This window comes from Temnothorax nylanderi, unplaced genomic scaffold, assembly GCF_030848795.1.
Source record: "Temnothorax nylanderi isolate EJ_2023f unplaced genomic scaffold, tnyl_v1.0 TNYL_tig0353_pilon, whole genome shotgun sequence".
NCBI classification, from domain to species: domain Eukaryota; kingdom Metazoa; phylum Arthropoda; class Insecta; order Hymenoptera; family Formicidae; genus Temnothorax; species Temnothorax nylanderi.
The window spans coordinates 884-72,972 of record NW_027249415.1 but is presented as its reverse complement, the minus strand read 5'-3'; the positions used below and the strand labels follow the sequence as shown (position 1 = coordinate 72,972).

The 72,089-nt window shown below is 36.5% G+C and overlaps 4 protein-coding genes, 1 long non-coding RNA gene and 1 pseudogene across 5 annotated transcripts; 4 read left to right on the top strand and 2 right to left on the bottom strand.

The window, feature by feature from the left end:
* Nucleotides 1–3,200: 3,200 nt before the first annotated feature.
* LOC139781664 (uncharacterized) lies at nucleotides 3,201–5,858 on the bottom strand. Its single transcript, XM_071720529.1, has 4 exons — nucleotides 5,820–5,858; nucleotides 5,493–5,729; nucleotides 4,541–4,696; nucleotides 3,201–3,580 (listed from the first exon to the last, which is right to left on the bottom strand). The coding sequence occupies exons 1-4, from the start codon at nucleotides 5,856–5,858 to the stop codon at nucleotides 3,299–3,301; spliced, it is 714 nt and encodes a 237-aa protein (XP_071576630.1). The 3' UTR covers nucleotides 3,201–3,298.
* LOC139781663 (uncharacterized) lies at nucleotides 5,859–7,902 on the top strand (annotated as a pseudogene).
* Nucleotides 7,903–41,352: 33,450 nt separating this feature from the next.
* Nucleotides 41,353–42,808, top strand: LOC139781671 (uncharacterized). Its single transcript, XM_071720535.1, has one exon. The coding sequence runs from the start codon at nucleotides 41,455–41,457 to the stop codon at nucleotides 42,784–42,786; it is 1,332 nt and encodes a 443-aa protein (XP_071576636.1). The 5' UTR covers nucleotides 41,353–41,454; the 3' UTR covers nucleotides 42,787–42,808.
* Nucleotides 42,809–42,813: 5 nt separating this feature from the next.
* Nucleotides 42,814–43,307, top strand: LOC139781672 (uncharacterized). Its single transcript, XR_011720618.1, has 2 exons — nucleotides 42,814–42,946; nucleotides 43,025–43,307. It is a non-coding gene; the product is annotated as an uncharacterized lncRNA (long non-coding RNA).
* Nucleotides 43,308–61,118: 17,811 nt separating this feature from the next.
* Nucleotides 61,119–63,160, top strand: LOC139781669 (uncharacterized). The gene is made up of 4 exons (XM_071720533.1): nucleotides 61,119–61,228; nucleotides 61,291–61,640; nucleotides 61,723–61,872; nucleotides 62,588–63,160. Exons 1-4 carry the CDS (start codon nucleotides 61,119–61,121, stop codon nucleotides 63,100–63,102), a joined length of 1,125 nt encoding a protein of 374 aa, XP_071576634.1. The 3' UTR covers nucleotides 63,103–63,160.
* A 406-nt stretch (nucleotides 63,161–63,566) lies between these two features.
* Nucleotides 63,567–64,843, bottom strand: LOC139781673 (uncharacterized). The gene is made up of 4 exons (XM_071720536.1): nucleotides 64,618–64,843; nucleotides 64,358–64,535; nucleotides 64,117–64,274; nucleotides 63,567–64,002 (listed from the first exon to the last, which is right to left on the bottom strand). Exons 1-4 carry the CDS (start codon nucleotides 64,841–64,843, stop codon nucleotides 63,698–63,700), a joined length of 867 nt encoding a protein of 288 aa, XP_071576637.1. The 3' UTR covers nucleotides 63,567–63,697.
* Nucleotides 64,844–72,089: the final 7,246 nt, after the last annotated feature.

The following is a 72,089-nucleotide window of genomic DNA, read 5'->3' as shown; positions in this document are numbered from 1 at the left end:
CTTTTATTATACTTCTGGTAATGTAAAATTTTGTGCATCGTGTACTGTGAGATTACGAGAATTATTCTCAATGTTGTACGCTGAGCGAAAACATGACACCCGTGCCTATATACTGATCGATCATTTATTCTGTGCGTCGTGTGGAGGTCCACTACATCAAATAATGCCGTGTAATCTCTGTTCAATTTGCACTGTTTGTGATTGATAGTGCTACGTGGCAAAGACATGGTGTTCGAAGGCTGTCTGTATTGCATATCAATAAAACTGCAGTTTATGCTTACAGCTTCTTTCATGTGTTGCTTTTTTCTAACTTATCTGTGTTCAAAACTCTAAATATTTTGTATAAAATCATTGTTGTGTTGCAAATTGCCGAAGGTGTCTGACTCAAGAGCCAGGGGTTTCAGGTTGAAATCAAGCGGTGGTAAGCAAATTTTCTATTTGTAGTTTTCGCATAATTTCTGAACGAGACCGCGAACGGGGGAGAGGGATCGCGCGCGACCGTGAAGACGCGCGCGAACGGGGGACTGGGGCGCGAGAGAACATCTACGAGGGGGAGATAACGCGAGCGGGAGCGTGCCGTGTGACGTCACGCGGACCGACGCGGCCGTTGCACGCGGACTCCGCGGCGCGGCGAAAACGCTGTCGCCCCTCCCCGCGGCGCGGCGAAAAGGCGAACGAGGGTCCCCTCACCCCGCGGACCCCTCTCCCGCGGCGCCCGAAAACGCGGTTCCCCTCTCCCCCGCCCGCGGCGCCCGAAAACGCGGTTCCCCCTCCCCCGCCCGCGGCGCCCGAAAACGCGGTTCCCCCCTCCCCCGCCCGCGGCGCGGCAAACAACGCGGTTCCCCCCCTCCCCCCCCCCGCGGCGCCCGAAAACGCGGTACCCCCCCCGCGGTATACCCCCCGCCCCTCACCCCCCCTCGCCCACATTTCATTTAGAACCCGCCTAGCTTACCTACTTGTATGGATTTAATCATTGACAAGTTGGAAAGGATGGAAGGCTTCCAAGTTAAGGAAGACAAGGCATATCGTGCTTGGCCTTTGCCGACGATATAATTTTAATTGCAAATAATCGAGTTGCAGCGAGTCGGCTTATGGATGAGCTCGTTGGCTTCCTCTCAAGTTGGGGAATGGCACTATCGATTGGGAAGTGCGTTGCATTTGGTATTGTCGCCACCAAAGATAGCTGGTATATGGTGGACCCTGAAATAGACAGTAATGGCGAGAGGATCGCCTACTGCGGCCCTGCGCAGTCATTGCAATACCTAGGCATACAGATTACTCCATGGGAAGGAGTAGTTATTAAGCGTGCAATCGCACGGCTAAGGGACACGCTCCCAAGAATTAAAAGGCTACCCCTGAAGCCTCACCAAAAAGTCGAACTCCTAGCGCGGTATGTATTGCCGCACTTTCTGTACGCCTTCACCGCGGGCACTATAAGTGCCACAGTGCTAAGAGATATGGACCAAGCACTGAGGACGGCGGTGAAAGACTATCTGCACCTCCCACAGTCTACGGCAGATGGTCTGCTATACGCATCCAAACGCGATGGCGGCATGGGCTTTCCGAAGCTCGAAATTGTTGTAACGTCCGCAACTCTAAAAGCTGGATTTCGCTTTCTAACTAATAGCGACCCGGCAATACAGGCCCTAGTAGTAGCGTCAGGGCTGGAGAACAGACTAAAGCGCCTTGCGCATGTAGCCAAACTTGGCTGGCCACTACAGTCGACCAAACAGATCGACGGCTACAAGCTCAAAGCCAAAGCAGACAAATGGAAGAGATGGGCGGATTTGCCCTCCCAAGGCAAAGGAGTGCAAGCCTATAGAAACGACAAAATAGGCAATGAGTGGCTATACCGTCCTAACCTGTTGAAATCGTCCAGGTACATTACGGCGCTCAAGCTGAGAGCCAATGTAGCGGCGAACAAGGTGTCGCTCAATAGAGTCGCTAAAACCGGCAACGTCATGTGCCGAAAATGCAAGGCGCAGCCTGAGACGCTAGGCCATAAACTGGGGCAGTGCACGTATACCAAGTCCGGTAGAATTAAACGGCACAACGATATTCGAGACTGCATTGAACGACACGTCTTGGGGCAGCGTGGCATGGCAGTAACGAAGGAGGCAAGGCTGCAGGACCCTCATCTGAGGAATCTCCAACCAGACCTGATCATACAGTATCGGGAAAGGGTCTTTGTGGTTGACATCACAGTCTGCCATGAGGATGGTGATCTCCTTGACAGAGGTAGAAGGGAAAAGCTCGCTAAATATGCGTCCCTCATAGCCCCGCTTAAAGCTCAATTAGGGGCGAAAGACTGTATGATCCTCCCGATAGTTGTCGGGACTAGAGGAGCAATGCCCAGAAACACTGTTACCTGTCTACATAAACTGCAAATTAGAGACAGAGGCTCGCTGAGAACGCTAACACTGCAAGCGCTCAGGAGCTCAGTGGAACTTTTCCATATGTTTATGGACTATAATGCGCCGTTGCGCCTTAACAACAGCGATGCTGCTGATTAAAAACTCTTGGCTAGCTCACTGATGTAATTTTTTATACACTAACGATGGTCTGGGATCTGATCCACCCACGCAGTATCTATTTATTTATTTATTTGGGAGCCTTCTACACTCCCAATTTTAAGCTATGCCGGCACTTTTGCCGTTGACATCAGTGATGCGAGTCGTTCGGATGGGCAACGCCCATGGGCACAGAACGGCGGCAGAGCCGTGCAACCGACCGCCACGGCGCACGGGCGGACGCCTCCACGTGGCTCCCCGCGGTAACGGCAACACTAAGCCGGCCAAGCTCCGCTTTCCCAAGTTGGGGACTCTGCTTCACAATTTTTCCAGCCCGTACGCAGGAATCCCGCGGCAGATCAGTCAGATGGGTTTCCCTCCTGCGGGAGGACTTGCCAAGAGTGCTAGATAGACCCAGTCAATATAGATAGGATGAAATTAGAACAAAAGTTACACTGGATCTCGTATCCTTACTGTTTGGGCAACCTGTTGCGAAGATGAGCGATCCAATCGTTAACCTGCAGGATCGCTCAGCCAGGTCCCGTTGTTAGCAGGAACCGCACTGTCCCGAAGCGGTAAGACGCGCCGATGGCGTGATATAAATAGCCAAATGCCTCGTCATCTAATTAGTGACGCGCATGAATGGATTAACGAGATTCCCACTGTCCCTATCTACTATCTAGCGAAACCACTGCCAAGGGAACGGGCTTGGAAAAATTAGCGGGGAAAGAAGACCCTGTTGAGCTTGACTCTAGTCTGGCGACATGCCAGAACACACGAATTTCTTTTTAAATTATCATCAAGGTTGTGACAAGTAAAATTCCCATAAAACTTCGATTTGTACAACTCCAAATGTCTGCAGTAGTGCAAACAAACTGAGTTTTGGAAACTCGAATCTTTATTTCAGCAATCGTCGATTCAAATTGTTCTTTGATTTTTTTCTTCAAAGTTTTCCGCGTTGGTAGCTCAACGTTTGATAAACCAGATATAAGATTTTTGAACGATGGTTTCTCAACGATTGCAAGTGGTCTCATTTCATTGATTATGTACGATAACACAAGTTTAATGACCTAGAAACAAAAACATAACACTTTTTATATACAGGGTGGGAGAAAAGTATGGAAACCCTGCAAAATCTCGAAAACTATAAGTTTTACAGAAAAATGTTTCACACAAAAGTTGTTTGGTTTCGAAGGGGCCATAAGATGGTACCATTGGTTTGACCTTGGATGGTCGTTTAAAGCTCACGTAAACGACACCTTTAATTTTTTAAATGGAAACCCCTATTTTTCAATGCATATTCTTGTAGCGAATCTCGAGAGCTTTTCAAAACACTATAATAAAGTATTTTTTCATTAAGAACTTTTGGAATTATGAGTCTTGAAAGTTCTAGTATTTTGACATAAAATACAAAATATCTTGTAAAACATTAAGTTTTCGGTAATGTTACCTTAATACTTTTATGCACAGAATAATGAGACGAATCAATTGGTATGAAAAAAAGACATAGTTGCTTTTAAGAAAAAGTATGCAGATGCGTGTTGCAAATTACATATTTTTTCTTAAAGGAACTGTGCCTTTTTTTCATACCAATTGATTCGTCTCATTATTCTGTGCATAAAAGTATTAAAGTAACATTACCGAAAACTTAATGTTTTACAAGATATTTTGTATTTTATGTCAAAATACTAGAACTTTTAAGCCTCATAATTCCAAAAGTTCTTAATGAAAAAATACTTTATTATAGTGTTTTGAAAAGCTCTCGAGATTAGCTACAAGAATATGCATTGAAAAATAGGGGTTTCCATTTAAGAAATTAAAGGTGTCGTTTACGTGAGCTTTAAACGACCATCCAAGGTCAAACCAATGATACCATCTTATGGCCCCCTCGAAACCAAACAACTTTTGTCTGAAACATTTTTCTGTAAAACTTATAGTTTTCGAGATTTTGCAGGGTTTCCATACTTTTCTCCCACCCCGTATATAATTGTAAAATTCTATGTTGAGTTGTTGAGTATAATTTTGCAAACCTGTTCTTTTGAGACAGTGTTTCTCACTAACATATTCGTATTCATCAGTTTTGGTTGCTTTGCTGGTATTGGATCGGATGTTTCACATGAAGATGCATTTTTGTATTTTGCTTCTTTCTTTTCTAATGCTTTTTTTAATAATGATGAATGTTTTCTCTGTATAAAAAATGTATATAGACAATAGAGACATTATACATTATCAAGTTATTAATAAAAAGAATGTCAGAGTAAAAAAAAATTGGTAACCCCTTTATTATTAACAATTTTTAATAATTCTATTATATTCTTCAGTCTTTTCTACCCCTATTTCATATATCTGGTTAAGATTTGGTTGATTAGTTCTGGAGTTATAGAAATTTCGGTAAATTTGGCACAGACATACACACACACATACATACATACCGACATTTTTTTTAGGCGATATTTTGACGTTTTACAACAATATGAACATATTGGCAGAAAAAACTAAAAAACCAATCTTTTCTTTGGTTTCTTCTACCCCTATTTCATATATAATTTTTTTAAATTTGGTTGACTAGATCCAACTTTATACGCAATCAAAGGTTCATATACGAATTTACGAAAACAAAGCTTCCTCCATGAGGAAGCAATATGTGATATATTATCTAGCTATCGTTCCAGCTTAAAATAAGATTTTAACTACATATTTTATTAGATCATTATTTCAACAATCATTTATTTTGTATATTAATTGTTATAAGAAAATCTTAATTAGCTAACAATATTGAGTTCCTTTTTTCATTCCTGATTTAAACTGAAAAAATCAAAACGTATATTGCGTAAAATCGTACTTTCAAATCTATTCACAGTTAGAGAAAACAATTATCAAAATGCATAGCTGGAGACTACTATATTAATTACAGTAATTATTAATTATTTAATTTAATACTTATTTTAATTTTCTATGCTACTATCTAAAAAAGATACTTGCCTTAATATGCGTATAAAAATTTCCGGTTGCATTTAGTGCACCACTGTATTTATTTCCACATGAAACACATTCAGCAATTACTTGCGTCGAGTTTTCCTTTCTATTCTGAGAATCGGGAATTATTCTAAATAATTCTCCATCTAAGATTCCAGGAGTTGACATTTTTTTAATTTCCAATATTTTTAACAATTTTGAGGTTATTATACTCAAATACTTTGCATTGTCCACGAAGGTTAACTACATATGGCTATGGCCTTGTTATTAGTGGCGCCAGGCGTAACTAAAACCCATATCAGACTACTGAGACTACCAATTGCATAAGCCGACCTGACTGTCGATCACGATTAGCGACATACCGACTCTCATATGGCCAATCACAACGGGGTCAGCGAGGCGCCGGTGCTGTGACAGGCTTTATGTATAAAACGATTATCTAGTCTATAAATGTAGTTAACCTTCGTGGACAATGCAAAGTATTTGAGTATAATAACCTCAAAATTGTTAAAAATATTGAAAATTAAAAAATGTCAACTCCTCGATTCTTAGATGGAGAATTATTTAGAATAATTCCCGATTCTCAGAATAGAAAGGAAAACTCGACGCAAGTAATTGCTGAATGTGTGTCCTGTGTCCTGTGGAAACAAATACAGTGGTGCACTAAATGCAACCGGAAATTTTTATACGCATACTAAGGCAAGTATCTTTTTTAGATAGTAGCATAGAAAATTAAAATAAGTATTAAATTAAATAATTAATAATTACTGTAATTAATATAGTAGTCTCCAGCTATGCATTTTGATAATTGTTTTCTCTAACTGAGGTTTGAAAGTACGATTTTATGCAATATACGTTTTGATTTTTTCAGTTTAAATCGGGAATGTAAAAAGGGACTCAATATTGTTAGCTAATTACAATTTTCTTATAACAATTAAATATACAAAGTAAATGATTGTTGAAATAATGATCTAATAAAATATGTAATTAAAATCTTATTTTAAGCTGGAACGATAGCTAGATAATATATCACATACTTTTTTTTACTCTGACATTCTTTTTATTAATAACTTGATAATGTCTATAAATATTTTTTATACAGAGAAAACATTCATCATTATTAAAAAAAGCATTAGAAAAGAAAGAAGCAAAATACAAAAATGCATCTTCATGTGAAACATCCGATCCAATACCAGCAAAGCAACCAAAACTGATGCATACGAATATGTTAGTGAGAAACACTGTCTCAAAAGAACAGGTTTGCAAAATTATACTCAACAACTCAACATAGAATTTTACAATTATATATATAAAAAGTGTTATGTTTTTGTTTCTAGGTCATTAAACTTGTGTTATCGTACATAATCAATGAAATGAGACCACTTGCAATCGTTGAGAAACCATCGTTCAAAAATCTTATATCTGGTTTATCAAACGTTGAGCTACCAACGCGGAAAACTTTGAAGAAAAAAATCAAAGAACAATTTGAATCGACGATTGCTGAAATAAAGATTCGAGTTTCCAAAACTCAGTTTGTTTGCACTACTGCAGACATTTGGAGTTGTACAAATCGAAGTTTTATGGGAATTTTACTTGTCACTACCTTGATGATAATTTAAAAAGAAATTCGTGTTCTGGCATGTCGCCGTATGAAATTTGCTCACACGTACATTGAAATAGCAAAAATGCTAAGTAATGTTCATCAACAATTTGGATTATCTGTCGATAAGATTGTAGGAACAGTCACGGATAATCGGGATAATGCTACAAATTTTAGAAAAGCATTTCGTATATTTTCACTTGATAAAAACAAAATTGAAGAGGAGCCAAAATATTTGCAAAACGAAGATAACTTTGTTATATCTGAATTTAAACTTCCAAATAATTTTGATGATGACTTCGAAGATTTTTCTTTGCCAATACAATACAAATGTATGTCACACACATTGAATTTAATTGCAAGTTGCAACAACAGATTCACGTATAGCCCTATCTGATATCAAATACAAGAAATTATATAATTCTTCATTTTCTGAAACAAGTACACTGTGGAATACAATACATAGATCAACGAAGGCTGCAAATATTATTGAAGAAATTGCACATACTAAACTACTAATAGTTCCTTGTCCCACTCGTTGGAATTCAAGTTGTGATGCAATTTGTAAATTACTATCGATTAAAAGTCACTTAAACAAAATCTGCGACCGTTTAGATAAGCCAAAGTTCAAAATAATCGAGATTGAGTTTCTTGAAGAATATGCCATGGTAATGAAGAGTTTAGCATGCACGATTGATTTGCTACAGGAAGAAAACCATTGTTATTTAGGATACGTTTTGCCAGCTTTGCTGCAACTTAAAATTAATTTGCAGACTCTTCACCTTTACGAATTACTCATAGGCAAATAAAAAAGAAATATACTTTTTTCCACTATAGACCAAAAATACGTAAAAATGTATCTGAAACTGTATCTGAAAATGTATCTGAAAAGCATTTAAGATACTATGTTTTGTATCTAGATACAGATACAGATACTCCAATTTGAATGTATTTCAGATACAGGCTCAGATACACAAAATGTATCTAGATACTGTATCTAGATACATGTATCTAGATACTACCCAACACTGGACACGGTGTAAGACCGTGATTCCGTGTAAAGGGGAAGGGGTGACGCGCGTACGAAAATGAGTGTATGTGACGTGAGTGAAATTAATAAAACGCAATTGAAGCCTCGAAGTAAATGTCTGTTTCGTTCTGTGCAGTCGGCTTTTTACGCTGTATTCGTGAGTAAAAATATACCTGCAAAATACGCCGCATTGTAATTGTAAAAAGAGGTATCCCGTGCGAGTAACGTGTAAGATACGGTGTAAGATCGTAATTCCGTGTAAAGGGGAAGGGGTGACGCGCGTACGAAAATGAGTGTATGTGACGTGAGTGAAATTAATAAAACGCAATTGAAGCCTCAAAGTAAATACCGTCGTCTTTTCCGCAGCAGTAACGTGAACATTCGGTGAAGATCATTGCGTATCGTTGAGTGATCTCGCGTTTGCTTCTCATGCTCGACCAAGAGCATCATCTTCGAGGATCCTGTCTCATTCTTTGTAGCCGGCTTCGAAACTTAACCCGTATTGTGTCATTGGTACGTAAAACTATAAGTGGTTAATATGTCGCATTTTTATCATTTTTAGGGCCCCCGTACAAGAACGTTCGTTACGTTACGTTTTTTAAGAGGCAATGAAAGTATATGTGACAAAAATGAAATTATTAAGAGATGCAATTAAAGTCTCAAAATTAATACCATTGTTTCTTTCGCAGGAGCTGAAAATTTCGTACAGTTTGGTGGATGATCGCATTTGTTGCTGCCTATCGCAGAGTAGTTCCCCCTCCCCCTGCCAGTCTCGATCAGGACATCACGTTCAAAAGAAATATTTCATTAATTGATTAATTCCAGTTAGCGTTCTGATTGTCATTCGTAGAGGTAAGAATATAAGAGGTGGAGAATATGTCGCATTATTATAGAGTTAAAAAGTATCGCGAGTTAAGGAAAGGGTATATGAGTATGAACGAAAGTAAAAATTACGAAAAAGAAAAAAGTACTAATAACGAAGCAAGCAGTAGCATATATACTGTCAGTAACGGAGAGATAATAGATGCAGATAATTTGGCAAATAAAAGCGGTTGTAATGCAAGTCAATTAAATATTATTAGTAACGAGGCAAGCACTAGTAATTATACTGTTAATAACGAAGAGAATATAGATATAGATCAATTATCTGATGTCGGTGATTCTGTAAGTAGAGCATTGCTCAATGACTCACCTACATCGCAAACACCTATTAATGAAAAAATCAAGCAATGGACTTTGCGAAATTTAGATACATTACGGTTAAATGTCGTTTCGGAATTACTATTAATATTGAGGGAAGAGGGGCATACATCCTTACCTCAAACAGCTCAGACTTTATTAGGCACAAAACATAATCGGGTTTTGCAAGTAATGTTTAGTAATCGAGAGACTGAGGGAGCATACATGTATCTAGGAATTCAGAACGGGTTGGAAAAAATAATTTCGCCTGATGCGTATAGTGAAAATGAAATTCTTGTATTTATTCAAATAGACGGAATGCAAATCTATCAAAATTCTCTAATTCAAGTGTGGCCAATAAGTGTTAAAATCTGTCACCCAAAATACGATTGTAAACCTTTTGTCGCAGGTACAATATATTTTGTGGGGATTCCAAACCACGAAGTAGCAATGAATATCTTCATGATTTCGTTGAAGAAGCAAAACACTTAATAAATAATGGCATTGAATTGCATGGGACAAGATATTCTTTTAAAATTAATGCTATAATTGCAGACAGTCCCGCGAGAGCATTTATAAAATGTTGCAAACCACCGAATTCTTTTTTTGCTTGCGAGAGATGTACAACCAAGGGGATATCTGTAAGAAAAAAACGTTCGATTAAAAGGGTTTACCCTGAGATGAATAGTAGAAAGCGAAGTAAAGAATCTTTTTTACAGAAAAAACAGCCAGAACATCATAAAGAAAATGTAGAGTCAGCATTGTTGCAATTGCCAAATTTTAATGTGATTAATTCTATCGTTATTGATTCCATGCATCTGTTATATTGTGGGGTAATGAAATTTTTATTAGAAAAATGGATTGTAAAGACGAATGTGGCAGGACTTAAAAAACGACAGGTGCGCTATCTTAAAGACTTAATGACTTCCATCACTCCCGACATACCGTGTGAATTTCAGCGCAAAAAATTCGACATAAACGCAATACCTAGATGGAAAGTGACTCAATTCAGATTTTTCTTGCTATATTGTAGCTCAACGGTCTTGCATAAAGTGCTTCCAAAAGATTTTTATAGACACTACTTACTTTTATTTGTAGCATGTCGTATCTTAAACAAAGGATCCGTAACGTTGGCACATACTGATTATGCACAAAATTTATTAAGAAAATTTTTTTATTTATTACCATCCCTTTATGGAGAACAGTCTCAAGTACTAAATATGCACTATTTAATTCATGTAGCTGATGACGTTAAAAATTTTAAGTTGCCATTGAGTGAACTGTCTACATTTTGGGGGGAAAATTACATAGGTATCTTTAAAAAACTCGTGAAATCATCAAAAAAACCTCTCACGAAAATTATTAACAGACTATCTGAGTTAGAAGCAAGCGAAACAAACAAAATAAGAAGAAAATCTTATTTGGATAAATGTGTTTTTAAAAATAACAGTACATATAACGATAAAGAAATAGAATATATCTTTGTTTCCAGTATTACCGTTAATAATTTTTTATTGAAATGTGTTCATCCTGACAATGTGGTTCAATTGACAAATGAAAAAATTATCAAGATTGATGCGATATTAATGAAAAAAAACAATACTGAGGAGACGTGTAAATTGCAAGATTTTTATTTATTAGGATATGAATTGATTGATTTACAAGAAACTTTTAAATATCCTATCTCATCGAAAAAGGTTGGAGTTTTTGTTGGAAATAAATTTGCGGAATCAAAAATATGTTCCCTCTAAAAGATATACTATGTAAATGTATTCTGTTACATATCAATAATTTACTATACATAATTTCGTTATTGCATACATAACTAATATGATTCTTGTGCACTCGTAAATAATTTGAAATAATTTTTTACATGACTAATGCAAAGAAGAATATTGTACCGCTATTATCTTTATATATAATTTTTATATATTACTTATTCTCGACATATTCTCCACATATTCTGTAAGAAAATGTAATTTGGTCCTCATTATGTTTGATAAGAACAATGTTCATGAACTGTACACCGTAATACGTCAAACGCATTATTATTCAGCGAGAAATATTTCACCGACTTGGTTCTCAAGACATAAATAAAATATTACCATTGATAATGTTAACATTTAATAACATACACATGCACACTCACACACATACACGCGCGCGCGCACACACACTCAGTGAAAAGGGAAGTGGTTTTAGCGGGTAAAATTCCCGCACACCCCCCGAGGAGTACGGGCTCCTCAACGTCTTTTCCTCAACGAAGATTTTCAAAAAGAAACAACGCACGCACCCATATTAATTAAAACTTTGTGTCAGATGGCAGATGCAGAGGACAATTTATATGCTATAGTATTATTCCTCCCAAAGAAGGAAAACGACAATTTGATAGACCTGATACCGTCGTCATGGATCACCACAAAGGGCAAAAAAGTGTATTGTCAATATCCCGACAACAAAGACTACTCTAAATTAGAGGAGTGGATAGTTACATTAAAAAACCCCGAGAAAAAATGGGAATATTTTAGCGTCGAAATAATTAGTTATGCACGTAAGTAAACATGTAACACTGAAAATCTGTTACATCCAGACTAAATACAGATATTTCTATAATAATTGAAGTCAATTTATTACAGATAATTTAAAGCAAGGAAAGAGGAGACTGAAGAGAGCATATACACAAATGCAAGTTGGAAGCACGGATGATGATATACCTCAGAAGAAAAGTGACGCAGCACCGATTGTTTTAAATAAAACACTTCTTAGCCAAGCACTCAGTAACGTATCAGACAGTTTGGAAGCACCAGACGGTTCCCCTGACAATTCAATGGACGATCCATTATGTATCGAGAAAGCAGCAACAGGAAACACACATGGTAAAATTTCATATTCAACAGTTTTCCTCAATCTATGTATACTAAATTTAATTTACGAATAATTAGGCTTTTAAGAATGTGTGTGTGTGTATATGTGTGTGTGTGTGTGTGTGTGTGAGTGTGTGTATGTGTGTGTGTATGTGTGTGTGTGTGTATGTGTGTAAAATATATAAAAGAACAGGCAGGTATTTGTTATATATATCAAAAAAGGTCAAAAAAGGCGCCAAGTACACGCAATGTATTTTGTAAATTCAAAAATCTAACCTAAGTGGTAGCTTTATTTCTTTTTCACAAAATTATATTACCTAACTTAACTCAAGTGACATGTATTTCAAAAAAAGATGTAAAATCTTTAATTTCTTCTTCACAAAATTATATTACCTAACTTAACTCAAGTGACATGTATCTAACCTAAGTGGTAGCTTTATTTCTTTTTGACAAAATTATATTACCTAACTTAACTCAAGTGACATGTATTTCAAAAAAAGATGTAAAATCTTTCATTTCTTCTTCACAAAATTATATTATCTAACTTAACTCAAGTAACATGTATTTAAAAAAAAAGATGTAAAATCTTTAAATTAAATTACGCCAATTGTAAAGAGAATATGTATATTGCTTTGAAAGATAATTTTTGTGCAACTACTTTAAAGAAATAAAACCCAAGTGGTATCTTCGTATTCCTATTCAAGGGTCTTCCTATTCCGACCCAAGTGGTAATAGCTTCTTAATTCTCTTTAACAAATTTTTAATATTACAAAGAATCATTTTAATTACAAAGAATTAAAGAAGTAACAGTACAAAATAAAAATATTTAATTAAAACAAAATAAATAAATTTTTCTTGTAAAAAAACTTGGCGCTGCTTTTTCACTCTTGTCGCATTCTTCCCTAAATTATGTTTATTGTTTTTTTATTCAATCAAAAATCTTAGTACTAATGTTTAAATTTTAATGTTTAAATTTCAAAGTCTAGCAGCGCCAAGTTTTTTTACAAGAAAAATTTATTTATTTTGTTTTAATTAAATATTTTTATTTTGTACTGTTACTTCTTTAATTCTTTGTAATTAAAATGATTCTGTGTAATATTAAAAATTTGTTAAAGAGAATTAAGAAGCTATTACCACTTGGGTTGGAATAGAAAGACCCTTGAATAGGAATACGAAGATACCACTTGAGTTTTATTTCTTTAAAGTAGTTGCACAAAAATTATCTTTCAAAGCAATATACATATTCTCTTTACAATTGGCGTAATTTAATTTAAAGATTTCACATCTTTTTTTTTAAATACATGTTACTTGAGTTAAGTTAGGTAATATAATTTTGTGAAGAAGAAATGAAAGATTTTACATCTTTTTTTGAAATACATGTCACTTGAGTTAAGTTAGGTAATATAATTTTGTCAAAAAGAAATAAAGCTACCACTTAGGTTAGATACATGTCACTTGAGTTAAGTTAGGTAATATAATTTTGTGAAGAAGAAATTAAAGATTTTACATCTTTTTTTGAAATACATGTCACTTGAGTTAAGTTAGGTAATATAATTTTGTGAAAAAGAAATAAAGCTACCACTTAGGTTAGATTTTTGAATTTACAAAATACATTGCGTGTACTTGGCGCCTTTTTTTACCTTTTTTGAAAAAGGTAATTTTGTACTGATATCACCTATTTTGTAGTGTTAAGCAAGAATCTGCAAAAAATTTTTATTTTTTATTTTTTAATTATTCACGAAATTAGCAATAACAACAAATTAAATTTTTATTAAATTAGCAAATTAGTAATTAGTTACAAAGAATTACTATTTACATAAAAATTGATAATATTTAAGTAAAAGTAAATTATACACTTCTCACAAAACTTGAAGGAACACTAAATTTATCTTTAAAAATAGACAAAATTCAAGCAGCTGTAACTTTGTTAAAAATGAACGAAATTTAAATTTCAAGCTTAAAACCTCTACTTTCGAAAGGTTACTATTATTTTTTAGTTTCTGTAAGTTTGGTAACTTTTGCATATAGAAAACTACAAGCTGGACAAAATAGAAAATTTTTCTCTCACTTTGTGGGCTTGTCACGTGCACAAAAAAAATCTGCGAAAATTTTTAACTTCCTAATGTGAAAGCTTTCCTTGCAAAATCTTCTTTTAAAAATGTTTCTACGTGTCTGCGTTGTTGTTCTGTACAATTGTTTTCTAGGTCAAAATGAAAAAGAGAAAAATTGCTAATTTTTACATTATTTTCATCAATTTGTATCATATCTACGTTATTTTAAAAAATGTGGCAATTATACCGTTTAATAGAGCAAAGTTTCAGCTTTAAGAATCTGTTTTTTGAATTACGATACGATGATTTCTAAGGGAGTTATGAGCAATCAAAGTCAAAAAGCTCATTTCTTGTTCAATCCGCGATAAATTAGTAACAAAAAATCGTAGAAACATTTTTAAAAAAAGATTTTGCAAGGAAAACTTCAAGCTTTCACGTTAGAAAGTCGAAAATTTTCGCCGATTTTTTTTGTGAACATGACAGGCCCACAAAGTGAGAGAAAAATTTTCTATTTTGTCCGGCTTGTAGTTTTCTATATGTAAAAATTACCAAACTCACAAAAACTAAAAAATAATAGTAACCTTTCAGAAGTAGAAATTTCAAGCTTTAAAATCCTTTTTTAAAATTTAAATTTTGTTCATTTTTAACAAAGTTACAGCTGCTTGAATTTTGCCTATTTTTAAAGATAAATTTAGTGTTTCTTTAATTTTTGTGAGAAGTGTAGATTACTTAAAGAATTGGTAATTTGTCAGAGAAAAATATCTAGTTTGTGAAAGTTAGTATTTAGGTAAAAATGAATTAATTTCTTTTGTAAACTGGTAATTAGTAGAAATAAATTCTTTATTATTAAAATAATTAATAGATAGTTTATAAAAAATAAATTACTATTTATTTGAAAATTAATAATTAGTGAAAAATAATTATTAATTTTTTCAATAATAAATAAATAATCTCAGATAAATTACTTATATTTTAAAAATTATTAATTGGTTGAATATAAATAATTTAATTTAATTTAATTAATTATTGCAGTTAAATGTGGTTTAAAAAAGGTAATTATGAAGGAAAAGGGCTTCCTCACCAATTTGGCTAAAATTTTAATTTTGTGTATTTTGGTGCGTAAAACATGAATCTATAAGTTAAAATTGTCGCTCTCAATTAGGAAAAAAGTTATTAAGTACTAAAATTGATAGTTGCGTGGTTAGAATGTCTGTCATACCGATATGATATAGACACACATGATAATGCATAGTGACGTAAAAGTACATAAAATTACAATAATAATACAGTATAACGGCAACTTGTCCTATAATAGTCTGGCGCCTTACTTTAATTATATACTATTATTTGACTTTGTATTTATTATACTCTGTATTTATGTAGACTTTTCAATATACTAATTATTTTCTAAAAAACATAAACTCTATTTCTATTATCTTTTTTTAACTGTATGGTTAAGCAAGATAATAGAAATAAAGTTATGTTTTTTTTAAAGCAGAAAATAATTGGCATATTGAAAAGTCTATATAAATACAAAGTCAAATAATAGCACACAATTAAAGGTGTCAGACTATTTTGAGAGGTTGCTGTTATACTGCACTAGTACTGTAATTCCATATAATTTTATGTCACTATGCATGATCATATGCGTCTACATCATATTGGTATAACAGACATCCTAACCACGCAACGATCAATTTTAGTACTTAATAACGTTTTTCCTAAAATTAAAAGCGACAGTTTTAACTCTCTCTTTCTCTCTCTCTCTCCCCTCCCTATCTCTCTCTATCTTTCTCTCTCTCTCCCTCTTACAGATGTATATTGTATGCACCAATATATACAAAATTGTGAAGTTTCAGCCAAATCGGTAAGAAAGCTCCTCTCCTTCATAATTGCCTTAAAAAATAATTATATTAATGTTATGTATAATATTCCCAAACGATAATTTAATTATAATTATATTGCATAATCTTAAATCTTACCTTGTTAAGAACTTCATTACCAAAGAGTTTGCCATACTCCAAAGTAAAGTCTTAGTGTAAGAATTCAAAAAGTTAGTATCTAAATAGAGAGAATCGTGTATGCGCTCAATCACGAGAAAATCCATTATCCACCAGTCTTCAAATATCTGCAGAAAAAATCCTCTGATGACTGATAACAAATATAAAAATTCAAGGTAAAGTTTGCATTAAAAATATAAACTGGTTTGTCCACCACTTCCAAAAACTTTGCTATTATAATTTTTATTATGATAGATATATTAATATTTAGATTAAATATTAAATAATTAATCCTTTTAGAGTCTAATCTTTTTTGTGTGTGAGAAGAACATATTTAATTTAATCATTTTTTAAAATGTTAGAGATAGCTGAATACAAATATAAAATTTATCAAAATTTATTTTGTTGTTATTGCTTTCGTGAATAATCAATATTTCCAGACACTAAGATATAAAATCAACATCTATCATAAATAATATAATGGACTTGATTCAATTAATATTTTAACTTGCCTACAATACGAATTGCACTACAGATCACTTTCTCGTTCTCTTCAACTTTTACAAGACAGCAATTTACAAGACATTTACAAGACAGCATATGCATACGTGTGTGATTTTGGATGTACCTTTTAATATATAATATTATATGATATATTGATGATCACACACATATACATACACACACACTATCTGTCACATACTACGTTTACACGAGCGTTACTTCTGTAGTAACTTATAAAATAATTCCTCCACGTAAGGGCCAAAGCACATATGACAGTCGTAGTCGTGGATGTAAGTAACGCACAAGCTTTAGCGTATCCTGATTTATCAGGTCGAGGACTACGACCATCGTATATCGCTACGTCATGTTATGTGCTCTGGCTCTAAATGAGTGAATTAATAGTTGCTTCCCATTTACATCAAAACTCAGATAATTCTCACTTGTGACGTCATAACTCAATTAAATGCACGTTCTTTTTGCATGCTGGCAAGTGAGATTCAACTGAGTTTTTATCCACAATCGAGACCATGTGCTTTAATGAATCTAATAAACTCACATCAGAAGTGAGGTTATGGACCTGTATTATTATGCTTTGTCACCAAAATAAGCAGGTAAATACAAAATGACATATCTTACCTGAGTATAAAATACATATCTGAGTGACTCAGATCACTTGAGTGTAAATGGAAAGTAAATATTGTAAGTTACTCCAGAAATAACGCTCCCGTAAACATACCCAGATAGCAAAATGTGTTCGTTCTGAGTACATATTGTACTCACGTTTATTAAAAACATGATGGCAAGAATAGACACAGATGCGGGCTCATATGTTGCTCAGAATGCAGACATGTTATGAAATCTATAAAAGTTTACAAAATAGTGACATAATGAACACATAAATGTTCAATGAAATACTGCATATTGTGTGCATATAAAGCTCAAGAAATGACAACAATTTTAAATATTTCATGCTTAATAAAATTATTTAAAAACATGTAAATAAATAAGTAAGACGTATCCAACAATTTATCAAAAATTGCTTCGCAGATCTCTGCACTATGTGATACCAGAGGTATCACTTAAGCTGATCTGCAGCAAAGAATTGGCTGCATTGTATAATTAGGCTTCTCACAAGCTCGCCTCTTATACTAGCGCGTGATGATTTTTGATTACGAGAAAGTGACGCGTGGTATAGCCGCGTCGCGGCAGCGTGCGGTACTAGCGCTCGCGGTAATTGTTGTAAAATTATTTCCACCAGGGTCAGCATGTGATTATCATGAGTTGGCTAAGTAACGTCAATATCTGAGCTCATATATTTCCTCATATACATGTTAACTTGTACTCATGATGTGTATCATCACAATATGATCACAAGACATACATCACATTTCGGTCAATATCAGAAGATCATGACGTGATGAAATCTGATCATCAGGCATTGCTATCTGGGTAGTAAACGGTCACGACTATCACTACATATCCCGCTGATATTTTGCTTCTTGTGACACCCACATCCTAATTTCGTGGCACTTCGATCCTTGCGCGACGCGACCGAAATTCGGAATTAAACGATCGTACTTAGTAATATTTAACGATGAGAGACCACGGTGTTACGCGCGAACGCGATAAGTATTTCTAGGTTATATGACTGACTGACTGTGACTGACAGCGTGCTGTCCGCGCAAACGCACTGAGCGACGAGCGCGCACGTACGCGTATATGCTGTCTCTTTTCAGTGTAGCAACACTGTCATGGAGGGGACCCGGGGGGACGCTCGACATGTTCTCAAATGCCATCTATCGAGGAAAAAAGCAACCGTACGGCGACGACGACGACGACGATGACGTATCTTAATTGTAAAATTTACCATTTCAGACTTTGCATCGTAATATTTCCGCTCGTAGGGCACGTAGCGGAAAAATAAAAACACTCTTATTTGTAAATCGACCCAAGCTATCGATCAAGCCTACTTAGAACTTGATCCGTTCACTCGTTATTGAGATCTCAAAATCTCGAGTACTCGCAACTCGTGCGTTTGCGTAAAAGAGTCACAGTGCGTCTCGCTCCGCGCGTACTTGGCGCGAGACACTACCGTGTCTCTTGATATATATATATAAAACAAATACCTATATATATATATATATACCAAATATATATATATACACAGGGTGTCCCATTGTAATCAATCACTTTTATTCATCCAAAAACTTTTATTTGTGATTCTAGAAAGAAATGCTTCAGACAAAAGTTATTTGGTTTGAAGGGGGACATATGATTCCAATGTGAGACGTGTCATACATGTCATCATTTTCAAGAAATTTTAAAGGAGACGAATTTCTTAAATAAAACTTGATTTTTTTCTTGGGATAAAAGTTGTAGATCTCGTTGAGACGTTTTCAAAACACTATAATAAAGCCCTCTGTTATTAAGAATTTCTTGAAATATTTAAAATTTTGTTATACTACTTTTAATATAAAATATGAAATATCTCATGAAGTATAATTCACTTTTCTATAATTTTGCCTTCATACTTTTGTACATAGAATAATGAAAGAAAGTGAAAAATAATAATTTTTACATTTGCAATTGTGCAAAATTGAATGTGTCTACAAAATGCAATTAATTTTATCTGTTTTGTTTTACAATAATAAATTCCTTTCATTATTCTACGTATAAAAGTATGAAGGTAAGGTTATTCAAAAGTGAATACTTTACGAGATATTTTTCATATTTTATATTAAAAATATTATAACAAAATTTTAAATATCTCAGGAAATTCTTAACAAAAGAGAGCTTTATTATAGTGTTTTAAATACGTCTTGACGAGATCTATAACTTTTATTTCAAAGAAAAAATCAAGTTTTATTTAAGAAATTCGTCTCCTTTAAAATTTCTTGAAAATGATGACATATATGACACGTCTCACATATATGGGGGAATCATATGTCCCCTTTTAAATCAACCAACTTTCGTCTGAAGCATTTCTTTCTAGAATCACAAATAAAAAAGTTTTTGAGGGTGATCGATTAAGATGGAACACCCTGTATGTGTATATATGTAGAGTAACTCGGGAGAATATGCCACACTTACAAAATATTTGATTTTTTCCTATTTTTCTTTTTTTTTGAAGTATCTTTGCATACTGGTTTTCCTTTTCCTTCTTTTACCTGTTATTTATATATGGTTTTAATAAAATATTTTGATTGTTTTCTATTAAAAAGAAAGAAATACAAAAATGTTACAAAGTGGCATATTACCTACCTATGTGAATAATATCCCAGTAAGCAATTTGATAGCAAATTGTCGCCAAGATGGCATCAAATTCGTTCAAAGATTGGTGTCAAATCCGGTGCCATCTGTGTCATCTTTAAGCTCGTGTTTTGCTAGCAAAGTCTGTGTACATAACCAGACACATTGGCAGCAAAAACCGAGCAAGTTTTGTGTAGCGTTGTCTGCCAACAAACTGTCGGCAAATACCGAGCAAGCTTTGTCTAGCGTTGTCTGCCAACAAATTGTCGACAAACACCGAGCAAGCTTTGCGTAGTGCTGTCTGACGACAAATAATTGGCAAAAACCGAGCAAGCTTTGCGTAGCGCTGTCCGACGACAAATTGTCCTCAAAAACCGTGCAAGGAATGCGCAACACTGTCAAAAAAAATTATATAATATTTATTTCGAAATTTTATTACTATTTCCCGGGTGGAAATTACAACCTGGCGCTGTATGGGCTCCGGCTAGTTTTCCACGAGTTAATGTGGGCGCTATGATGGAAGGCTAGCCTGGGGTTGTACTGGGTGGTAACGGCAATAATGGCCAGCTCCAATATTGGAAAACTATCTAGGCCCTGGCTCGCGGAGCAATGTTGCCCCAAGACAACACTGATTGCCATATCATACTCGCGGCGTGTTGCTTTCGTGCCGCGGTCGTTACCTCCGGCGCCGCTCGAGCAAAAAGCTTTCTAAATCCCCTCGCGGCGTGTTGCTTTCGCGCGGTTGTTACCTCCGGCGCCGCTCAAGCGAGAATTTCTCCAAGTCCAATTCGGTCTTTCGACACCGACTCGTGGCAATGCTGTGTTCGTATAAAGCCCCTTGCACAATAGGCGATAGCGATAGCGATAGCGACAGCGACAAAGTTGCCAACAAAGGTATAGCTTTGTCGGCACCTTTGTCGCTGTCGCTATCGCTATCGCTATCGCCTATTGTGCAAGGGGCTTAAGTTACACGACGGTAGCGATCGACTACGAGCGCGAGCGAACGGGAAACGATGCTCCCCGCATCGACTTCGTCGTACGTGCCCCTTTCGTGTGCGTATTCCACAAACGTTTTACACATTTGTACGGACCAAACGAAACGCGTTTGCACGTCCGTACGTATCGCTCGTGTCTCTCGGCTCGCCGAGCGCACCGCACCTCTTATAGTACCCAACCAGCCGGCCGAGCGATCGGCGACGCACGGTCTTACGCACGGTCGCTTACGGGCGCCGGAGGCGAAACCATCGAGACCATCGGGACTTGACCGCTGAGAGCGACGACGACGCGAATTCGATTACCGTACGAGATATCCGGCAGCTAGTCTCGGGGGTCGACGATACGCCACGTTGACGCAAAGCGAGACGAATGACACCATAATTCGGGGTACTTGTAACTGAGAGGCACGAACGCGGTCGTTACCTCCGGCGTGGGCTCTAACGAAAAGTCCTTTCGCGGCGTGTTGCTTCCGCGCCGCGGTCGTTACCTCCGGCGCCGCTCGAGCAAAAAGCTTTCTAAGTCCCCTCGCGACGTGTTGCTTTCGTGCCGCGGTCGTTACCTCCGGCGCCGCTTGAGCAAAAAGTTTTCTAAGTCCCCTCGCGGCGTGTTGCTTTCGCGCGGTTGTTACCTCCGGCGCCGCTCGAGCGAAAATTTTCTAAGTCGACCCAATACATGCCCAGTACTGAGCCGACTCTCGGCCGTAGATCAATATCATTTCTGGCCTTATACACGATCAGTACTGAGACAAGACTCGCCTCGGAACAGAATATGGTTGCATGGGGGTACTGGTCACCGAGACTGGCACAATACTGATCTAGCGGTTTATCCGTACTGGGGCAGTACCACCCACACACATCAAGTCTTGGCAGCCAATATTGTGCCACTTCTGGGCCATGCGGACAACTCTGGCAGAAGTCCGACATTCGCACATGGGTTATAATCCTGCCTCACTGGCCGGGCGCTAGCTAGTCCCCGACTGGATTTCCCATCTTGGCACCCCCGCACAATTCTGTCTAGCGCCTAGATGAAACACTAGGCAGCGCCTGGCTAGATTTCCGATACGGGCGTGCCACGACATTCCCCACGGGGCCCAAAATAGAAACTTGGATCGCCCAGACACATTTCCACCCGGGGACTGGAATCAGCAAAAAATAATAAATAAACGTCAAAATCAAATGTTTAAAGAAGCAGAGAGAGACAAAAATCTACAAAGAATGAAAGTCATTCGAAAAGAACAATTATATAAAGAATCGGAGAAAGAGAAAAATGTAGAAAGAATGAAAGTCAAAAGAAAAGATACAAGTTACCAGGTAAATGAACAAATTAAAAATAGAGATAGAATACAAGTTTTGCGCACGTTACGGGAAGATCTTAACTACAACGCAAATGAAAGAATTTTTGATATTAAACGTAAAAGATTATTAAGACTTGACGATTTTTTTAGATATCGAGAAAACTACAGCAATTCTGTTTGGAACAAAATAAATAGTGGCATCAAAAATACTGAATATTATCATAATGTATTGATAATGAAATTTTTAAAATTCAGAAAATTTGGACCAGATATAGTATGTGTGTGTTGCGAAAATTTGTTTTTTTTTAAATCAGTAGAACGTTTTAATATTACGAAAATACGAAATAAATTCAGTGAAACAAAGATTGCAATTGATGAATTTATTAATCAAATTGTTAATAACTCATCGGAATACGTCTGTAAGACATGCAAAAAATATATTACATCAGGAGATGTTCCAAAAACAGCATCAAATGCAGATTTAAGATTTTCAAATGTGCCAAAAGTAGTGACAAACTTAACTGCCCTTGAAGAACGAATGGTGTCACCATATATTCCGTTCATGCAAATAAAAGCATTGCAACCGTATGCTATTAACCCTCAATTATCACTAAAAGGAAGTATAGTTAATATACCAGTTGAAATTATTGAGATGGTAAATGTTTTACCTAGAACTTTTGATGAAATGTCGACTATTCAATTAAAATTGAAAAGGCACATGGAACACAAATCTGATTACATGTATGAAACTATAAAACCAGCAAAAATTTGTGAGGCTTTGGAGTACTTATTACAAACACCTTTGTATAAAAAAAACAATATAAATATTGACAACAATTTTTTTAAAAAATATAACAGAAACTTTAATACAGAATTGGAATTTATTGTCGATAATAATGATAAATGCGATAGCTCCAATTATATAAAAAATCAATCTGTTGTAGAAAAACACGACAATAAATCAGAATCTGAAGAGTCTGATTATTTCGAACCAAATGATGAGGTTCTTATTGTTGATAGAAACCAAGAAATATCTGCAGATATTAAAATTATAGCTCCGGGGCAGGATAAATATCCAGTGCCTTGGCACTTAATCGAAAATTTCGATGAATTGTGTTTTCCAAAAATTTTTGGAGGAGAAATTCTAAACAAAAAAAATAAATTAACGTACTCGCAACGAATCAAATTTGAATCGAGGCACAGGGATAGAAGATCGTGTCAACCTACAAGAATTTTATTTATGGCTAAACAAAAATTGGAAAAGTCAATAATGTCGAATATAAATATTTGCTTAAGGAGAGTAAAAAAAATAATAATCTAACTACCAATAAAATTAAAGATTCGAATTTTTTAAACGATTCCATTCGTCATAACGATGGATACAAATTTCTCAAACAAATACGATCGTCACCCTCGTATTGGGAAAGTAAAAAAAAAACATGTAATGATTATGATCAGACAATGTGGTGTTCCAACATTGTTTATGACATGTTCTGCGTGTGAGCATAAAAATCCCGATTTATTGAAAATTTTATACAAATTACGAAATAATAAAAACATCAGCACATATGAGGCAATACACTTAGACATGGCAGAAAAAACCAAATTGATAAGAGAAGATTCTGTGACTTGTGTTAGATATATAGAAGAAAGATTTAATTTAATTATGTCTATATTACAGAATGAACATGGACCATTTGTAGAAAACTATGTAGTTGACTATTTTCAAAGGCGAGAATTTCAAGCAAGAGGTACTGTCCATACGCACAATCTTTTATATTGCAAAAATGCTCCGATTTACGATGAAGAAAATGAGGAGGGTAATAAAAAGTTAATACAATGGATAGATAAAAATATTACATGTACTTACGATGTTAAAAATCCGTTGATACGTATGCAAATACATCGGCATAAAGCAACATGTTACAGAGGTCGAAAAAATAAAACAACATGTAGGTTTAATATTCCAATATTTGTTATGAAAGAAACTATGATTCTCAAACCATTAGCCGAAAATGAAGAGAATAAAAGCGATAAAACCATTAGAAAAAAAATTAAAGATTTAATGAAAGTATTTTTTGAAAAAAATATAATTGTATCTTTTGAAGACATGTTAAAACAATTAGAAATGACGGAAGAAGATTATATTCAAACAATTAGAAGCACGTTAACAAGAACTGAGATATTCTTGAAAAGACGAAGCAACGAAGTAGCGATAAATGCATACAATACAACCATATTGACTCTTCTTGAATCAAATATGGATATTCAATTTGTTTTAGATCCATATAGTTGTGCTTCATACATGATTAATTACGTCACAAAAGTCGATGCTGGTCTGTCACAATTACTAAGAGAAGCAGCAAAAGATTTGGAAAATGGAAATTTGAATATTAGACAAAAGTTTAGAAAGATCGCTAACGTTTTCATAAATGGTAATACTATGTCTGCACAAGAAGCCGTTTACCATGTCCTTGGCCTACCACTTTCATTATGCAGTAGAGCTTTGGTTTATATTAATATTGTACCACAAAAAGAGCGTGTCCGTATGTTGAAAAATGAGAAACATTTAAGAAAACTAAGTGACGATTCAACAGATATATACTACAAAAATATAATTGAAAAGTACGAGAATAGAAATTTTCATAAATTTTCAGATGTTTGTCTGGCCGAATACGCATCTAATTGTGAAGAAAAAAAGAGTAGGGGAGACCGGGGCCTAACCGTCAGTTTTTTTTCGGTGCCGATTTTTAACAAGAAAATAAATAATTTTAGTTAAATGTGGTATACCACTGTAAAGAGTGAACCTTTAGCTACAAAATTTATATAGGAAATTTTTATCTACGTCGCTTTGTTTAACCGGTATAGAGCAAAAACGACAACGGTGGAAAAATTGAAATCTCAAAAATGCCGGGGTTTAACCGTCACACTGCATTTTCAATACATATACGTACATCTAATCCTGAAAAATGATAGGATACATATTAATAATTGTTTTTTAAGAGAAAAATATAAAAATTTATTCAAAATTTTTATGCGAAACATTATTAAAAAATAGTTACGAGGGTTCCTCTTTCCGCAGAAGTCACTCGCCCGACTTGTTTCACTCCTCGACGTCCGATGACTCTATTCGGTGTCTGAACGGTTGTAATTCCCGTCTCATCCATATTCCATATGCAGTGAGCCTGGAAATGCCCGAGAATGCCTTGAAAATGCACCCGGACTGCTTACTGACGGATTAACCCCAAACACAAGTTTCAGGTTTGATCGCCCACGAAATATTAGACATCAACGATAATGAAAAAACTACACTGGATTCGTGTTCAGCATGCATTACTCTTTATAATCACGTACCTCGAGATTTGGAGAGCAAATATTATTGCAGATATTACAAAATTTCCACGCGCAGAAAATGTAACTTTCACCTTCCGAAAACATATTTGCCCTCGTAAAAATCATAACACGGCAGGTAACCTGCCGAAACTCCGTTGGTCACATGGGTACCATAAGCAGCGTTTACAATGTTAATAGCGAGTTCGCACAATATACAGGTTCCGAGATATTTGATTTGACGGTTCAACCCCGGCGACGGTTAGGCCCCGGTCTCCCCTACATACAAAAGTGATAGCGATGATGATTATGATGAAGACAAAGAAATTAGAGAACGGAAAGAACATAAAATTATTAGATTTCGTCGTTACAAATTGCAAGAAGATCGATATAATTATTTCAGAGAACAGGTTTTATTGTTCTTGCCTTGGAAAAACGAAATAGATGATGTAGAGACAAAAGATTGTGAAAAAATTTATATAGAAAATATTTATTTAATTGAAAAAAATAGAAAAAAATTTTCAGTGATAGGTGATGCAGAAATTGACAATGCACTGACTCAAGCACAAAGAGATCAACAAGAAATAGAAGATGAGGAGGAAGAATCTTTTATGAAAACAAAAATCCCAAAAGAACAAGAGATAGATATATTTGGTCAAACAGGTGTAGCGGATTGTTCAAAGAAAAGTAGAAGAAAAATAAGTAGTCCTCCTAAAGCCATAAAAGAAGAAATGATGAATATACTTCAAAAATTAAATGATAAATAAAGAGAAATTGCAATGCATATTTTACATTGTTTCAAAACTAATAATTTACTAATTAAACTATACATTAGCGGATCAGCGGGTGTTGGAAAAAGCACAGTCATCAATGCGATTTATCAGCTATTATTGAATTATTTCGAGGATATACCTAGTGAAAAGAACAATTCATTAAAAATATTATTATGCGCACCATCAGGAAAAGCAGCATTTCTAATAGGTGGCGTAACGTTACACACTGCTTTTGTATTACCAATTGCACAGTATGGAGGACAAATGCCAGAACTGTCAGCAGACGTGGCAAATACTATTCGAGAAAACTTATTTGAATTAAAATTATTAATTATAGATGAAATATCGATGGTGGGTAGTACGATGTTTAGTCGGATCGATACAAGATTAAGACAAATAATGGGTCGTAATACAAGTTTTGGTGGAGTTTCTGTCCTAATGGTCGGTGATCTTTATCAATTACCACCGGTTATGGATACTTCAATATATTTATGCCCAAAATCGTGCATGTTAAGCTTATTTTCAGAAAATGTTCTATGGAATGAATTTGATTATTTTGAGTTGACAGAAATAATGAGACAAAAAGAAGATAAAACATTTATTGAAACTCTTAACAATCTTGCGAGAGGAACGATGTCTGAAAATAATATTGCACTAATTAAATCCAGAGAAACGTCAGAGGAAAATGTTCCAACAGATGCAATCAGATTATATGCTGATAATCGTTCAGTAGATAGTTTTAATCGATTAAAAATTAATTTAAAAGATGGTACAGCTTATGAATGTATAGCCAAAGACACAGTTTTAGGAAAAGTTAGCAGTAAATTGAGAAATAAATTACTAACGTCGTTAAAAAAAAAAAAAGAACAGAATGTGGTGGCTTGGCTTACAAAGTAGTATTAAAAGTAGGTATTAAATACATGATAGTTACTAATATAGATGTTGAAGATGGCCTAGTTAACGGAGCTTGTGGCATATTGAAAAACATAACGTTTAAACAAGGTACAGAAGAACCAATTAAAATATGGCTAGATTTCAATAATAATAGAATTGGTATGGAACAGCGGAGACCATACGTAAAGTATATTAATGAAAATTCTATGGAAAAGTGTTTGGTTCCTATATCATCATTTTCTGTCGTATTAAACATTAATGAAAGAATGGGGTATCAAATCGTAAGACAACAATTTCACGCCCGCCGAAGCTTTGACAATACATAAAAGTCAAGGTCAAACTTACGAAAAAGTATGTATAGATTTACGAAATAATTGTCGTATGACAAGGCCAATGCTATACGTAGCATTGAGTAGAGTGACAAAATTATCGGATTTATACATTCTTGGAAGTTTCACACCTCCAAAAAAACCATCCACAGATAATTCTTTGGAGTTAGAAATAAAACGACTAAGAGAAGAGAAGTATCTTAAATTATCATATTCAAAAGTAATAGAAGGAAATCGAATAAAAATTATATACCAGAACGTACGATCTCTAAATAAAAATCTAATGAATATATCTTGTGATAAATGGTATAAACAAGCCGATTTATTAGTTTTTGCAGAATCCCAAACAGATGATTTGACATTTGAAGGATTTAATATTTTATTCCGAACAGATAATTATGATAAACGTTTACCAAAAGGAATAATATGTTTTATCAGAAAAGAATTGAACGCATTTATAGATGATCACATACAAAAAGATGAAATTATAAATGGACAATACCGTCATATAGACTTGATACGTATAACCATAAATGAGGTGAAAATCATTACTGGTTATAAGTCTCCATCAGCACCTAGAACTATGTTTGTGCATGAACTAAATAATATTTTAAGCAAGTCAGTAAGTAATGAAAGAATTATAATAGGTGACTTTAATTATGACTCATATAATGAAGGAGGATTTTTGGAAAAACATGTAAATAAATTACACTTTAAACGTGCAATTGGCACACAAGTATCAACTACAAACTTCAATACGCAGATAGATGTAATATTTATATCAGAGGGAATATGAAATTATAGTGCTGGAGTATACGAAACTTATTTCTCAGATCATAAACCTATTTTTATTGGATTAAATAAGCAGAACAAAATATCAAAATCAAGCGTATTTGAAGTATTCAGGGAAGATATTTCTAATAACAAGAACAAAAATAATTCAGAGAAATACCTAAATAACATAACGTCTGGTCATACTAATGATACATTTACAAACAATAACAAAGAATGTATAGAGATTTACCAACCACCACAAACTCTAGAAGAGAACATATTAGAAGAAAATTCGTGGCTAGATGATAGACCTTTAAACGAAATTATGAAGATAATAGAGAATAAAACTCAATTTCAGCGTGTAGATATACTCTTTATTAATGGTTTACATTGGGTTGATTCGATCTTTATGCCGGATGTTCAGATTGTTGGAGGTAGTCAAGCTGGCAACCATTGGCACTGTATTTATTATGATGGAGACAAACGTCATATATATGATAGTTTGTACTTTGCAACACACTCTTATAATAATCTGTCATTATGTGAACAAAAATACATAAAAAAGCGATACCCTAATTTAAGTCCAAACAATGTCATATTCGAAAAAGTTACAAAGCAACCAGACTTAGCATCGTGTGGTATATTTGCAACAGCATTTGCTATAACAATAGCAAGAGGAGAAAATCCATCTACTAAAAAATATTCAATAAATATGCAAGAGATGCGTAGGCATTGTCTGAGAATTATTGAAGAAAAAGAATTACTGCCTTTTCCGGAAGAATAATAATTAAAAATATAACGATGTGATACATACTAAACATTGCGTAAAATTATAAAAATGTTGCCTAAATTAATAAGTATAAAAATATATAAATAAGTAAAAAATTAAATAAGTATAAAAATTAGTGATTCGGCAAGCGAGACAATACAAGAAAAAGTCAATATTTAAATTATTTTCAGGCAATTAAATATCATTTAATCATTGAAGCTTGATAATACAAGAATTACAAGATTTTTTTTCATACTTAAAATTGACAATTAATTTAAAATCTTGTCTCGATCTTGTCTCGATTTCATTTTCTTGACATCTGACATTCAATTAGTGATTTAGAACGAAGCGAGACTTCAAGTCAAGCATCTCGTCCAATTTTTCTTGCGTTTATTATTTGTTTTTGAATGTTGTCTCGATGTTAATGTAACCGTATTTATCTCGAATCGTAATACACGAAGCAATCAAGCAAAAATCTCTAAATTTATGCTTATACTTTATTGTTATTTGAAGAAGGACTTTTTTTCAAATTTTGATTGATTTCTGACTAATTTTAGGAAACTGAAAAAGAAATTTAAAGACCACTTAACCAGATCTTTATAAATTAATTTATAAGTAATTATTATTATTATTATTATTATAAGGCGTTAGGAACTCGAAAGTTCGTTGCCGCAGACACCAAATTCCGCCAAATTTACAAGTAATTATTTACCCAAAAGACGATATTTTTTTATAATAAATAAGAGACATGTTAATTTAACAGATAGAAACTATAGAAAAAAATAACACAACTTACCTGTTTATTTTTACATGTAAAATATGTTATAAAGAATTATAATTATTAATTATATTATATATATATATTTATATTATATTATTAATTATATTATTAATTATTATTATTTCTTTCTTTCTTTCTTTATTTATTATTTACACTATCAAAAATTTAAAATAAAAAAATTTTTACACAAGAAAATTTAAATTAAAATTTATTTTTTAATTAATTCAGCATTACATTAATATTTAAAAGAATAACACAAAGAATGATACAATAACACCATAAAAATCAAATTAAGAAAAAAGAGAAAAAAATAAATAATAAGAAAAATTTAAATTCCGTCACACATTGCACTTAAATATTTTGCTTATTTTTTGGTACTTTCAAATGTCGTTATTATTTTTGAAGAGAGGCTGCAAGTAAGCTACGAATTTAAGCATAATAAGCTTCGTGCTGATTTATTGTTGAGTCGATTGCGATGTTTTCGGATTATTAGCGATGCCTTCGAAAAAAAACGTTCCACTGAAACGGATGTAGCCTGAATACTAAAATAATCTCGTGCCATTGAAGCTAATATGGGAAATTGCTTTTTATTTTGATTCCACCAAGAAAGAATATTTTCATTTTTATCAGCTCGTTGAAGACGCAAATAATCATCTAACTCTTTTCGCCAATTTGTACTTAAATTTTGATTTGATTTATTCGATTCAAAAAGAGATCCTAAATCCAGTACATCATCGAGTGTCGTGGCAGGAACATTTTCCAAACTTTCATCAAAACTTACAGGTGTTGTAGAAAGATTGGCTTGATCGAGCATTCTTGGTTCGTAATATTTAGTTCGGTATATGAATTTAAATTGCTTTATTGATTCTTCTATCATTTCTCTACCCCATGTTGTTAGTTGGAAAGTCTCTACTTTGTGTCGTGGATCGAGAATAAGTATTATGCAATAAATCCAATTAGACTTTCTGTAGTATTTGATTAATTTGTCTCGGGCTGCAGTAGCGGCTGTAGCGGCTTGATGGACAACATTCTTTGTGACAAAATTGTCAGGCAAATTTTGATATGATAAAATGAACGTTTCAAGTTTATCAAGCATCATATTGTTGCGCCCGTGCGAGTCTGTCCGAGACGCCCGGTATGAAGAGAAGCGAAGCGTCCTTAGCAACGAGAGGATTGATAAAACAACAACTGACGGTTTTGTTCTGGAGCCGCGGGATTATACGAACGTGTGTTCACGCTCTCTGTAACGAGCCTTGTTTTAATAAACGCTAACCGAGTTCCTTTTGTAAAACGGTGTTCCCTTTATTTCCGCGGGTCACGGGAGAGAGTGCGCGTGAGTGCGCGAGCGAGAGAGAGTGCTTCGCGACGAGCGCAACATTTTGGGGGCTCAGCCGGGATAAACGACAGAAAGGACACAATGGCTACGGCAGCACCTTCGAGGAAAAGGACATGGGCGGACACACCGAAGCCTACGACGGAGGCAGCAACTCTTCAAACCGTCCACTATCAGGGAATGCGCCGACTGCGGAAGGAGCAGGCTCAAAGGGAGTTCGCGGCAGCGCTCCAACAGCGAGACAGCGAGCTCCAGCAAGAGAGGCCAACACGAACAACAGCTAAGTCCTTCCACGTTTAGAGCATCCAGAGATATGGGTCCGGGGGACGCGTTCGTAAGGGAAAGTGACGTGCGCGCGGAGTTAGGCTTTAAAATAGAACCCGATACTTATGACGGGATGGTTCCGTTACGGGGATGTTTTTCACAGATTTATTTGATCGCGCGTACGAATTGTAGAAGCGACGCGTCGAAAACTATCGTTCTCGCTGCGAGTTTGAGAGAGGAGGCATGTTCCGTTCGGGAGTCCGTGCAGGATAGCGGAAATTTTGATTATGCAGAGTTAAAATCTGTGAGAAAGAGGGAGAAAGATTTCGAAAATTGCTAGATGCACAAATAATTCTTTATGTTATATTATGTCGCGTTGTTTTGTGCATTGTTTTCTTTCTGCGTGTATTTGTTTTTGTCTAGTGAGACGCTTCCATTGCAAATCCGAGAAGAAGTCTTTGGAAAGAAGCAGGAGAACGCTCAGTTTTTTTTTAAGAAGTCTGCCTCTCCCTCGGTTTTTGACTGAGGTTTTCCGAGGGACTTGGGCAAATGCCGAGGCAGGGACTCGGGGAGTCTGATTGACGTTGGGTCCTCAGGAAGTTTCCCCCCCCCCTTGTCCGAAGAACTTCAAACGGCATGAAATGCCGAAGAGGACCGAGAAGACGCCTTCGCGCTGAGTAGCTGAGGACGGAAAGCCGGCGCTAAGTTAGGAAGAAGGGCGAGGTTCCCTGTGACGGAATAGGGCAGGGGTCGCCCTAGAGGCAGAAGAGGAGGACTGGCCATCTTTCTCTGGACGCCGTGGGGATCCGCTGTTAAAAAAGAGGACGTCCGAGGAGCGGTTGAGGCAGCGGTGCCCGGTAACCTGAGGCAACAGCCCAGGGTAGGGCAGGAAACCGAGTCTCTGGAAGCCGTGACGAGGAAAACGTCCGAGGAGCGGTTGGGACAACGGCGCCCGGTAACCTGAGGCAGCAGCCCAGGGTAGGGCAGGAAGCCGAGTTCCCTGGAAGCCGCAATGAGGGAACGCCCTGATAAAAAAAACTGCTCTCCTGGATTGTCGGGACGACAATCTTGAAGAAGGGGAGCAGTGTTGCGCCCGTGCGAGTCTGTCCGAGACGCCCGGTATGAAGAGAAGCGAAGCGTCCTTAGCAACGAGAGGATTGATAAAATAACAACTGACGGTTTTGTTCTGGAGCCGCGGGATTATACGAACGTGTGTTCACGCTCTCTGTAACGAGCCTTGTTTTAGTAAACGCTAACCGAGTTCCTTTTGTAAAACGGTGTTCCCTTTATTTCCGCGGGTCACGGGAGAGAGTGCGCGTGAGTGCGCGAGCGAGAGAGAGTGCTTCGCGACGAGCGCAACAATATTAATACCAATTACAACAAGCGGTAAAGTTATATATTTTTCGCCACTTAGAGTAGTTGACAAAACTTTAAACTGCCGTAGGAATTTAATTAGAATATTCAAAAGAGACCACTCCATTTCCAATAAAAGGTATTTCTTCATAATATCATTATTTTCGCACAATAAATTTAGAGCTTGCTTCATCTGCAGCGCAGAGTCTATCATGTCACAAACCGAATTCCACCGTGTAGCTACACCTAGATTTGGTGAAATCATGCGAGAATTTGTTGTTTCGCAACATAATTTCAATTTATTTGTCCACTGTTCTGAATATTTAATTTTGCGAAAAAGATGTTGAAGTTTTGTAAGTACTCTCGTACAATTATCGGGATAAATCTCTTCATCTTCATCGGATTCGCTCGGTTCACCGTCTATCTCATCGATATTAGACTGTATTAGTCTGAGCATATCATTCACGGCTAAATTTATTACATGTGCAAAACAATGAAAATGTTGATTATTTGGGTCAAAACTAATATTTTCAGCATCCATGAGTGGTTCTAGCTCTTTCATAAATTTTGTATTTGCCGATGCATTGTCGAGAGTTATGCCTTGTACTTTAGAAAGGAGATTCCATGGTTTTAAGCTCTTGTAAAAGATTTCGGCAATATCTTTACCAGAATGACAACCATTAGAAGGTGCAAAATCTACAACTAGAGATTGAATGTTCCATTGATCATCAATAAAGTGAGCCGTTATCCCATAGTAAGATTTATGAGCTATTGACGTCCAAGCGTCAATAGTAAAAGAAATATTCGAAACATTGTCGTGAAGTATCTTGAACACTATTGCCTGCATTTTAGAGAATCGTTCTAAAGTTTTGGATCGCATTCCATCATGCTTTGGAATATTTACACCGCGATGAAGGTAGTGAAACAAATCTTGAGTCGATTGATCATCAAAAAAGTTAAAAGGGAGATACTTTTTCGCAGCCCAATCAACCAGCATAGTTTCAAATTGTTCTTGTGAGAAAACTCGACTTTTATTTCCACTCTGAAAATATATCAGTATTATTATTGTCTTATTCAATCTTTAGAGTTTTAGACTGCCGGGATAGCCACTTTTGAGTGTGCTAATAAGTTTATAATATTTTTGTTGTTGTTATGGTCTTTATAACAAGTCAATACGGTTACGATTGAGATTTATTATAATGCTCTGTTAATAACTGAGTACAGTGGCCAAACTAAAAATGCGAACTGATCGAGGCGAGCGTCGTGCTCAGTCTGAGGGAAAAGTTAACGAACGCGGGAAAGAAACAGTCGCGCGCATACGCAGTGTATCCAACGGAAAAATAATAAGCATAGACAATACACATATATGAGATGAGAAACTAAACTAATACAATTTTCTCCACAACACTCTCCCTAAAATTGTATTCGGGTTACATAAGACCAATTCTATAACTAAGTTCTTTTAAACGCAACGGTCCTACAGACTTCGTGAACATATCAGCTACTTGATTATTTGTTTCGATATATTCTAATACAATCTTCTTTTCCGACACTAATTCTCGAATGTAGTGATATCTCACTGCGATGTGTTTCGTTCTTTTGTGTTGTTCAGGATTGTTAGCTAAACGAATCGCAGCTTGATTGTCCACGAGGAGGCGAGCTTGAATTCCAGGTTTGAATTCGTTTACAATGTTATGCAACCATACTAGCTCCTTGGCCGCTGTGGATGCCGCCACATACTCAGCCTCCGTTGTCGACAAGGCTACACAGCTTTGTCGCTGACTACTCCATGTAATAGCTCCACTTCCCAAAGTTGACACATAACCGGTAGTGGAGCGTCTTGTTAACAAATCTCCCGCATAGTCTGCATCAGTAAATATAGTCAAATAATTATCAAAGGACTTACTATAAGTAATACTTAACCCTACTGTTCCGCTTAAATATCTAAGAATATGTTTAACAAATTTCCATAAGCCAGTTGTTGGTTTCGACATTTGCTGAGCTGCCTTTCCAACCGCAAAGGCCAAGTCAGGTCTTGTAGTAACTACAAGATACATAAGACGTCCAATGGCAGAGGCAATAGGATGTTCGACGTCGGCTTCCTTCTCATCATATAAAATATCCAATGATGCCTGGTCCGCAGGTACTTTTGAAGATCGACAATTATCCATTTCGAACATTTCCAACGTCTTTAGTGCATAGGCAGCTTGATGAATTTTGATATCTCCATTGTCCAAGCGTTCTATCTGAAAACCTAAAAACTGACTAACTTTATTACAAACAGTAATTTCAAATTCGTTCTGCAATTGAACCAATAGCTCAGTGATGTCTTTCTTTCGGTGTGCGAGAATTAGTCCGTCATCAACATAAACGGCAATAATTATCCAACTTCCATCAGCATCTCGTTTAATGAATACACATGGATCAAATGGACATCTCGTGAAACCGATGGACTCCAGGAACTGACTCAATTTTTGATGCCAACACCGAGGTGCCTGTTTGAGTCCGTACAAGCTCCGAATTAACTTGCATATCCATCCTGATCCATCATCATAGCCTTCCGGTTGTACCATGAAGATTGACTCCTCCAACGTTCCATTTAAGAAGGCCGTTTTACAGTCAAATTGACTGATTTCCAGATTGTCTGCAGCAGCCAACCAAAGTAATAGTCGTATCGTATCGTATCGAACTACAGGACTAAAAGTTTCCGTATAGTTTACGCCATAAATCTGCTCGTATCCCTTAATAACCAGACGAGCTTTAAAACGATCAACTTCTCCATTGGCTTTGGCTTTGATACAGTAAACCCATTTTACTGACAGAGGATGCATATCTTGATTAGGCTCCACTAGCTCCCAGGTACCATTCTTCCTATGAGAATTCATTTCGTCATCCATCGCTTTAATCCAGCTCTCTCTCTCCGGTACTTGTAATGCTTCATTGTAGGAGTTCGGTTCGACAGGGGATTTATGACACATGTAAACAAATCTTTGCGGTGCTTGAAGTGTTGCTCGATTTCTCAACTGATACGTTGACTTCGATTGATCTTCGCTTCTTCTCGTTTCCGCTTGACCGTTCTGTTCTTGATTTTCTTCCTGTGTACATCTTCCTTGAAGTTCCTTTTCTTGTAAGCTTTCGTCTTCTTTCTCTCCCTGATTCAAATCTATCAATGCTTCCGGAACAGCGACTTCACGAAATTCAACTCGTGTCTCATCCGGTATCCAAACACGATAGTTTCCAGTAATATCTTCGTATCCTACGAAAATTCCTCGCTTACTTGTCGTTCCAAACTTCTTGTCATCCCTCTTCTGTTTTGGTACTCGAACAAAGCATTCACTTCCAAAAATCTTCAAATGATGTAAAGGATATTCGCGATTAAACCAAGCTTCATAAGGCGTTTTACCTTTTTCTCGTGACTTTCCCGAACGATTCAGAATATATCCAGCACAGTTCAATGCTTCTGCCCAAAAGCGTCTGGACATCCCATGCGTTAACAACATCGTTCGTGACATCTCAATTAGGGTCCTATTTTCCCTCTCTGCGCGCCCATTTTGTTGAGGTGTATAAGTTGCTGACCTTCCTATCTCGATGCCATTCTTCTTTGCCACTTCAACGAAAGCTTGATCAGTGTATTCTGTTCCGTTATCTGACATAATCGTTTTGATCATGTTTCCAGTCTGAGTGTGAACATATTTAACATACTGTTCAAAACATGATGCGACTTCATTCTTATGACGAATAAAATAAACTTTTCGATACTGTGTGAAATCGTCCTTAAATGTCACAAAAAATCGGTATCCGCTCCATGACGGTTCCTCCATGGGTCCACAGACATCCGTTACAACCAGCTCACCTGCTTTACTTGCTTTTGGCATTTCTCGAAAATTAGTTCGTTGACATTTTCCAAAGGAGCATCCATCGCAATATTCCGTTCCATCCAATAACGAAGTTTCAATACCCTTTGATGTCAAGAGTTCTTTCACGTGAGTCTTACTCTGGTGACCCATCCGTTCGTGCCATACTTGTAGAGAATTCTCCTTCCGACTGCGCGCCACAAAGCTGTGTCCCTGATTAAGGATTACGTCAATATCCAAGATGTACATATCATTTTTCCTGTGACCTTCAACAATAAGTGATCCATTCTTCTTAAATAACCATTTGTCACCTACAATGGTCTGCATGAATCCTTTCTCAGCAACAGCTCTAACCGAGAATAAATTAGCTTTCATTTCAGGAACAAACATAACACTTTGGAAATAATGTTCTTTTCCATCTACATGTGAACGTATTCTAATTTGTCCACTACCTTCCGCTGACACCTTACGACCATCGCCTAGTTCAAAAGTAACAGTTTCTTTCAACTTTTCGTAATTTACGAAATATTCAATTTGCCAGCAGACATGCTCTGTACACCCTAAATCGATAATCCACTTCGTTGTGTCGGACGTATTCGAAAATCGTGTACTCACCATAGCAAGGCCATGAGTATTTTTTGCTTATCTTCACTATTACCGTCTTTCTTCTTCTGTGAGCAGTCACGACGTAAGTGTGGGCCTCCGCAAGTCCAGCATTTTAATTTTATTTTAGAACTGTTGCCCTTATCTTTCCTATGTGTTCGCTGAGCAGCGCTTCCTCCTGCAGCATTTCCCTTCGGTTGCTTCTTTGCCACCAAGGCTGATTCGGCACCCACGCTCATGTCGCTGATTCCTAATCTTGTTTCTTCAACCATCAGTCTAGATATGAGCTTATCCAAGGTTCGCTCGGCAGCAGGGGTCGAATCCCAAGCGCTATGAAAATGTCGAAATGTGGGAGGTAAGGTATTCAATACTGTCGTTATCAGCATTGTATCAGAGATTGGCTCATTAAGCTCTTGTAATCGACGAGCGAATGATTCTAATTTGCTTACGTGAGTTGCAATATCATCGCCAGAATTGTAACGATACTCACGAAACTGCGTCTGAAGCAAGTAAACCGAATCTGCAGATTTCTGTTCATAGATATTCAATAATTTTACCCACATATCTCGTGCTGTATCACACGTCATAACCAACGACAATGGTTTTTTGTCTAACGTTGTGACCAAAATTGCTTTTGCTACCTTATTAGCCTTTTTCCATCGAATGAGTTCTGCTACGTCGGCAGGAGTGTTACCTTCGGGTTTGACTAGACTGCCATCGACCACTTCCAGAGCATCACGAGCATCCAGAATCGCCCGTACCTGGAATTTCCATTGCAACCAGTTGCTGGAATCCGCAAGCTTCTCAATTTTCACCTTGTCTCCATCCATTGCTCTTCGACAATCGGCAAACAAAGTCCAGAAAGTATATTCAGCAAGCTCGGCACGATTTACCGCGAAGCAACGTAACCTCTCACGTTCAACCAATATCAACTTCACATATAATACGTGACTGGGCCCATAACCTGTTGTTGTTATGGTCTTTATAACAAGTCAATACGGTTACGATTGAGATTTATTATAATGCTCTGTTAATAACTGAGTACAGTGGCCAAACTAAAAATGCGAACTGATCGAGGCGAGCGTCGTGCTCAGTCTGAGGGAAAAGTTAACGAACGCGGGAAAGAAACAGTCGCGCGCATACGCAGTGTATCCAACGGAAAAATAATAAGCATAGACAATACACATATATGAGATGAGAAACTAAACTAATACAATTTTCTCCACAACAATTTTTAATACTAAATGTATTATTAATATATTTATGTTATATAATATATGTACATCACCCAAGAAAAAATAATTTTCGTATTGGCGGAATCCTCTAAATCTTAGAGGATTTTATTCTTATATATGGCCTCAAGAGGAATCCTATAAGGTTAGAGAAAAATGTTCTAAGCAAAATGTTCTACAATATTAGCATAATATTCTTGCAGTTAAAGGAAGTTTGTCTTGTGTGTATTTGTGCAATATAAGTCTGGCTGTTCCTAAATAAATTTATTTGTGCCGTGTGTTGATGTGTGTTGTGATCAAAAAAAAAAATTGCTGTTTACTTCTGGTGTTACTTCTCCTTCGAGTTGTTTCATAATGAGTGAGATTGTTCCATCACGAAGGTTTCATCGATTCACGGAAAATGCCATAATTAACCTTCATGATGCAACAATTTCACTCATGATGAAATAACTTAATGGAGAAGTAACACCAGAAGTAAACAATAATTCTTTCTTATGATCACAACACCACACACATCAACACATGACACAAATACGCAGGAAAATTATCTCTGAGCACTGAAAGTTATCCCTGAGTACTGCGTCTATCTTGTGCATACGCAGCATGATGTTTGATTAATCACGGCAGAACGCAGCGACACACATTGTTTTTCGTATTTCTCGTATCGCATGTAAGAAAGCATTCCGCATAAAGAAAACATATTCCTATTAATACAAGAGGAAAACTGTTAAAATAATAACCAATAGATTCTTTATGATTAGTCTACTTTATTGGAAGAGGAATACTCTTTCTGTAAAAGCTTTTGCTTAGAATATGAGATTACAGGAAATTTCACTTAATAAGTAAATTACTTTTTTTTGGGTGATACATGTGATCTTTTTAATACTAAATATATCAATATATACATGTGTGTATATGCTATCCATGCAATGCTAAGCTAATTCTTGTGACTGATAACGATTTGTTTTTTGCGTGATTAAATCTAGTAGAAAAAAGTAAAAAAAGTTTAAGTAAATTTAATGGTTCAATACCTAAAATAAATATGTGATTAAAATTGAATTAGCGACATAAAAGATCCCTAGAAACATTTATTTTTGAGAAAATAATATTTTTTATGTTTGATTATTCGTTCCCTATTGGAATGGCCACTTTTGAGGATCGGAACAAATCTCAAAATTCTGCAGATTGTGTATGTTACGTATATAGATAAATTTTTGAGAAAAATACGCTATTTTAATGAAAAAATGCAGTTTAACGGTTAAACACGAAATGAAATAAGCACTCGGTATAATTTTGAACAATTCAAATGCGCAAAATTAGAGATAAAAAATATTGAGATCGGTGTTACCTTATTTGACGTTTCCGCATCTGTACCGCAAATTTGGCTGTATAATTCGGAATGTTCCCGCAAGTGTCTCTTTACACCAGTTGTATTTCCATTCGTCATTTTTATTGTTTTTCCAGGGCACAAATTACACGTTGCGAATTTTGTATTATTTTCAAGATTATTTATTGTAAACACTTGAAGATATTTTGAAGTCTTCGGTCTTAACTCAATATGATTTTCCTTTTCAGATAATACTCGTTTCATTTTTAATTTTTTATTTTTTAACTATAATATTAATAATAAGAGAAATAGGATCGTAACAATATACAATCAATTAGAATCAAAAGCCATGCGATCCAAGCCTAGGTCTTTAATGGCCTTATGTTAGTTTCTGTATATATATATATCTATATATATACATATAATTTTTCCAACAAACTGCGCGCCGATTATTTGTCGGACTTTAAAACACAGTTATTGTTAGAATTAAAACCCTTCCCTCCCCGGAATTAAATCGACTCGATTTAATTATCTAAAAACTGTAAAGAATTTTATTGCGAAAAAATATTACCTCAGCCAGGGTTCGAACCTGGAACCTCCCTCATTCCGTGTAGGGCGTCGTACCAATTCGACCACCGAGGCATGTGGTAATATTTATCGCAATAACCGGTGATAATAGTTTGAAACGTCTTTCTCAGGCGACGTGAATAAATAATAATAAGAGAAATAGGATCGTAACAATTATATGTATATATACAGGGTGTCCCATTTTAACTTGGACAGCAAAATATCTCAAAAACTAAGCTCCACATACAAAAATGTTTCAGACAAAAGTTGTATGGTTTCAAGGGGGACATAAGATGGTACCATTGGTTTGACCTTGGATGGTCGTTTAAAGCTCACATAAACGACACCTTTAATTTTTTAAATGGAAACCCCTATTTTTCAATGCATATTCTTGTAGCTAATCTCGAGAGCTTTTCAAAACACTATAATAAAGTATTTTTTCGTTAAGAACTTTTGGAATTATGAGGCTTGAAAGTTCTAGTATTTTGACATAAATTACAAAATATCTTGTAAAACATTAAGTTTTCGGTAATGTTACCTTAATACTTTTATGCACAGAATAATGAGACGAATCAATTGGTATGAAAAAAAGACATAGTTGCTTTTAAGAAAAAGTATGCAGATGCGTGTTGCAAATTACATATTTTTGCAATGGCCCTCAACAACAACAGGAATTTAATTCTCACGAGGGCTGACAAGGGGAACGTAACAGTCGCGCTCGACAAAGATAAATATATTGCGGCAATTGAAACGATGTTAAGTGATAGAAACACTTACTTACCCATCAAGACGGATCCCACGAAAAAACTCATTTCAAGCTCACGAGAATTACTAACTAGGTGGAAGAACGCGAATTATATTACAGGATCAATGCACAAATCTCTTTATTGTAGTGACGGGAAATTTACCGCGGGCATACGGACTTCCTAAAATCCATAAACCTAATTGCCCTTTTAGACTTATTATATCCTCTATAAATAGCCCTCTATATGATCTGGCCTCCTTCCTCCACCGTATAATGTTCAAAAGCTTCCCGAAAGCCCGCAGCTTTGTAAAGAATAGCATCGATTTAGTGGAAGAACTTGCGAGCATACATGTCAACGATGGCTACAAATTGATCTCATTGGATGTTGTTTCCTTATTTACGAATGTACCCATTGAAAGGGTTCTGGACAGCATATCGGTCAGATGGAATTTTATTGCCAAAAATTGCAATATACCGAAATCGGAGTTTTTTATTGCGGTCAGGCTGATATTAAATTCCACCTTTTTTATGTTCAATGGGAACATTTATCGGCAAACTTTCGGGGTTCCCATGGGTTCTCCTCTTTCCCCCATGGCTGCTGACATTGTGTTACAGGATTTGGAAACTATAGCTCTTTGCACCTTAAAATACATCCCTCCTTTTTATAAAAGATACATTGACGACATAACACTGGCGGCACCGTCGACTTTGCTGCAGCATACCTTAGATGTTTTTAATTCCTTCCATCCTAGGCTGAAATTCACCATAGAAATCGGTGAAGATGACAAGTTAAATTTCTTGGAGATCACGATGATATTGAACAACAATAGGCTAACATTTGATTGGTTCCATAAACCAACTTTTTCTGGCAGGTATCTAAATTTTATGTCGCAGCATCCGGTATGCCAAAAAAGAGGGACGGCCATAGGCTTAATAGATAGAGCATTTTTGTTATCGCACCCGTCCTTGCATGCTAAGAATCTCAGTCTGGTCATTGGAATCTTACTTAATAATTGTTATCCACTGGAATTCATCTATGGGATCTTGCGCGAGCGTCTTAAGTTTTTATTTAACAGAGACTCGAATACGAATGTGAGACGGAATGAAGAGGAGGTTGCTCCTTTTTTCACTTTACCGTACATCCCGACGATTACAGAAAAATTTAAGAACGCCATAAGGGAATTGAACGTGAGACTGTCGTATAACAGCCTAAATAAGATGCGCACATTCATCAAGGCGCAGAAGGATAGTCTTCCACGGTCTAATAAATGTAACGTAGTATATAAGATTAATTGCAATGATTGCGATGCTTCTTACGTGGGCCAAACTAGTAGGCAATTGCAAACTAGAATTAGGGAGCATCGTAATCATATTAATTGGAATACTCCGAATCATTCTGTCATAACCGAGCATAGAGTCGAATGTAATCACGATTTTGATTGGAAGAACGTTGAAATTTTAGACCACGAATCCTATTATTATAAACGTTCAGTTTCTGAGATGATATGTATAAAAAGGCAGGCGAAGGGGTTGAATTTGCAGACTGATGCTGAGGGTCTGCCTGACACGTATCTAAGTGTGATCGAGAGACTGTCAAAAATTTAGAACGACTGTATACGAGATAATCTATCCCCTCCCTCGGTGTATATTGTGTTAACCTTCCTACCGATGCTTCACTCACTCGCGACGCGTCGAACGGTTAGCTCGTTACAATGTGAGGCGTTTGTCGCTTTCGCGGTGCGATATTCTGGTCTGCGGTTGCTCCGTAAGTAAATTCATTAGTCATCTAATCAACATAGATAATTTACGCCCTTGCCACATCGTGACTTCGTTAATGGTACAGGCATGGTTCGAATCTTTCACCCACTTGGTCTTTCAACCTGGCGAGATTATTCGAGGATGAGATGGATGTGGAGCGATTGCACACCGGCATGTCGGGCTTTCGACTATGGTACATCCTGATTTAATTTTATTCTTAGACTGCGTCCTTTATACTTTATTTGTCGATGACTACGCCTTATACTCGACTTTCTGTAAATCTTCGTTTTTGACTATATGTAACTTTTAACGCTGAAGAGGACACGAAAAATGTGTCGAAACGTTCGTTAATATATCTATTGATTACTTTTAAATTGTTTTGCGCTTTGACTACCGCGCTTGGCTCTAATTGCCTCACCTACTCACATTGTATTTTGTCTGAAACATTTTTGTATGTGGAGCTTAGTTTTTGAGATATTTTGCTGTCCAAGTTAAAATGGGACACCCTGTATAGATATATATATATATATACAGAAACTAACATATAAGGCCGTCAAAGACCTAGGCTTGGATCGCATGGCTTTTGATTCTAATTGATTGTATATAATATTAAACTTTAATATTTTATATTGGCTATATGACATCGAGACGAGATTGAAACGAGATTTGAATTTGCTCGTCAATAACAAAAACAAAAGCGAGTTTTGCTACCCACTCGGCATGTTATGTTGCTGAAATATTGAAATATTCGGAAATGGTGCAGAAATATTTCGTTAACATTTCATTTGTAACTATGCATCTGAAATATTTCAGAAATGTACCTGCATCATGTTTTTTATAATATTGCATTAACAATATTTCTGAAATCTTTCAGAAAGTTGTTTACAATATTTGTAAGTTTCTGTAATATTGCAAAAAAATGTAGCAGATGCAATATTTCAGAAATATTTCTGAAACATTATAAAAGTAATATTACGTTTGCATTGTACGAATAATATTTCTGTAACATATCAAACGCAACATTGCATTTAAAATATTTCTAAAAAATTTCTGAAAGATTGCGTAGGTAATGAAAAATTGAATTGCAGGCAGTGAATTTCTACAATATTGCAGAAGAAATATTGCAGATGTAATGGTTCAGAAACATTTCTCTAATAAATGATAAACTATTATTACGTTTACATTGCACGCGTTATATTTTTGAATGTTTCACATACAACAGTGGATTTGTAATATTTCCGAAAAGTTGCTGACAGACTTTAGAACTTATAAAAAATTAAATTTATTATTATATAATTATTGCATTTTATTGCATTTTGTTTCTTTTATTAAGAATTTTCTGATATTCCAAATTTTGTCATATGGCATTTTTAATATAAAATATAAAATATTTAATAATATTTAATATAAAATAATATTCGACGCTGACTGGCAAAAAAGATTTATTTGTATATCTGTATTGTTAATATTGTTATGCGATAGCTTTATGCTCACCAAAATAAGCAAGTATAAGAAAGAAAGAAGCGTCAGAGTCAGAGGATCACCACTACCCTGTTCGATCATCGATGTCAAGCAACAAGGCGCCGGTATACTACTTGGATGGGTGACCGGCTGAGAGAGCGGATTTCTTCGGACAAATGCGCGGCGGCTATACGCACATGGCTTAATATATTTTTTTTGTTCCGGTAACAAAATATTTCATTTTTCACATATCAACAAATAGGTTTTGCGTCAATAACAAAATTTTGTTTGCTAATACAAAACATTTTTCTCAGTGTAAAATGTATTTGAAATATCTCTGAAGTGTTTCTGCAATATTTCGTAGATATATTTCAGAAATATTTCAGAAATATTGCCGAAATCTTTCAGCAAAGTTGCATTTGAAATAATTGTGCCGATTGAAACATTGCAGAAATGTTGCAGAAACGGTCGTGAAATATTTCTGAAATATTGATGAAAGGTGTAATATTTCAAATGGAATTTTGCAGAAATGTTTCTGAAATATTACATGCCGAGTGGGTATATTCACAATTTATGTCAAACTTCGATAGAATGTTCAGTTATATGAAAAGAATCTCGAAGTTTTTATCTTGTTCTTTCGAGAATTTTGCTTGATCTCGCTTGTTTGTTCGATTGATTACGGCGGCTTGATAAATACGAGACAAATATGAAATTTGATATTAAAAAATCGAGACAAGATTTTAAAACAAAATCATGCGCAAGAAATATTGCACGAAATGCTCGACAATTTATTCTCATACCAAATCACTAATAAAAATAGATAAATAAGTATAAAAAGAAATATTGTAAGATAAACATTAAAATATTGAACAATTTAGAGAACCTACATTTAGTTCGCATAAAAAATCAAATAACAAAAACGCAAATAAGTATATAAAAATAAATAAATTAGTATAAAAAGAAAAATTGAAAGATAAGCATTAAAATATTAAACAATTTGGAGATTCTACATTGACCAGTTCGCCTAGAAAATCAAATAACAAAAGCACAGTTCGAATGAGGTGAAGCAAACCTAAGGATGATTACTATGGATTACTATGGATGGGTGACCATGTGAATTTTTCGAGCAGGCATTGTGGCCGTCGCAGAAGAAAGGAAAGTACAGTAGAGTTTAATATTTTTAATAAAGAAAACATACAGGTAATCCTATTACAACATATGTAAAATATTGTTATTAAAGTATTGAATTAAGTTTTCAGTCATATTTTTCAAAAATTTATGCAGAAAGTATCAGAATTTTAATTATTTGATCAAATTCTTTTTTTCAAAAATTAAGGAAATCAGCTAAAACTACGATACTTTCAAATTATGGTTTTAAATTTATATTTAAATTTTCTATTTATAATTTTTGGTTTATATTTTTTTATTTTTTTCTTAACTCCGCCTTGGACGGTCCCAAGCCCGGCCTGAGAAAGGAGGAGGGTTGGAGTGAGCAGTCTTAGTACCCACTCCGTAAAACTAATTATATAATTTCAATATTGTTTAAATATTGTTTAAATATTGTTTAAATATTGTTTAAATATTGTTTAAAAACATAAAAACATAAAAACAGCAATATTTTAAAAAATTATAATTTAATTAAGAGTTTGAAGCAATTACATTTTCAGAAAAGTATTGGTTTTTTATGAAACCATAATTAAAATTTACAAAACCCATTCACCGATCATTGCCAAATTCAACACTAATCTATCTTTAATGATACTCTATCTATAAAAAAAGTGTGCAAGTAGAAACTTGCACATTGCTTCCTCATAGTTTTTAAGTGTGCAAGTAGAAACTTGCACATTGCTTCTTCATAGTTTTTAAGTGTGCAAGTAGAAACTTGCACATTGCTTCCTCATAGTTTTTAAGTGTGCAAGTGGAAACTTGTACATTGCTTTATCATAGTTTTTAAGTGTGCAAGTAGAAACTTGTTTAAGTGAGCAAGTAGAAACTTGGACATTGCTTTCTTTTAGTTTTTAAGTGTGCAAGTAGAAACCTGCACATTGTTTTAAAGTGTGCAAGTAGAAACTTGTTTTAAGTGTGCAAGTAGAAACCTGCACATTGCTTTCTTATGGTTTTGAAGTGTGCAAGTAGAAACCTTCGCTCACAAAGCTTCCTCTATGAGGAAGCCAAAACAAATAAATACTAATAATTATACATCGAATAAAATACAAGCTTCCTCATAGAGGAGCTTTGTGAGCGAAGGTTTCTACTTGCACACTTCAAAACCATAAGAAAGCAATGTGCAGGTTTCTACTTGCACACTTAAAACAAGTTTCTACTTGCACACTTTAAAACAATGTGCAGGTTTCTACTTGCACACTTAAAAACTAAAAAAAAGCAATGTCCAAGTTTCTACTTGCTCACTTAAACAAGTTTCTACTTGCACACTTAAAAACTATGATAAAGCAATGTACAAGTTTCCACTTGCACACTTTAAAACTATGAGGAAGCAATGTGCAAGTTTCTACTTGCACACTTAAAAACTATGAGGAAGCAATGTGCAAGTTTCTACTTGCACACTTAAAAACTATGAGAAAGCAATGTGCAAGTTTCTACTTGCACACTTTAAAACAATGTGCAGGTTTCTACTTGCACACTTAAAAACTAAAAGAAAGCAATGTCCAAGTTTCTACTTGCTCACTTAAACAAGTTTCTACTTGCACACTTAAAAACTATGATAAAGCAATGTACAAGTTTCCACTTGCACACTTAAAAACTATGAGGAAGCAATGTGCAAGTTTCTACTTGTTTTATGTTAATTTCGATGTCGATGAGTTTCCAGTGAATCGACGTTGAATTGACGTCGATTCGACATCAACCTTCTCACTGGATAAACATACTAAATATGCGACATGTTCGACATTTTTACATCAGGCTATGCTGAAATCTACAACTTTCAATAAGATCTGTTTCTATTCCTGCACTGCTAAACTAGTGCACACTGATGCAGTATAAGTTAGAGTGGGACAAGTATACTTTGTTTATATCTTACATTTAATTATAAAAATATTTTTAGAATATTGTAGAAAGTTGTAAATAGTTGTAATTTTTACAATAATTTGCAACTTCTACAAATTACTAAAATTTTTATAAAAAATTTTGTTAGAACGTTGTAGAAAGTTGTAAATAGTTGTGATTTTTACAATAATCTACAACTTCTACAATTTACTACGTTCTCATAAAAAATATTCGCAGAATGTTGTAAATAGTTATAAATAGTTATGATTTTTACAATAATCTACAACTTCTACGATTTACTACGTCTCATAAAAATGTTCGTAAAAAAGTTGTTACAATTTTCTATTACTTTTTACAACTTACTACAATTTACTACAATTTACTACAATTCACCATGAATTTCTACAATTTTCACAAATTTGTAGAAATTTGTGATTTGTTGTAGAAGATTGTAATTTTTCATAGAAATACGTAAATTGTTGTAAAATTATTTCCACCAGGGATATTGCGAATGCTAGTTATCATGTCCATTTTCGCGCCTGATTTTATGCTAAGATCTTCCTTGTTGCGTTCCATCTTTGCTTGTCTGTAAATATGACATTTTTGTACCCACGGAGGTTCGTTCTCTCCAAATTTCATATTCTCCGCAAGTAATTTCTGCCGATATCCTGCGGCTCTTCTTCGTTTTAATTTTCGTCCAATTAATTTCCTTTCAGGACCATTCAATGGTCTCTTAACTTCTTCGTGATAATCATTACGAGTATCACGCGTTGTGATTATCAAATGTAGTTCTCCGTTGACCGGTTTTTTGTAGGCAACCCCAACAATTTTATTATTACATTTTTTGCTTTTACATAATCCTTTGAACTTCAAATAGAAAGATCCAACGGCATAATTTTCATTTTCATCCTGTTCCATGCGTACGTATGACCATTTGCCCAGAAAAGCACATGGAAATTTGTACATATTCCAAAATGCTTTTGTGATTACATTTGGCCAAACCCATGATTTCAATCTCTTTTGTTGGTGATTAGAAGTCTGATCGGACTTTATCTGTTCCCACTCAGTGGGTGAAAGAACTAGAGGGAACGAATCAACACCAATGTCAGAATCTCCATTCTCGTCATTATGATAAGATGATTTGTCCGATTCAGAATCCTCTGATAGTTCATCAATGATATCATCTTCGATGGTCGACTTCGATGGTACCCAGTGAGAAATACCTCATCAAAACGATATCAAATTGACGTCAAATATATGAAAATTTCATCTATTTGACGTCAATTTGATATCGTTTTGATGAGGTATTTCTCACTGGGTATTGGTCTTGGAGGTTGGATATTTATACCCAAATTCTGACGAGCTGCTTCGAGACTTCTATTTTTATTATCTCTCACGTATGTATAAACTGAATGCGGTTTCCATCTTCCATTGAGCTCTTTGCTCATGTCTTTCCAAACTTTTGCAGAACTCGAAGGAAAATTGTTGGTATTAAAATATTGCATATATTTCTGAATTAACAGAATTGCTTCTCGGTTAGGAACACTACGTGGCCGTCCCATCTAAAAAAAATGAAGAAAAAATATTACATACTCTCAACATTTATTACAGCAATCAGAAAAATAACTTATTGAATGCCCCGATAGGAAAACATTTATAAATTATATGACGAAATCTTAATGAAATTTGGAATGCTACAATTATGTCTCTATATTTAACAACAATACATGTAGAAATTTAGACCTTTCATCAAATATATATAAATATTTGCACAATTTATTTCTAAATAGTATTTCAACAAACCAGCAGTATTATGGCAAATCTTAGTGGAATGATGACAAAATTAAATTTGAAAAGAAATTACCTCTAATCTATATATATATAATAGAATGTCTGTATGTATGTATGTATGTATGTATGTTCTTTATACACTCTTAAACTATTCGACCGAATTTTTACCAAAAGTATATGAAATAGGGGTAGAATTTTCCGGGGAGTGTTATAGAGTGTATAATTTTTCGTTACCGATCTTTTTGGAAACCGGTATCCGAAATTTTTCCAATTTTTCGGGAAATAATTGACCGAATCTTAAAGAATTGTATATAAAACAGGGGTAGAATTTCCCGGGGAGTGTCATAAAGTGTATAATTTTTTGTTACCGATCTTTTTGGAAACCGGTATCCGAAAATTTTCCAATTTTTCGGGAAATAATTTACCGAATCTCAAAGAATTGTATATGAAACAGGGGTAGAATTTCCCGGGGAGTGCTATAAAGTGTATAATTTTTCGTTACCGATTTTTTGGGGAATCGGTACCGAAATTTTTCCAATTTTTCGAGAATTAATTTACCGAATCTCAAAGAATTGTATATGAAACAAGGGTAGAATTTCCCGGGGAGTGCTATAAAGTGTATAATTTTTCATTACCGATTTTTTGGGGAATCGGTATCCGAACTGATAAAGGAATTTTCTTCGATTAAGGATATTGAAACACAAATAAAGTCGTTTGAAGAAATCTATTTTTCGGGAAATAATTGACTGAATCTTAAAGAATTGTATATAAAACAGGAGTAGAATTTCCCGGGGAGTGCCATAAAAAAGTGTATAATATTTCGTTATCGATCTTTTTGGAAACCGGTATCAGAAATTTTTCCAATTTTTTTGGAAATAATTGATCGAGTAGAAAAAGATTGGTTACGACATGTTTAATCCATGAACACTCCTTATGTTTGTCTACAATAAGGATATTGAAACATAAATCTAAATGAAGTCGTTTTAAGAAAAACGACTCCCGGGCGAAGCCCGGGTAACCAGCTAGTAATTTATAAATGTATTTGAGTTTTATTATTTTTAGAATATTTTGTAAAATAAAATAAATCAATATGTATGCTTTAAAATGTACAATTAGTCTGAAATTATAATTTTGAAATGTTATGACATAAAATATTACACAATTATAATAAATATAACACAATAATTGTGCGTAAATTATACTCTAAATTGAATATATCAATTTTTGGGCAAATAACATTTAAAAATTTTATCCCAACAAAATCGCTGCGTTATGGCGAAGCATATTATTAATGCAATTATTGTGAAATTCTTTCCTTTCGTGATGCAGTTAGTGTATAATATTTGAGCAAATATCATCTAGAAATTTTATCCATTTTCCTATTAAGATGGATCCAGATTATTATCGTTTAATGTGGCAGATGTGTTATGATCATGGAAAATTGTCAAAGATTACTACACTATTTCACTTTTTTTTTAACGAAAACTTACTCTCACGGTGATACATTCAATACAATATGCTTTTTTTTTTAATGAACATCCAGAATACTTTCACTCAATAATGAGTTCTATAATAATACTAAACACAGGAGAAGAAAACGAACAGAAGAAATTACATAGTCTCAATAGTCTTTTGTTTTCATTGTTTGTCTGATCTGGGTTGTCGATAAATCCGTTAAAATTCCGGTCGGTAATTCTCCGAAAATTAAAGTTATTTATTGAAAAAAATAAAAACGAAGTTTGGAAACGAAATTTGGGAATGCACGTAACTTTTGTACCTTCTACTAGACTTTAAATAACCTAACGTCAATTCCTTCTTTTACAACAAAATTCCAATTTTATGCATGTTTTACTATAATTCAAAATTAGAATAATGGTAGATTTTATTTTATATTTGATGATATTTGATTATGTTTCTTGGATATATATCGCGTGACTAATGCCAAAAGAGTGGATGAGCCAAAATTGAATTTGTTATGAATAAGACACCTGCACGTTATTTAACTGTATAACAAAAACTGGTAATCACAGCTCAAAAAAATAAAGTGGCATTAAAAAGCTAAGGAAATTTTCTATCGAAATATGTATTCAATCGCTAAATCGAAAAATAATTAAATGTGCGTAAGTTTATAGGCTGTTTTGACATTAGTCACTATATATTTTCATTATTGTATAGATTTAAATATAATTAGGACTCAAATTTTTTATATACAAATAACTTACCAGCGTACCAGTCGAATTTTTCTAGGTAATTCCACAATGCTTTTTTAGAACTCTTTGTTTCACAGTGTGACACCTATTTTAACAAGACAAAATTAATTTCTCTATTATTTAATTATTTATTATTAAATTATTAAATTATTTAATTATTTAATTAATTATTATCTAATTTTACTTTGCGCATTATTTGTTACCATATAGCGAACAAATCTAGCCCTCTGTGACAGCAAAAGAAGAAATGTCGGCCGTGCCGCAAGTGCCACTATAGCCCCGACCGTTTAAAGCATACCATTCTGCCCGAAAGATTCCTGTAGGCTAAGTGCGATTCTCTGCAGAGATCCATCATCCTAATAAAACAGTATGCATATCAATTGTTGAACTTGTTAATAAAACTATATATTTCCGTACCTCTGACAGAAAAGTGTTTATTTATGAGATGTCTGAGAGAACTACTAAACCACACGCTGCCGCGACGCGGCTATACCACGCGTCACTTTCTCGTAATCAAAAACCATCACGCGCTAGTATAAGAGGCGAGCTTGTGACAAGCCTAATTACAATGCAGCCAATTCTTTGCTGCAGATCAGCTTAAGTGATACCTCTGATATCACATAGTGCAGAGATCTGCGAAGCAATTTTTGATAAATTGTTGGATACGTCTTACTTATTTATTTACATGTTTTTAAATAATTTTATTAAGTATGAAATATTTAAAATTGTTGTCATTTCTTGAGCTTTATATGCACACAATATGCAGTATTTCATTGAACATTTATGTGTTCATTATGTCACTATTTTGTAAACTTTTATAAATTTCATAACATGTCTGCATTCTGAGCAACATATGAGCCCGCATCTGTGTCTATTCTTGCCATCATGTTTTTAATAAACGTGAGTACAATATGTACTCAGAACGAACACATTTTGCTATCTGGGTACCTATCGAGACTTTCTTCGGAATATAAGACAACCAACGACCTGGAGCACTGCAGCACTTCGTAATGTGTAAGAACATCCCGAGCTGCTTCAAAGGGACAAATACTAACAAATTCGAACAGAGTTTGATGGATATTCTCCATAAATGGGCGGATTGCCTCTTTGTCATTTCCAGTCTCGACAGAACTTAAAATCCCAGCTAGTAAGCCGATATCCAATTTCGCCCTAAAGAAATTGAGATTTGTTGTTGATTAGACTTCGGAGTTAAATAGTATAAAGGTCCGTCTACAATGGAAGTAAGCAGTAATAAGTAAGGAGTAGAGTATGGATGGGAGTAGAATATTACTACCCAGCAAACACCAAATATAATTGATATATAACCTGGGAGTAACAGATTATATAACAGGTGTTATACTGGAGTAGCATAACAGTTATATAACTTTACATTATTACTATAATATAACTAGGTTATAAAACTATTATGTTGCTCCGTTATTTATGTTATAATAAATGCACATTAATACAACTGTTATATATGCGTGTTATACAACAACGGTTGCGTTGATATTATATAAATATTATATAACATAATTTCAATTACCGCCGGAATTATATAACCTCGATAGCATGCGCCATAGCGGCGCACGCAAGTTCGCGGTCTCTCGCCGCTTCTGCTAGTGCCATCGTGCCACGATCGTGACAATAATACATTAGAAGACCGCGCCCGTCCGTGAGAAATCGTGAACCGCGTTTGCGGGTGTCTCGTGTGCGCGACGGCCCGTCGCTCGTGAAAGGACGCGACGCCGGCGAGAGACGGTCGAGGCCGGAGGACGTGGCTTTGATTCGCCCTCGTACGAGAGCTAGATAACTTGAAGGTATGTATTACCTATATTATAGGTTAGAACACGTTGTGCACATATTTAATATAGAGGTACTTTCCGTTTCACGCACGATGCGCATAATGCATTATTTATCCTTGTTATTCATCGAGTGTTAATAAACAAGGATAAATGATGCATTATGCGCATCGTGCGTGAAACGGAAAGTACCCTAAGAATCGGTTTCTGTAATCTTATTTCGGAGCGAGATATTTCGTTATCCGATTGATTCTGTACAGTTGGTGTTGTAATTTCGTCACGTTTTCGTTGGTAGATAATTTACGAGTTTATTGTTTGTCGAAAGTAACAATATTTGTTGAAATGTTAAGTAGAATTTATATCGTTGTGCTGGAAACAAAGTAAAAGCTTTGCAGAGTTTTGTATTTTGATTTTTAAACCGAAGAGTTCAAAAGCGTTAGATGCAATTTTATTATTTTTATGAATTATATAGTTTTAGTACATGGAATATCTATTTATTAAAATCTATCATTGTAATATCTATTTATATTGCTCATATTTTTATTTTTGTTTTAAGGACATATTACCTCGCACCATTCGACGCTCACAGAGTCCGAATTTGATAATATTGCGGCTGAATGGATCCGCTTCGCAAAACAGCGTAAAACAAGAGAAGAAAAAGAGAAGGACAAGGAGAACAAAACTTAAGAAAATACATCATACGTATTTAAGGAGGTTCTACAGGTACTCTCTAGTCAGTTGAGAGATGAAGAGAAAATCTTCAAATTCATCAATTCTAAGTATTCATAAAATATTTTCGTGAATTTTGATGACGTTAGAGCCTATATCATACCCATATTAGTCGAAGCGAGGAATAATTAAAAATATCGTGTAAGTGCTCCTTTGACTCCGGCGGCTTATACATGCGAGAAAATGTGGTAACGTCGCGAACTTGAGTCTCGCTGTTCTGCTCATATGACCGTGGTTATTTCACATAATTCTAGAGCGAGTACTCCTCCGTAAGCGCTCGTAAAGGTTAGGTGCTTAAGTTTGAGGTGCTGTCATACTGTGGTGCTGTACTGGCTGTACACTTTTCGCGCGGGTGCAGTCGCTGCAACGTTGCCAAATCTCCCTTGTTATTCGAAGCACGCTACGTGAACTGTGATATGGCCTGTTTCAATAGCCAATATCATAAAATTTTACGCGATAACCCTTGTTTTTCTCGATATTTCTGAAAAGCTTAGATTAAGATCTATAAGAGCTCCGTTTTTCGAATCTCTGGTAGGTCGCCTTCATATAATTAATATCTCGTTTCCTGTCTCCAGGAACCCCTCTGCCATAAGAGCTCATGTTAAAAACTGTAATTTCAAAATTCATTTTTGCAAATTTTTACACGATAACCGATGCTAAAATTTTTCGAGCACTTTTCTCGCATCTCAATTTATACGTCCATGAAGTTTTTTCCAATTTTTAGATACATCCATTATCTGTAGAACCTCCTTAAAGGTTTATTTTAATTTTAAGGCTTAAAAAATTTGCAATAATATTTTGTTATGGCTCATTGTACTATTTTATAACCTCTGAAATTTTAATCACTTAATTGTCAACGCTTAAAAGCTATTTTTCTAGTTTATTCAACCGCAAGTGAGAAACGTTATTTTTTCATTTTTTAGAGAAATGGATATGTTTCCATTATCTTTCGTACTTATAGCTTAATAATCTTTTGACGTAGAACTACGTCTTTGTCGACAGTAAGGAGGGGTATAAGGGGGGGTAAATCTAGGCACAGCCTGCAACGAATGCAACGAAAATATGTCACACTTTGAACGTTTGTATCTTCGAAACTAATAATCGTAGAGTAATCATTGACATCTCATTTTAAAGCTTAAGAAGTCCCATTTATGATAAATCCAGCCTGAACTCTCTATTTCTTCTCGTTTAGATATAGTAGCGTTAGAAAGTTTAGCTAAATTTCTCGTAGATGCAACGAAAACATGTCACACTTTGAACGTTTATATCTTCGAAACTAATAATCGTAGACTAATAAATGACATCTCATTTTAAAGCTTAAGAAGTCCCATTTATGATAAAACAAGACCGAACTCTCTATTTATAACCGATTTTCTTGAAATGGAATTATTATAAGAGATTTTTCTCGAAAAATATTAAAGGAAAATATACTTTATTATATAGTTTTTGAAAGCTCTCAATGTAAGCTAAATGTTTTCGCAATTTAATAAATAAATAAATGAATGAATAAATGGATGAATGGATTTAATAAATAAATAAATAAATGAATTAATAAATGGGTGAATGGATGAATGGATGAATGGGTGAATGGATTTAATAAATAAATAAATAAATGAATGAATGAATGAATAAATGAATGGATGAATGAATGAATGGATGAATGGGTGAATGGATGAATGGGTGAATGGATGAATGGATTTAATAAATAAATAAATAAATGAATTAATAAATGGGTGAATGAATGAATGGGTGAATGGATTTAATAAATAAATAAATAAATGAATGAATGAATGAATGAATAAATGAATGGATGAATGAATGAATGGATAAATGGATGAATGGATGAATGGATGAATGGATGAATGGATGAATGGATGAATGGATAAATGGATGAATGGATAAATGGATGAATGGATGAATGGATGAATGAATAAATGAATGGATGAATGGATGAATGGATGAATGGGTGAATGGATGAATGGGTGAATGGATGAATGGATTTAATAAACAAATGAATGAATGCATTGCCTATATCGCCCTTGTCACACTTTGAACGTCACACTTTGAACGTTTGTATCTTCGAAACTAATAATCGTAGAATAATAAATAATATCTCATTTTAAAGCTTAAGAAGTCCCATTTATGATAAGACAAGTCGGAACCTTTTATTTCTTACCTCTTCGATACAGCAGCGTTAGAAAGTTTAACTAAATTTTTTGTCGATGCAACGAAAATATGTTATACTTTGAACGTTTGTATCTTCGAAACTAATAATCGTAGAATAATAAATAATATCTTATTTTAAAGCTTAAGAAGTTCCATTTATGATAAGATAAGTCGGAACCCTTTATTTCTTACCTCTTCGATACAGCAGCGTTAGAAATCACCACACACACCACACACACACACACCACACACAACACACATATACATACCACACACACACACACACACACACAACACAGACATCACACACACTCACCACACACACACACATACCCCACACACACACACACACAACACACACACACAGACCACACACATACCACACACCCACACATACACCACACACACCACACACGCACCGCACGTACACACCACACATACACTACACACACAGACCACACACACACCACACACACACCCACCACACATACACACACTTTTCATCAAAATATTTTATTTTCCTCATGGAGGAAGCAATAATGCAATAAAAAATGAATAAATAATGAAATAAATAAATAAATAGTCCAATAAATAAATAAATAAATAAATAAATAATGCAATTAATAAATTCAAACTTTATTTAAAAGAAAAATATTTATCAATTTAATATAAGAAAATGATCACATTAATGAAACTTGTTTTAAATTTTATCTTTGATTTTTAATTTAAAAAATTAAAATTAAGTTGCTAGTTTCATGAATTATATGTCAATATGTGGAAGACTTGTGCCCTCACTCTATTGAACGAGTTTTTCTTGTTAACTTGCTGTAATCTGGAAAAATCAAAATAGAGCACATGAATATGCTTGTTGACTTGCTGGAATCTTGAGCTTGTGTATCTGAATTTAATGGAAGAGATCTAATTATATATTGTATTTTATATTAAAATTAAGACGTTATTATATATATATATATTTTAATTGTATTAATTAGCTTCCATTAAATTCAGATACATACAATAGACATATAATATGTTTTAAAGCTTAAGAAGTCCCATTTATGATAAGATAAGTCGAAACCCTTTATTTCTTACCTCTTCGATACAGCAGCGTTAGAAACCACCACACACACCACACACACACACACCACACACAACACACATATACACACCACACACACACACACACACAACACAGACATCACACACACTCACCACACACACACACATAACCCACACACACACAACACACACACACAGACCACACACATACCACACACACACCACACACCACACACACACACCGCACGTACACACCACACATACACTACACACACAGACCACACACACACCACACACACACCCACCACACATACACACACTTTTCATCAAAATATTTTATTTTCCTCATAGAGGAAGCAATAATGCAATAAAAAATGAATAAATAATGAAATAAATAAATAAATAGTCCAATAAATAAATAAATAAATAAATAAATAATGCAATTAATAAATTCAAACTTTATTTAAAAGAAAAATATTTATTAATTTAATATAAGAAAATGATCACATTAATGAAACTTGTTTTAAATTTTATCTTTGATTTTTAATTTAAAGAATTAAAATTAAGTTGTTAGTTTCATGAATTATATGTCAATATGTGGAAGACTTGTGCCCTCACTCTATTGAACGAGTTTTTCTTGTTAACTTGCTGTAATCTGGAAAAATCAAAATAGAGCACATGAATATGCTTGTTGACTTGCTGAAATCTTGAGCTTGTGTATCTGAATTTAATAGAGGAGATCTAATTATATATTGTATTTTATATTAAAATTAAGACGTTATTATATATATATATTTTAATTGTATTAATTAGCTTCCATTAAATTCAGATACATACAATAGACATATAATATGTGAATACCTTTTCGTGTTGCTTGCGGCACAGTTTTTACTGTGCTCTTTTTTGTTTATTTTTTTTCTTTGTTTGTTTTTGTTTGTTTCTTTATTTTTTATATATTTATTTTATTTATATGTTACTTATTTATTTATTTATTTTGTTTAGATTTGTTTGTATTTAGCTTTCATCGAGAGCTTTAGCAACAACGTAGAACTACGTCAACTATCAATAATGATGAATTCAGCGCTACAGCCCTGTGTGGAACTTGGCCTCTCTTGATCACGAATACTTTAACATGAAATAATGACAGTTGACGTAGTTCTACGTGTTGCTTGCGGCACAGTTGTTACTGTGCCCATTTCTTTTTTTAATTTGTTTGCAATCACAATGTGCTCATTTATCAGACATTAGATGGATATGTACTTATATGGAGGACTTAGGTTAGTGCGGAATATTTCTACAAGGAGATAGTGCCAGCACTCCTGGTTTAGACCAGTGGGTGCTGGGACTGTCCTCTGTCGAGGACAGAGTCCGCATTGATCGATGTCCTTGATCCAGCTTTGACCAGTGAGTGCTGGCACTGTCCTCTGGCGAGGACAGAGTCCGCATTGGTCGATGTCCTTGATCGAGCTTTGACCAGTGGGTGCTGGAACTGCCCCTTTTAGGAATAGAGTCCGCACTAGCCTATAAATCTTCCAGAGGAAATATGAATACATCTCCTTTTGATGTCCACTAGACAAGCATGCTCGTAAAATGATTCAGAAAAGAGATTATTAAACTATAGGTATAAGTCCGACAGATAAACGCGTTATGATAAAGTAAAAGGCTAGTATAAGTTATATATTATAAGTTAATTATAAGGCTCAATATTAATTGTCATACAACTCTGAAATTTGAATCACTTGTCAGTGCTTAAAATGTCTTATGTTCATTAAACCGCTAGTAAAATTTTTTCTTTTTTTACGAACGCAATTTGATTGTCTTTTTACAAAGTTGTGATTGAAAATCAGAGATTGTACAATTGACTAGTTTTACATAATTATTTTCTATAGAGAATTGACTGGTGGACTCCACAACAAAAACAGATTCATGTCTGATGCTTATAATAATATATATATTATATATACATATGTGCAAGTACAGCCTATATTTAATTATATATACAACAACAGTAGATATATTTAAATTGAAGAATGTGGAAGCCACCAGCCAATATGAAATTTAGATTTTGGAATATATCGCATATATTCCATAGAATATACCAAAGATTTTATGTGAGGAATCCTTGAATGATCCTTGACTGGATCAATATGTATTGTGATAAAAAGCTGTTTATTAACCAAAAATGTTTATTAACCAAATAAGAAAAATGTTATTATATATTAATATAATATATATAGAAAAATATAATATATATTTTCTACATGTTTGGAGTGCAAAATATATCTAATAAAATGATTATTCAATATATATTTATATTTGTCCCTTTCCTACGCAAAACCATGTATGTCTTTTGCACATACTAATTCCAGAAAAGGTTTTTAAATTAATTTCAAGCAAAAGCAAATAAAACAGTTTGTTTTCGCTTAGAATTAATTTAAAAACCTTTTCTGAAATTAGTATGTACAAAAGGCAAATTATAAATTAATTAATATACAATAAAATGTACGATAACGGTTACACTGCAGTTATATAACAAAAATGCTTTAAAGTATATTACTGCTATATAAATGTTATATAACATCGCTATATTTATATTATATAACTGCAATAATCCATATATGCGAAATTACAACTAACATCTGCATAACTGTTACGATTGTGTTATATAGCGTGTTACATTTCGTTATATACTGGCAATATAATCGTTATATATCTGTGTTTGCTGAGTACGTTTCTGTCTACAATGGCAGGAGTAATGACTAGCCAATCAATCGAGCAGATAGTATAAAGAACTGTAGTAGAAGATCTAGAAAATTGTAATCTCCAGAAATTCTTTAAAGGCTGTTTACAATGGAGGAGTGAAACTGTCGGAGTGGAGAGTAAAATAGCGAAATATGGCGAAATGGGTCATTCCCATTTTCTACTCCTTACTGCCCTACTGCCAGCCCATCAAAGACGTCGAGACAAGGCGCGAAAAATATGTTTGTGCCGATGACTTGTGCCGACGTGATACAGTTTTTATTTATAATTATAATATAAAATGGATGATGAATATTATATGGATGGAGTTGATGGCGTTGGTGGCTTTGAAGAAGATGAAGAAGAATATATTGGAGACGATAATATTAATCGTCAAAAACAACTTGTTGCCATTGTCAAAGTTAACCCACCGCTATGGGATAAACGGCAAAAGGCCTATTCTGGCAAGAATTTTAATAAAGAACTTGCATGGGACTCTGTGGCTGAAGTGCTCGGAAATATGTCTGGTAATAATACCTGCGTTGTATCTCTGATATGCTATACCTATCTAGCGAGAATTGAGGTTATCGCACTGGTTGATGTTTGTAGGTTTGTAGGTTGATATTTATATGTACTTTTCATATACCAACTATTCTCTGCTTTAACAAATTATTTCTGTTACAAATATTAAGCGTTGAGTTTAACGAAACACAGTAATATGATTATTAATGGATATATCGAGCCTTATGTAATAAATAAAGAAATACAGTGTTCAAAATGTGGTGATAAATTAATAATTGATACAAGTAATTGCATATTTCGATGCCGAAAAACACATTATGAAAAAAAAATCCAACAAAAAATATGTAAAAAAACAATGTATGTTTCAAACAAGTGCAAAACCAGTCGCTACATAGCGTCGGTATAACAGGTTTCATAACCTGATAGTCGTCAACTTTAACAGTTAATATCTCGCTTCGCGGGGCAGAGCGGGACTTTTTTGCCAGATTCGTTCGTTTTGTGCAAAAACGCGTCGATTAAGCCTAAATTCAGCGAAATCGGTGAGGAAGGAGCTCTCCTTAAGTATTACCGGAAATATTCTCGTCGGCGGTGGTGGGTACGCCCTGTCAATCGAAAGAAAGACGCCAAAGGTTTCTATGCTAATCTTGTGACAGAACTGAAAAGAACGGATCATGAAGAATTTTTTTCATTATTTCGGATGTGGCCACAACATTTTGACATTCTAGTTAATCTAGTTCAACCGTACTTGGTGAAAAGGAGCATTCGGACACCACTTCCAACAGAACTACGGCTTGCTGTTACATTAATGTAAGTAGTAAAGAAGACAAAGATGTGTTTTTTTTTATTCTTCATACAATGACAATTAACAGGTACCTTGCTCAGGGTGATAGTGCCAGGTCGAAACACTTGGAATTTAGACTTGGAAAATCTACTATACATAAAATTATTAATGAAACATGCCAAGCATTGTGGTTTGCATTAAATCCTATTGTATTGAAACCTAAAGATCGTTTTGACTGGGAACAGATTAGTGAAGAATTTATGACAAAATGGCAATTCCCCAACTGCGTGGGAGCGATAGATGGACGTCATATGCGTATCCAAGCTCCTCCCAAATCAGGATCTGCTTTTTATAATTACAAGCAATTTTTCAGCATAGTGCTGCTTGCAACATGTGATGCTAGTTATAAATTTACATGGATTGATGTTGGCCAGTATGGTGAGTTTATAGAAATATAACTATTAAAAAGTGTATGCATTGCAATATCTTCTTTATTTGACGAATTAATTGTGAGTCACAGGTTCTATTAGCGACTGTGGTATATGGGCAAATACAGATTTTGCACAAGATTTACAGAGTGGAACTGTTGATCTGCCCACTCCCAAACCACTCCCTGGGAGAGACATTCCTTTTCCATACGTGTTTGTGGGAGATGAAGCATTTCCCTTAAGTACCCAGATAGCAATGCCTGATGATCAGATTTCATCACGTCATGATCTTCTGATATTGACCGAAATGTGATGTATGTCTTGTGATCATATTGTGATGATACACATCATGAGTACAAGTTAACATGTATATGAGGAAATATATGAACTCAGATATTGACGTTACTTAGCCAACTCATGATAATCACATGCTGACCCTGGTGGAAATAATTTTACAACAATTACCGCGAGCGCTAGTACCGCACGCTGCCGCGACGCGGCTATACCACGCGTCACTTTCTCGTAATCAAAAATCATCACGCGCTAGTATAAGAGGCGAGCTTGTGAGAAGCCTAATTACAATGCAGCCAATTCTTTGCTGCAGATCAGCTTAAGTGATACCTCTGGTATCACATAGTGCAGAGATCTGCGAAGCAATTTTTGATAAATTGTTGGATACGTCTTACTTATTTATTTACATGTTTTTAAATAATTTTATTAAGCATGAAATATTTAAAATTGTTGTCATTTCTTGAGCTTTATATGCACACAATATGCAGTATTTCATTGAACATTTATGTGTTCATTATGTCACTATTTTGTAAACTTTTATAGATTTCATAACATGTCTGCATTCTGAGCAACATATGAGCCCGCATCTGTGTCTATTCTTGCCATCATGTTTTTAATAAACGTGAGTACAATATGTACTCAGAACGAACACATTTTGCTATCTGGGTACTTATCTCATGCGACCATATTCATGTAAAACCAGAGGTGGTCTGACAGAAAATATGCGTATATTTAATTATAGATTGTCTCGTTGTCGTCGAACAATCGAAAATGCTTTTGGCATCCTTACGGCACGCTGGCAGATCCTACAAAAACCTCTTTGTATGTCTGTGGAAAATTGTGAAATGTTATTTAAAGCACTCATATGTCTTCACAACTTCATAATGATTGGTGAAGAAAGATTACATGTGCATGAAAGACGCTACTGTCCTGCACAATATTTTGATCGAGAAGAAAATTATACTGTGAGAGAAGAACATTGGAGGCAGCAACATTCAGCCTACTTTAAGGATATAAGTAGAGTAGGAGCCAATCGAGCTGGAGCTGTCTCTATAGGTTTAAGGAATTACTTGCAAGATTATTTTGTCTCGGATATTGGAAAATCTCAGGCACCTTGGCAATATGAAGCTGCACTTGGAGCTACACGTATCAATGTACCTGCTGGATTAAATGACAACTGAATAATTTAAGTGTGAGAGATGTACACCTGTAAATATACATTTATAGACTTGTATATAATGTTGTACTTTATTAAACTAATTCCTATCTTTCACAAATCTTTAGCACCATCTGTCTTGCACATTACAGTCTTTCATAACGTAATAACATTTGGCTTAGGTAATAACGAAGAAGAGCAAGAAAATATAGTTACTTATAATAATATACTTTTAAAGTAAATATACTTATATGATAAAATAATATATTTATAGTAATGTACTAATAAAGGTGAAAAGCTTACATAACATAAGAGAAAAGATTCTTATATATATCTTTGCATAACACAACTTGAAAATAAAAGTATCGATCATTTTTTTAGATCAACCAAAATAAAGTTAAGAAAATATTAATAAGATCAATAGTCTGTGTATGCTGTTATGCCTTATTGTTCTTCACATATTTTTCATTGCTGTATTGCAACACACCCAACATGCATTCAAACTTGTCAGCATCCTTCACTTTTGTTAGTGCCAAATGAATTGCTCCTGTGATGGGATCTGGAGCTGTTGCATGAACAGGAACAGGTTCTGGATTATTCTTCAATGTCTGCGAAACCTCTCAAGCCAGATTGTTCAACCCCTCACACTGCTTAACATATTCTTGTGTAAACTCATCTTCTGATTGCCTTTTCCTCTTACTGAAGGTATCAGATGGAGGAACTATCTTTGTTGTTGGCTGACTCATTGTCCGCAGGACCTGCTGTGCAGTATTTACTTCATTCCTTGGTGCTAATTTAATTTCAACAGTAGATGGAGGTTGCGTTTGCGATTGAGACTGTGTTTGCACTTGCTGCTGTCTTGGAGGCTGAAATGTTATCTTTGGAGACTCGACGATAACATCAGAATCACATGTCGTATCATCGCCTGAAAATGGATATCCATATAAAGATATGTATATATATATATATATATATATATATATATATATGCGGACAAATCATATTTTTTATACTATTCAGCACATAATGCAATACGTACCAAACAAGGATGCATACTCTGATGTCCACTTGGCACTAGGAGTTTGTGCAGCTTGTACAGATGGCTTCACAATTTGTGGCACAACCAATTGACGCTGTGGTAAATGACTAATCTCATTTGATTTTGAAGATGCAGTCTTCGTATAATTGCTGCTGGTTCTGTAAACAGTAACGATATAAATTGTGATGTTGCTCTGAACATTAAATATTGTATACTGTATAGATATAGGTAATCAACATACTTTCGAGGTATGATAACTGCACGTAAAAAACTATCACACATCTCGTACAATTCCCATGTAGGAACATATGTGGGTTGCGCACTTTGTCCGGACTTTCCTTTCAAGGACGTGATCACTTTACGTCGCTCCTTTCCGTATTTCTGCCGTATTTTGTAGAATTCCTTTTCGGCCTCTGAACCTACAAACATCAACCAGTGCGATAACCTCAATTCTCGCTAGATAGGTATAGCATATCAGAGATACAACGCAGGTATTATTACCAGACATATTTCCGAGCACTTCAGCCACAGAGTCCCATGCAAGTTCTTTATTAAAATTCTTGTCAGAATAGGCCTTTTGCCGTTTATCCCATAGCGGTGGGTTAACTTTGACAATGGCAACAAGTTGTTTTTTACGATTAATATTATTGTCTCCAATATATTCTTCTTCATCTTCTTCAAAGCCACCAACGCCATCAACTCCATCCATATAATATTCATCATCCATTTTATATTATAATTATAAATAAAAACTGTATCACGTCGGCACAAACATATTTTTCGCGCCTTGTCTCGACGTCTTTGATGGGCTGGCAGTAGGGCAGTAAGGAGTAGAAAATGGGAATGACCCATTTCGCCATATTTCGCTATTTTACTCTCCACTCCGACAGTTTCACTCCTCCATTGTAAACAGCCTTTAAAGAATTTCTGGAGATTACAATTTTCTAGATCTTCTACTACAGTTCTTTATACTATCTGCTCGATTGATTGGCTAGTCATTACTCCTGCCATTGTAGACAGAAACGTAGTAATATTCTACTCCCATCCATACTCTACTCCTTACTTATTACTGCTTACTTCCATTGTAGACGGACCTTTATACTTTTGCAGTCAAAGAATAATTAACTGTTACTACGTTTACGCGAGCGTTACTTTTGTAGTAACTTACGATAATTCCTTCGCGTAAACGGGATTTTGTAGTAACTTAACGATAATTTACTCCGCGTAAACGAGTGAATTATTGTAAGTTACTACAGAAGTAACGTTCGCGTAAACGTAGTATGTGCTTACGACCGTCGCTATCGTCGCGCCATTTACCGACCTTGCTTACGACTTACAACATTCATTGTAGACCGGCCCTTTAGCAGCACTTTCCACATTCTCAGTTGTAATTGGATGACTCACCATGGTGAAACTGTCCAGCTATCGCACATGTAACTTGATTTTCAGATGAAATCTTTATTTCCCAAACGTTTAAAACATTACAGACGTGTTTCCCAAATGATTTCACGTTGATTTAAAAAGAAAAAAAAATTGGTTTTAAAATTATGTCTGCTAACTATACGCTCAATTAATTTTTATTAATTATAAATAAACGATTATTTCCTAAACTTTGAAACTATATTCCTAAACTTGCCCAAACGATTCCCAAACTATTAAAATAATCAATAATAAGAAATATCAAATCCCACTCGGCATGTTACGTTGCTGAAATATTGAAATATTCAGAAACAATGCAGAAACACTTCATTAACATCTCACTTGCAACTATGCATCTAAAATATTTCAAAAATGTACCTGCACCATGTTTTTTGCAATATTGCATTAACAACATGTCTGAAATCTTTCAGAAAGTTGTTTACAATATTTATAAGTTTCTGTAATATTGCAAAAAAAATGTAGCAGATGCAATATTTCAGAAACATTTCCAAAGCACTACAAAAGCACTATTACATTTACTTTGCACGAATAATATTTCTGTAACATATCAAACGCAACACCGCATCTAAAATACCTGTGAAAAATCTCCGAAAGATTGCGTCGGTAATGAAAAATTGAATTGCAGGCAGTGAATTTTCTACAATATTGCGGGAGAAATATTGCAGATGCAATGGTTTAGAAACATTTCTGATACATGATAAAACTATATTATTACGTTTGCATTGCACGCGTTATATTTTTGAATGTTTCACATACAACATTGCATTTGTAATATTTCCGAAAAGTTGCTGACAGACTTTAGAACTTATAAAAAATTAAATTTATTATTATATAATTATTGCATTTTTTCTCTTTTATTAAGAATTTTCTGATATTCCAAATTTTGTCATATGGCATTTTTAATATAAAATATAAAATATTTAATAATATTTAATATAAAATAATATTCGACGCTGACTGGCAAAAAAGATTTATTCGTATATCTGTATTGTTAATATTGTTATGCGATAGCTTTATGCTCACCAAAATAAGCAAGTATAAGAAAAAAAGAAGCGTCAGAGTCAGAGGATCACCACTACCCTGTTCGATCATCGATGTCAAGCGACAAGGCGCCGGTATACTACTTGGATGGGTGACCGGTTGAGAGAGCGGATTTCTTCGGACAAACGCGCGACGACTATACGCACATATACGGCTTAATATATTTTTTTTTGTTCCGGTAATAAAATATTTTATTTTTCACATATCAACAAATAGTTTTTGCGTCAGTAAGAAAATTTTGTTTGCTAATACGAAACATTTTTTTAGTGTAAAATGTATTTGAAACATCTCTGAAGTGTTTCCGCAATATTTCGTAGATATATTTGAGAAATACTTCATAACATTGCCGAAATCTTTCAGCATGGTCGCATTTGAAATAATTGCGGACATTGAAACATTGCCGAAATGATGTAGAAACGGTCGTGAAAAATTTCTGAAATACTAATGAAAGATGTAATATTTCAAATGGAATTTTGCAGAAATGCCTTTGAAATATTACATGCCGAGTGGGATTTGTCTGCTAAGTATATCGAGGTAGTAGGCTTCCGCAGTTTCCGCACGATCAGTGCGGATAAAATAAAAACTTGTGGATAAAAGTCGGCGCGGCGGAACGAACGTAAAAGAGGTCGAACCAATCACGAGCGTTCCGCCAATTCCGCATTGCGCATACGTTCCGTACATACCATGGGATCGCACCATTAAGCCGTGATCAGACTACGGATTGGGATTGAGATTGGATTGAAATTTGACCAATTAGAGCAAAGTTCACTAAACGTGAAAAGTTAGTTTCCTTTATTCTGATTGATTAAATTTCAATCCAATCTCAATCCCAATCCGTAGTCTGATCACGGCTTTAAGGTGCGATTTCACGATGACGCTCGACGCTGGATTCGAGCGTCAAATCTGGTCACGTGATAGATTCAGGGCCAATTTCACCAACCACGGTTAGCTTAACCAGAGAGAAGGATGAGAGGCGCAATGACGGCGATTTTCTTGGGACGCTTTTGCTAGGCCGTACAGTAGCGCCACACATCCACTTTCAGGAATTGGAACTACGAGTCACATCCACTTTTCGATACTGTCGATGAATTTGGTTCATGTCCGTGCTATGTATACATCCACTTTTCGATATTGTCGGTCTTTGGTGGTTCGTGTCCGAACTACCCAGCTGGAGGGGATATGCTGCCGCCGCGGCGGCACGCGCCGGCTATATGCGACGTTGCCACGATATGCCACGCATTTCGGGTATCGTGTCTCGTGCCTCGCCGACTGCCAAGTCGACGATGCGCTACGTCATATTTATAAATATTTATTTAATCATATTTACAATTTTTATATTTATAACTTTTAAATATGCATATACATATATATATATATGCATATTAAAAAAATATATATATATATATATATATTTATTTATAAATGTAAAAATTATAAATAAAATGAAATAAATATTTATAAACACTAATTCAGGAAGGAAAGGATTTAGGAGTTAGATTTAGGAGTAGAGAGAGCTATGCATAAATAAAAAATATATTAATTGTTACTTTATTATTTATTGAAGATTATTTTTGGTAATAATATATATGTTGATGCCCGATATATTTTTTTCTTCACCAGCTCCGCCTCTTCCTCTTCTTCTGCCTCTGCCTCTGCCTCTGCCTCTTCCTCGGCCTCTACCTCTCCCTCGCATCGCGATAAAACAAGACAAAAAGAAAAAGAAAAGGAAATGTGCGTGCGTGCGTGCGTGCGTGCGTGCGTGCGTGCGTGCGTGCGTGCGTGCGTGCGTGCGTGCGTGCGTGCGTGCGTGCGTGCGTGCGTGCGTGCGTGCGTGCGTGCGTGCGTGCGTGCGTGCGTGCGTGCGTGCGTGCGTGCGTGCGTGCGTGCGTGCGTGCGTGCGTGCGTGCGTGCGTGCGTGCGTGCGTGCGTGCGTGCGTGCGTGCGTGCGTGCGTGCGTGCGTGCGTGCGTGCGTGCGTGCGTGCGTGCGTGCGTGCGTGCGTGCGTGCGTGCGTGCGTGCGTGCGTGCGTGCGTGCGTGCGTGCGTGCGTGCGTGCGTGCGTGCGTGCGTGCGTGCGTGCGTGCGTGCGTGCGTGCGTGCGTGCGTGCGTGGCGTGCGTGCGTGCGTGCGTGCGTGCGTGCGTGCGTGCGTGCGTGCGTGCGTGCGTGCGTGCGTGCGTGCGTGCGTGCGTGCGTGCGTGCGTGCGTGCGTGCGTGCGTGCGTGCGTGCGTGCGTGCGTGCGTGCGTGCGTGCGTGCGTGCGTGCGTGCGTGCGTGCGTGCGTGCGTGCGTGCGTGCGTGCGTGCGTGCGTGCGTGCGTGCGTGCGTGCGTGCGTGCGTGCGTGCGTGCGTGCGTGCGTGCGTGCGTGCGTGCGTGCGTGCGTGCGTGCGTGCGTGCCGTGCGTGCGTGCGTGCGTGCGTGCGTGCGTGCGTGCGTGCGTGCGTGCGTGCGTGCGTGCGTGCGTGCGTGCGTGCGTGCGTGCGTGCGTGCGTGCGTGCGTGCGTGCGTGCGTGCGTGCGTGCGTGCGTGCGTGCGTGCGTGCGTGCGTGCGTGCGTGCGTGCGTGCGTGCGTGCGTGCGTGCGTGCGTGCGTGCGTGCGTGCGTGCGTGCGTGCGTGCGTGCGTGCGTGCGTGCGTGCGTGCGTGCGTGCGTGCGTGCGTGCGTGCGTGCGTGCGTGCGTGCGTGCGTGCGTGCGTGCGTGCGTGCGTGCGTGCGTGCGTGCGTGCGTGCGTGCGTGCGTGCGTGCGTGCGTGCGTGCGTGCGTGCGTGCGTGCGTGCGTGCGTGCGTGCGTGCGTGCGTGCGTGCGTGCGTGCGTGCGTGCGTGCGTGCGTGCGTGCGTGCGTGCGTGCGTGCGTGCGTGCGTGCGTGCGTGCGTGCGTGCGGTGCGTGCGTGCGTGCGTGCGTGCGTGCGTGCGTGCGTGCGTGCGTGCGTGCGTGCGTGCGTGCGTGCGTGCGTGCGTGCGTGCGTGCGTGCGTGCGTGCGTGCGTGCGTGCGTGCGTGCGTGCGTGCGTGCGTGCGTGCGTGCGTGCGTGCGTGCGTGCGTGCGTGCGTGCGTGCGTGCGTGCGTGCGTGCGTGCGTGCGTGCGTGCGTGCGTGCGTGCGTGCGTGCGTGCGTGCGTGCGTGCGTGCGTGCGTGCGTGCGTGCGTGCGTGCGTGCGTGCGTGCGTGCGTGCGTGCGTGCGTGCGTGCGTGCGTGCGTGCGTGCGTGCGTGCGTGCGTGCGTGCGTGCGTGCGTGCGTGCGTGCGTGCGTGCGTGCGTGCGTGCGTGCGTGCGTGCGTGCGTGCGTGCGTGCGTGCGTGCGTGCGTGCGTGCGTGCGTGCGTGCGTGCGTGCGTGCGTGCGTGCGTGCGTGCGTGCGTGCGTGCGTGCGTGCGTGCGTGCGTGCGTGCGTGCGTGCGTGCGTGCGTGCGTGCGTGCGTGCGTGCGTGCGTGCGTGCGTGCGTGCGTGCGTGCGTGCGTGCGTGCGTGCGTGCGTGCGTGCGTGCGTGCGTGCGTGCGTGCGTGCGTGCGTGCGTGCGTGCGTGCGTGCGTGCGTGCGTGCGTGCGTGCGTGCGTGCGTGCGTGCGTGCGTGCGTGCGTGCGTGCGTGCGTGCGTGCGTGCGTGCGTGCGTGCGTGCGTGCGTGCGTGCGTGCGTGCGTGCGTGCGTGCGTGCGTGCGTGCGTGCGTGCGTGCGTGCGTGCGTGCGTGCGTGCGTGCGTGCGTGCGTGCGTGCGTGCGGCGTGCGTGCGTGCGTGCGTGCGTGCGTGCGTGCGTGCGTGCGTGCGTGCGTGCGTGCGTGCGTGCGTGCGTGCGTGCGTGCGTGCGTGCGTGCGTGCGTGCGTGCGTGCGTGCGTGCGTGCGTGCGTGCGTGCGTGCGTGCGTGCGTGCGTGCGTGCGTGCGTGCGTGCGTGCGTGCGTGCGTGCGTGCGTGCGTGCGTGCGTGCGTGCGTGCGTGCGTGCGTGCGTGCGTGCGTGCGTGCGTGCGTGCGTGCGTGCGTGCGTGCGTGCGTGCGTGCGTGCGTGCGTGCGTGCGTGCGTGCGTGCGTGCGTGCGTGCGTGCGTGCGTGCGTGCGTGCGTGCGTGCGTGCGTGCGTGCGTGCGTGCGTGCGTGCGTGCGTGCGTGCGTGCGTGCGTGCGTGCGTGCGTGCGTGCGTGCGTGCGTGCGTGCGTGCGTGCGTGCGTGCGTGCGTGCGTGCGTGCGTGCGTGCGTGCGTGCGTGCGTGCGTGCGTGCGTGCGTGCGTGCGTGCGTGCGTGCGTGCGTGCGTGCGTGCGTGCGTGCGTGCGTGCGTGCGTGCGTGCGTGCGTGCGTGCGTGCGTGCGTGCGTGCGTGCGTGCGTGCGTGCGTGCGTGCGTGCGTGCGTGCGTGCGTGCGTGCGTGCGTGCGTGCGGTGCGTGCGTGCGTGCGTGCGTGCGTGCGTGCGTGCGTGCGTGCGTGCGTGCGTGCGTGCGTGCGTGCGTGCGTGCGTGCGTGCGTGCGTGCGTGCGTGCGTGCGTGCGTGCGTGCGTGCGTGCGTGCGTGCGTGCGTGCGTGCGTGCGTGCGTGCGTGCGTGCGTGCGTGCGTGCGTGCGTGCGTGCGTGCGTGCGTGCGTGCGTGCGTGCGTGCGTGTGTGTGTGTGTGTGTGTGCAGCGTAACATATGTCTTAGATCTTAGATTGTTATCTATACGAATTTATTATATATATATATATATATATATATATATATATCTATATATATAAAGGAAGATGTCCTGACTGACTCACTCATCAACGCCCAGCCCAAACCCCTGAACCGAATTTTTACCAAGAGTATATGAAATAGGGGTAGAATTTTCCGGGGAGTGCCACTAAGAAGGGATTTTTAGAAATTCAAGCCCTAACGGGGTGAAAAGGAGTAAAACGTGTTTTCACGGATTCTTTAATATCGCCCAGGCCAAAGCCCTGAACCGAATTTTTATCAAAAGTATATGAAATAGGGGTAGAATTTTCCGGGGAGTGCTACTATGTGTATAGTTTTTCGTTACCGATTTTCTTGAAACCGGTTTTTCTAATTTTTTTAATTTTTCGGGAAATAATTGATTGAATCTCAAAGAATTATAGACCAAACAGGGGTAGAAATTTCCGGGGAGTGCTATAAAGTGTATAATTTTTCGTTACCGATCTTTTTGGAAGCCGGTATCGAAATTTTTTCAATTTTTCAGGAATTAATTGAATCTTAAAGAATTGTATATGAAGTAGGGGTAGAATTTTCTGGGGAGCGCCATGATGTGTACAGTTTTTGTTATTGATCTTTTCGGAAACCGGTTTTTTTAATTTTCCCAATTTTTCGGAAAATAATTGATTGAATCTCAAAGAATTATACATGAATAGCACTAAATGCTATGGACATAGTAATTTTATAAGACTATAGCATTTAAACTTGGGCGTCTTGATGGTCCGCAGTTGGTGCGGCAGCATAGTAAAATTAATTAATTTAATATAAAATTTTCTCCGTGTAAGAATTGACCAATCACAGTCTATTATTCTTTTTG

Bases quoted from the DNA above. Each gene is read 5' to 3' on its own strand.
- LOC139781671 (XM_071720535.1), top strand. From the start codon at position 41,455: ATGTTCAAAAGCTTCCCGAAAGCCCGCAGCTTTGTAAAGAATAGCATC.
- LOC139781673 (XM_071720536.1), bottom strand. From the start codon at position 64,843: ATGGATGATGAATATTATATGGATGGAGTTGATGGCGTTGGTGGCTTT. The intron at 64,536-64,617 runs GTAATAATACCT...TGATGTTTGTAG, and splicing joins AGTGCTCGGAAATATGTCTG to GTTCAGAGGCCGAAAAGGAA. The intron at 64,003-64,116 runs GTACGTATTGCA...ATCCATTTTCAG, and splicing joins AGAGTATGCATCCTTGTTTG to GCGATGATACGACATGTGAT.
- LOC139781669 (XM_071720533.1), top strand. From the start codon at position 61,119: ATGTGGCCACAACATTTTGACATTCTAGTTAATCTAGTTCAACCGTAC. The intron at 61,229-61,290 runs GTAAGTAGTAAA...GACAATTAACAG, and splicing joins CGGCTTGCTGTTACATTAAT to GTACCTTGCTCAGGGTGATA. The intron at 61,641-61,722 runs GTGAGTTTATAG...TGTGAGTCACAG, and splicing joins GATTGATGTTGGCCAGTATG to GTTCTATTAGCGACTGTGGT.
- LOC139781664 (XM_071720529.1), bottom strand. From the start codon at position 5,858: ATGAGAGTCGGTATGTCGCTAATCGTGATCGACAGTCAG. The intron at 5,730-5,819 runs GTCGGCTTATGC...AGCCATATGTAG, and splicing joins TAATCGTGATCGACAGTCAG to TTAACCTTCGTGGACAATGC. The intron at 4,697-5,492 runs GCAAGTATCTTT...TTTTTTATACAG, and splicing joins ATTTTTATACGCATATTAAG to AGAAAACATTCATCATTATT.